Here is a 63,358-nt window from a genome sequence, read left to right as displayed (position 1 = left end):
GTATTACCTTCTCTGGTTAGACAGTCAAATAACAGTTGTTTCATCCTTGAGACTCAAGTTCAATTTCTCTTAAAAGCATAATTGTATTTTTTATATCATGTTGTTTCAAGTTTTTTTTAATTAATGTAATTAGTAAATTTATTGTGAGTTTTTTGTTTTAATTTATCTTTTAATTAATAATTTTTTATTTATATAAATAAATTAATAATTATGTAATAACTATATATTTTATATTTATCATTTATCATTATGTTAAATATATTTTATTTTTAAAAACATCAACCAATTTTATATATTTTTCTTTATATATAATATTTATATGTCAAATATTTATTTTCACCACCTACATTGTGGGTATGGTGATTTCTAATATTATAAAATCAAATAATTATTTCAAATATCATTATTTTTAGTAAATATAATTTTCATGTGAAATATTTATTTACATATAAAGTTAATAATGATATTTGAAATAATTATTTGATTTTATAATATTAGAAATCACCATACCGATAATGTAGGTGGAGAAAATAAATATTTAACATATAAATATTATGTATAAAGAAAAATATATAAAATTAGTTGATGTTTTTAAAAATAAAATATATTTAATATAATGATAAATATAAAAATATATAATTTTATTATATAATTATATAATTATTAATTTATTTATATAAATAAAGGAGTTATTAATTAAAATATTTTTGAATCATGAAAGCTTAATTTAGCTAGCCCATGTACCAATTTGTGAAACAATTAAAGTTTTGAAAGTTTTCATTGTTGAGAAATGGATGAATTTGATGTGAATTTGATAGAAATTAAGCTTAGATTATGAAAAGGACTAAATTGTAAAATTTAATTGTTAGTTTTATACATTAGAGACCAAATTGAATAAAATGCAAAATTTTATGAAATTTTGATAGGAATAGAACGTAGGAGGTCCCTAATGAGTATATGTGAAATCGATTTTAATCCAAAACTCTAGATCGAAAGTTATGTTTGTCCCAGTTTAGGGACTAAAATGAATAAATTACAAAATATGTGTGACTTTATATTTGCATTTGATTTGATATAGAATTTGATATTGTGCCATAATTTAAATATTATTTGTAGCAAAATATGTGTGAGTTGTCGAGTCGTATTCTATAATTTTAATTTAATTTAAAATTTATCAAATCGATTAGAGTGAATTGAAATTTGAATTAAATTAAAACAAAGTGTTAAGTGCTCAATTTAAAATTATCTGACTTAATATTTGAAAACACTTTCAAAGCAAAATGTGAAGAAAAATACTATAATATGATAATTTAGATTTGATAATTACTTATTTAACATATCAAATTTATCATTTTGAAAAAAAAACTTTAAACATTTTTAACTTAAACATTTTATATAATCTTTTAAAATTTTATATAATTTTCAATTTTTTAAAAATTTGAAGGTTATTTTATTTTATTTTTTAATTTATGCTCATTTACTATTTTGAAATTACAAGTCCTAAAGATATTTAGATTGATATATTTTTCAAAGTTATAACAATTTAATAAAATTCGAAAATTATACTTATTCGAGTTTATTTAAAATATATATATTTTAATTTTTAAAGTAAATTCGAATTTTAGTCAAATGGGTAGGAATTCATCAAATAGTTCCTTTGCTCTTAAAAATTTGGACGTGGCTTAGAAAAAGATGAAATTGTTTTTGGCTTGCTTTGTTTTATTTCAGTTGAGTTGGTTTTCTCAGTCTTGATGCCATTATTAATAACTTCTTTTCTTTTCTTTTTTCATCAGATTTGATCATTCTTCTATGTATTTTCTTCATGTTTATAATTATATTTGAAGCATCCTATATTATGTCATTTTTTATTTCAATAATTCCGGAAAAATAAAATACAAGTATGAGTAGGAAGATAAAAGTGCTAAATATAGGTTAGGTTTGGTCATTATTTATTAATGTGATTGTGATTTTGAAGGAACTTAAGTTAGCGGGTGACAGGCGTTGAAATCACTAAATATAGATTCCAACGATAAAATAACAGTAAATTGAAATATAGAACAGTAGGGTCGAATCCATAGGAACTGGTTATCTAATTTCGCATTTTCTCATGATCAGAATTACTGTCGTGGTAACATTCGTGCCAACGACCTGTGCATTGCAATGTTGGAAAATAAACGGGGATTTTAGTTGATAAAGATAATAGCATTAAAAGAAAAAAAAATATATGTATATAAAATAAAGCAAAAAACGTGATTGGAAAATAAATTAAGCGAAATAAAATAAATTGGTAGATTAAATATTTTTAAAGCTTAGCCTTAGCCTTAGCAACGGTATACTCCGAACTTGAACCGATCATTAAAAAATGGTTTTTTCCTTCCAACCAATAAGTTGGTTATAGCAATCGAGGATGCCATAAACCGCCAACTCTTCCTCTCGTAATTGATTCTAGTACGACCTGCAAATCGACCATTGTCAAATTTCTACCCACATGGTATGTACTCGTAATTTAAGACTTCGATAACCTTGCGATCTAAAAAGCCCAACTTGAATTAACGGCCTTCAACGTATGGGTCGTTTAAATCAGATCTTTATCTCCCTTGATTGAATCCAACTACCTTTTTCCAATAGGACATACCAATTTGTTCGAGGGATTTTGAATACAACACGACTAACTCAACTTCCTAGCTGTACGCCAAATAATTCCAACCAAATGCACGCTTTTTGAATTGAAATCGAATCAACTTTAAGGGGCGAATTTGTATTATCCCATATACTGAAGAGATAGCGAATACCGAGTCACAAAGTATTTAGTATAGGTTCATATCTCACAATTATTTTGTCGGAGCAATAACTGGACTAAGGCTAAAAAGGGGTTTAGTTAATTATGGAAAGAATCATGTTTGAAAAAAAAGTGGTTTAAATGGAATTGTGGAAAGTGAAAAGGGGAGGGGACTTGGAAGTCAAATAAGCCAAAATTGTTGAAAGTAAAAGAAAAAAAATTAAAACCGCAGAATAGAACAGAGACGCATGAAGGAAAAAAAGAAAGAAAGAATTTTATTTAATTGCTAGGAGTCATGTGTGTTTAATTGGCTATAGCCACTAGGAATTTACACATACTTCTAGTGCTAAAATTTAGCTAGATTTTTCCTAAATATTATCATTAAATAAAGTAAAATTTTAAAAATCAAATTTAAACTAATTACAGAATTTTAACAATATAAAAAATCCTCCAATCTTTATCTAGCCACTTTTTTAAAAAATCTTCAATCTTTAAATCTTTATCCAACCATCTTTAAATCTTCAATCTTTCAATCAAGCCCTCCTCTTTGCTTCTTGTTCCAATGTAGCCCCTTTTTTTTAAGAGTTTGAATTCAACACACCAATTTTATTCCTGATAAGAAAAACCAAAATTTAATAGCATTTTATTCGATAATTAGCCAAAAATAAATATATTAAAAATGCGAATTTATCTTGCTATCAGGGGGTCGAATCTTAATCATATAAGAGTTGAAACTTGCATGTGACACTACTGTTATTATTTACTTTATATTTATTATAATTAATTGCAATAATATTCATTATACATAAATATAATTATGTTTGTAGTAATTTAAATATGTTGACTCAAATGAGAATGAAATACATTTTATAACCATCCGTTTACCTCTTCGAAAATCACTTGCGAAGAGGGAATTAGTCAATGCTACTGGCGATGGATACTTTGGTTTTGACAAAAAAAAAACGTTCACTCGAAATCATGAGTTTCTAATTATTACTTTCAAGCAATTTTTTAAATTTTTTCTTGGATTTTTTATGGATAAAGTAATATTTAGTTATTTCAATTTAGTCCTTAAACTTTTTTTGATCTACATTAGTCCAGGAACTTGGCAATTTTACTCAAATTGGTCATCAAACTTGGATTCTGTTAAGGTATGATGACGTAGCACTCTAAGTTTGTGCTACGTCGTCACTTGAATTTTAGAAAAAAATTTTTATATATATTTTAGACTTTATAAAAAAATTTTAAAAAAATTAGGTGATGACTGTTAGGATATAGTGCCCTTAGTGTAGTTTCCCGTCATATGTAAGTAATTTTTTGAACATAATGGTTTCATAAAATTCCACTTATATTAATATAAGTTGTATTTTTCCTCAATGGTTTTTGCACGCAAACCAAAATGAATAAGCAAATATTGGCTCACTAGTTACCTAACGTTTAATTAATATTAATTTGTACCATGTGGTCGGATCATAATACAAGAAGACAACATATATTAGTAGGTAATTTAAATGGTCTGTAGTCTACAACTTTGAAATTAAGCAAATTGATTCAAGGATTATTATGCCATCTATCAAGTTCAATTAGGGAGATGCATTGTCTTGGGTATCAAGCTATAGAGACATAAATGTGATTGTTTGGAATGACAATACATTGAACAAGACCTATGTTGAATAAATCCTAGACACGTTTATGGATTTAATTACTTGTGACATTTATAGTATGACTTATCTTAATCCTAAGTAAGTGACAAACTATGCGTACGTGACTCGTATATTTTGATGTATTGAAAACTTGAGTTCAGTTTGTAATAGAACCAAAAGCTGGTATGTTGGGTATAGGACTTCTGCATGACGTGACTTCATTTACAAGAGTAGAATTATTAGCCTAATAAAGGATAAAAGGTATCCTCTCATTGGCATTACATGATTGATGAAAAAGTAATGTAGCCATTAGTCATTTGTCTAAGACGAATTATTTAATTACTATGTGCTAGTAATTAACTTTTTTTTTCATGAAGGACTATGTAATTGTTACCATGAGATAAAATAGAATCATATTGGGTGAATGAATTTAACTCAAAGAGATTAAGGATATCTTATGAGGTACCACACATATGAAAAGTTCAATGAATGAGCATATATTAAATTTGCTTTCATAATGGTATATAATAAGTGAGAGTTCGGTTATGATACTTTTAGTGGATTGACTTTATGACTAAATAATATTGTAATTAATAGACTTAGAGTCAGAATTTAATTACAAATTATTTGAGCCGTAATTATATATGTTAAATCGATGTGATGAATAAATGAAAACAAAAATTTATATAGCATTATTATCTGCAATGAATGCGTTTTCTAGCTAAAAGCAAGAGATAATTTAGAGATTAAATTAATTTCTTTGAATTATCATTCAATTAATTGTAATAAAAACATTTAAGTTTGAATTGGAAATTAAATTATTTAGTTATCGCAGTTTTATTGAACAATACAATTAAATCTATTTACTCGGAGGGTCTAGTACGATAAAGTCGTCATGACTTTAACATAATTAGAATTGGGTTGAGGAACTAATTTAATTGAGTGAATTAATTAAATAAATAATATTTTGGCATTAGAAAATTGATTATTGGGTTGGAGAAATTATATGAGTTAGTTACAAGACTAAATAACACGTATAATTGTACCCAATACACGAATAAGCCCACAAGGCCCATTTAATACATGATGCGTGACAAACCTATGAAATTAACAAATTCAATAACAGACTGCGGTTGGTTGATTTCCATGTTGTCAATTAACCTTTGGATTGGGGATCTAAATCACTAATACTATTAAATTGGCTCAATTTTACCTCTCGACCCCAATTTTACCAAATTAGACAAATTAGTCTAGTATATCTCTCAGCCTCACCGAACTAACATGGGATGACCAAATTTATACCTGATAAGATCTCCTCGTGGTCTCACTTATCTAAATTTTCTCTTAGGGGCGTCAATCCTAAATTTTAAATTTTATTCGATTTGGTCCAAATTTTGCAATTTAGTCCCTGAACCCAAAAATCAACTAACCAACATTTCCATCAACTAGCCACTTAGGATTTAGCTACTCATGCTCATATCTAAACTCATTAACAGAAAATAATCAAACAAAAATGACATTAACTTAAACTCAAAGCAAAGTAATAAAAAACCAAACTTTCTTGCAAAAGCTTGAAGAACACAACAATGGTAGCAGGATAGATGAATAAAAACACTAAAGAAATTATTTTTAACAGATAAAATGAAAGGAAGCTGAATGATATTAAACCAAGGATTAAGGTGTGAATACAAAGAAAGTTGAAGTATTAAAAGGCTATTAACACCAAGCTATAGTAACTTCAACCAACTAACTTAACATAAAACCAGAAAAGAAAAAGCTTGAACCCTAAAAGATGTTAAAAGTTGAATAATGTGTAAAGTCTCTTTTCACTCGGCCAAAAGAAGGCTTTTGTTCTGATTACAACCTAAAAATTGTACCCAAAATGCCCCTCAGCGTGTATTTTTTTATTGGTATTGGAGTTGGACAAGGACTACCCCTGCATTCATTTTTTGTCTCCTTTCTTCAAGGGTATCGTGATACCTATGGTTTGGTATCATGATACCTACGTTAGTCTTGAAATGGGGGAGCCTTGGAAGGTCGAGTATCGTGATACCACTTTAAATGGCATCAATTCTCTTTATTTCAGCACTGTTAGAGGTATCACGACTTCTATGCTTCAATATCGTGATACCCCCTTCTAGGTGGTGTTTCATTCACGTTCGGGCCACCATTGACTCTCTACAACAGTCAACCAGAGCCCCTATGACGCATTTGGCCTATTCGGGTCTCAAAAGTAGCATAAAATACACTAATTCACTTATTAAAACAAAGGATTAAAACTTAGTAGAAGCACGAAAAATACCTTCAAACTGCTTGAGAATAAGCTCATCAAATGTAATAGAGAGCCTAATTTGACATATCAAATTACAACAGATCAATATCTAAACTTATGATTTATTACCTCCATATATATAGACTTATTTAGATAACATCTATAATAAGGTATAAAAAAAACAACCCACAAATCACTTATCATTTTAAATACTAAATTTAATTACCTTGAATCTAAAGCCCAATTGTAGACTCAATAGAACATATAAGATATATGGAAAAGTCGATAATTTGCACTGGAGTGCAACTTTTATTTACACTATTGTGCTTCTGTCACTTGCACTAAAGTGCCACTATCACTTGCACCGTAGTGCCACTAACACTTGTATGCATAAAATGTTTCCTAATGGAATGTCATTTATATCATACTAGTTCTCATTTTGTCTACATAGATATTTAAACTATACAATTTATTTACATTTTCTCAACAAATAAAACAATTCAAACTTTAGTATTCTTACAATTTAGTCCTTATCTATATAGAATCAACAATCATCAAATTACAGTTTGACATTTATTTTATCAACACAACATTTCACTTAAATATTTTACATCAATAACCATTTCACCTATCTAACTTTTACACTCTTTGCAATTTAGTCCCTTTTCTCTAATTTCATTACACGTCATAGTTTTCAAAGCATTATAAGAATACAAATTACATTTCAAATAAATTTCATGAAACAAATCATCATTTCCATATGCACATAAATCCTATGAATATCAATAAACCAATTTATCAAGTTTTCATTTTGGGTTTAATTAGAATAAGTAAAATTTTAATATACTTACAATCAAACACTTGGAATGAGTCCTTTTTCTTCTTCTTCACTCTTTTGAAATTCCCTTGCCTTTATCTATAATTTGCTCTTCACCTCTATTCTCTTTCTCTTCATTAACACAACACATATACGCAATATTTAATATCAAAACAATAATCACATACTATTTCCATGCATTTATAATGAGATTGACATGTAATCCCTAAAAAAAACTTCATCATCTTACCTTACTTTCTCAATCCTTAGCTTCTCTCTTCTCTCTCCTCAAACATGTATTCTAGCTAACTTCACAAGAGACTTAGCTTGCCATGAAGTTGTTCTTGTGATTTCACTAAAAATCTATGAAGGAAATTTGAAGTTTAAAGCTTGAAAGGGTTGGAAATAGACGAAAAGGGACTAAATGCAAGAAAATAAAACTTGGTAGAAATGGAAGAGACAAACTAGGAAAGAAAATGAAAGATGACAAATGTTGACTTTCCATTTTTATTTCTTTTTCTACATCTTTCCATACAAAATATATTTTTTTTGTATTATTAAATTTGTTAATAATATTTAATTAAAAAAATCAACTCATCATCATTACTAACAAATGGTAGCTATTCACTCTTAATCTCATCCACATTTCCATGTACTTTCATGGTCAATTTACCCTTCTAGCCCTTCCTTTTTTTCTCATCCTTCTAATCAAGTCTTTTCTTATTTCTAATGTTTACACTATGGCCTAACACTTCTTACACTTTTACGATTTAATCCATACCTTGAATTAATTTCCCTAAATTCAAAAACTCTTTTAATTTCTTATAATCCAACTATCTTCTCCATAATTTTTTAAAAAAGCTACTATTTTATCTACTTCAAAGAATTCTAACACGTGTAAACCTGAATTGACACGGTTCTCATTTTTAGGGGGTGTTAGTGATGTTAGAAGTACTTTCTTACTTTATAATGATGGTATTACTAATGTAATAATAATAAAATGGTTAAGTACGAATAAGTATTAAGGTTTGTGTTGATAACATGAAAAAGATTTAATGAAGGTGTTATTTTTACTTAACATTGAAGTACGACTTATTATTAAGTTAAATGAGCAAGATGGTGTATTGTAATATAGAAAAGTGAAATGGCAACAAGTTGTAACTTTTTTGTGCTTCCCATTATTTAGGTGTTATATGATAGTGAGTACATGTGAAGTGGAAATGAGGCTTGTTTTAGCCTTAAGTAAATTAATTATGATATATGAGTATATGCATAGTAATTATATTCATGTGAATATTTAATGATGTGAAAATGATGTTAATAATAATTATGTCTTTGTAAACTTGGTAGAATAGTTAGGATACAATTGGCATGTCAATAGGAATTAGATTTACGTGCTTTGGAATGACGATGTGATGTCTCATAACATAGCACTTATGTGCATTACAGACCCGTTTTTATGTGTATGTGCTGGTGTGTTAGGTGGATACACTTTTAAGTTCAATACTGTAACGACCTGTTTTTAATGAAATCGAAATAATGGTTCCGGCCCACGTCCTAGGCCCGGGCTCGACTCGGGAAAAAATTCCTAAGCCCGAGCCCAGCCCAGCTCGGCCCATTTTTCTAATAAACACAAAAAATTTATTTTAAAAATAAAAAAATAAAAAAGTATTTTAAAAATATTTTAAAATTAAAAAAATAAAAAATATATATTTGGGCTGGGCCCGGGCCAAAAAAGTGGTGCCGAGTCTCGGCCCGTTTTCTAAACGGGCCTCATTTTTTTGTCCAAACCCATATTTCGGGCCTATATTTTTACCCGAACCCTCCCATATTTTCGGCGGGCAGTCGGGCCAGGTCGGGCATGAGCACCTCTAATCTGCAGCATGACAGCATTATGGCTTAAAAATTTCGTTAAGAAATTTTGCCGTTTGTATGCTCAATTTGTGAAAAAGGACTAAATCGCGTAAAGTGCAAAAATTGTATTCTATTAGCTAAAAGTGTGAAATAGCTATAGAACTTTAAAGTGGAGGTCCTTATATGGTAATTAGATCATTAAATGAGTTAGTGGATGTGCATGGCTTGGCAAATTTGTTGTTTTTAAAGTTAGGTAAGGTTAAAATGGTAATTAGGTAATAAATGAAAAATTAAATAAAACAAAAAGCCATTTTGTTGTTCATCTTTGTTCCACTGAAAATTTCAGCAAAAATAAGCCTTGGAGAGCTTGAATTTTTCAGCTAAAAAATCCCTTGCATGTAAGTGATACTTTGTCTCGTTTTTGTTGATTTTTATGTTTTCGGGATCGTTGTAGATTTACCTAGCTAACTAAAGGACTTATTTGCAAAATGGTTGAAAGTCTAGGGTTTTTCCATGAGAGAATTTTAGTTGTTTGTGAAGTTTAATGGAAGAAAATGAATCCTTGTTGTGAGTTAAACACTTTTTGTTATGTGATTTTTAATGAAATTGTTAATTAGGGGTTAAATTGTGAAATATGAAAATTGTGTGGTAAATGTGTGAAATTGAGAAATTTATGGGCTGATATGAGCATATATGATTTTTGACTAGGCTTGGGTGTGGTGAAATTGCATGAATTTCATTTTACGAGCCTAGGGACTAAATTGTAAATAAGTCAAAAGTATAGGGGAAAATAGTAATTTTGCCAAAACATGAATTTTGGATTAAATTGTGATGCGGTCGTTGAAGGCACAAAAAATATTCTATCCCAAATAAATAATGAAAAAGAATAGTAAAAGGAAAGTAGGGTCGAATCCTCAGGGACTGGATTTGCACAATATCTTGTTTCGTGAAATCTCGGCAGAATCTTGCCCAAGAAAACCTACGTTCCTAAAAAAATAAAAAAAACAGAATTAAAGGTTTGGATCTGGAAAAAAAAATAGAATTAAGAATATTGAATCGAAAATTCAAAAACTTAAAAATAGAGTTGAGAGAAAGGAAATTCTTATGGGAGATTCCAGCCTCCAGTTGTCTCGTTCTGCCTTGGGTTTAATCTTCGGCCTTTAGATGATCCTTCCCAAATCGAATAAGCCAGTTATAGTGGAAGAGGACGCCTACGACCACCAGCTCCAAGGATTTAGACTTATGATTTGGTGGAACCTGACTCTAGCCAACAATCGCTTCTGTGGGATCGTCTTATGCTAGATCAACGCTTCTCAATGGCGAATCCCACGCCATTTTGTCTCTTGGGCTCGCCAACCTCTGACGCAGTAAGCTAACGAACCGACTGTGCAACCTTCCCAAAACATACAAAGCAGTCGCCTTTGCATACGTTGAAAAGCTTACTTCTTAAGGGACATGGATGAAGCGCCACCAGTAGTCTGAGAAACGATGAATACTCGTTGAGAAGGCTAAGTACGGATTCTAAGCCTCATGAACCCTTTTTGGGGAATATCGACAACCTTCGGCTAGATGGGTTTAGTGGCTCATGGTTGTGGTGGAAAAGAAAATAAATATAATAAAAATGGAGATTTTATTGAAAGGAAATATGAGAAGAACAAAAGCCTAGACTTTTGGGGATAGGGTGTTTACAGAAAAAGATAGATCTCTTTTAAGTCACTTCACCCCCTATTTATAGTGCTAGAGGAGATAGTCTAATCCTACTTAAATTCCTGAAAGATAAATACATTTAATTGAAGATAAATAAAGATAAATAAAATAAAATCCTAAAATTAGATAATCCTTAACAATTATCTTAATATTAATTATCCTAATAAAATTAAAATAGAGTCTAATAGAATAAAATTTCTTTTTTTTGCATTTCAACCCTTGTTTCCTCCATACTTGCACTTTTGGTACCAACTTTTCCTTGTGTCGCACATTGGCCCATTTTACTCTAAATTCACGCTTTTGGCCCTTAATTTTACTTTTGCCTCAAATTTAGTCCCTATAAGATAAAAGATCATAAATAGCTCAAATTAGCAGGATCATACTCAGAATAAATACATAATTAATATATAAAAATATGTTATTCTAGAGTGTTATCAAATTGAATAGAAAGAGATTAAATGAGATAAATTTGATTATATAGATCAAGAAAAGCAACGTACAAAATTAGATTAGGGGAAAGATAAAGTATTGGATTGAACGGTCGTTTTTCGTTGTACGAGTTCGAGGTAAGTTCGTGTAATTAAATTGCGTATTTATATGCTTAAATTGAAATAAATGTATGTGAATTTTATAATTTCTATGAATAATTATCGACCGCATAACTGACGATGTACGAAGAATACTAATCCCCGTTTGAACCTTAGAAATTCGTAGGATACAAATGAAATGTCATTAGGGTTACCAATTCCAGCTTCTATGAGCTTACCGATACTCAGCTCGTATGAGCTTAAAATTATTCAGCTCAAAAGAGCTTACCATTTATTGTTCGTATGAGCATACATGTACAAGAATTGACGGATTACAGTTCAGTACACCTCGTGTGTACTACCCACGTATCTAATGATATTCTAAGTGGTTCAACGGGCATAGTGTTATTACGAGATTATACAAGTTCAATACGAACTAGTACAGGTATTTACATGGAAATGATTTATATATGATATACTGTAAGTCCCTGAAAATTACTACATTAAGAAAGTAAGATAATATTCCTGATATAGTAAAATAAGGAAATAAAGTGATAAAAAGGGTAATTTTGAGTTATGTCAACATTGGAAAGTATATTATGACATATTAATTCAAGAAAGGATTAAATCGCAAAAGTGAGAAAAGTTTTGCTGCCCAAGAGTAAATACTCAAAATTTGAGGGGTTAAAGTGTAAATACAAAAATTTGGAAGGAGCAATAGCGTAAATATTTTAATGGTGGAATAATCTAGAAACTAAGGAAAATGGATGAATTAGGACCAAATTGAAATTGTAAAGAATTTTGAGGGACTAAATTGCAATTTTACCAAATTAAGTGATGAGTCAAGGATGGAATTTTAAAAGATTATAAAGGGAAAAAATGGTCAATTAGAGAGAGCAAATTCTAGAAGGTAATGATGATGTTGGTGATATTTTTAATTAATTAATTAGATAAATGTTATTTAGTTAATATGTTATTAAGATTTTAGTATTATTTTATTATTAAATTATTAATATAAAAGGGAGAAAAGATGAAGATAAATCATCATCTTTCCCATGCATTTCACGTTAGAAGGGAAGAGAAGAAAGAAATTTTTGCTTTCTTTACAATTTGGTCCTTCCACCAAAAATTTACCATTTTCACTTAGAAATCAAAAGAATTTCCATAGCCATCAAGAGAGAAAGATAACAAGAAGACTATGGGGAGCTAGAATAACAATTTAGATTCAAGTAATAGAAACTGGAGGAGAGAGAAAATCAAGTTAAAGGTTGAAACCAATAGGACAAGGTAAGAACATCAAGATTTCAACATATTTTTAAGTGTGATATTATTGAAAAAGTATGGAAATGATGCTATAGTAGAGTTTTCTTATATAAGGTCTTATATTTTGATATATTAGTGAAGGAAAATAAGAGAGTGATGAGAAATATTATAAAGAAAGGGAATAAGGGTGTTATAAATTTAGTAATCAACATTTTGCACTAAAACAGTTTTGGACCGCAGCAGTAGGTTAAATTTGAAAAATCACCATAAATTGTGGAAATCGAATTACAGTATGAATAAAATATGTAATTAAAGCTTATTAAGTCTAGTTTCTTATAGAAGAAATGGTGTAAGTAATGGAACTGTAAATCATGAGATATAATAAATTTTGTGAGACAAGGCCAGAATGAATTTGGGTTCCCCTATTCTGAATTGGGAAAATCATTAAAAATTGTACAAAAATAATTATGGGTTATAATTTATATTTTAAAATCGTTAATGAGTCTATTTTCAATAGAAACAAACGAGGACATCATCAAAATTCTGTACAAAGAGATAATTAATTTTTAGTGAATAGGGTTGGAACTATCAAATAGTGAAATAGGGAAATTTTAAAGAATAAAATGTACTTATTGGTTAAACCAAAATTCTGAATATTTTATAGGAAGAATAGATGTGAGTCTAGTTTCAGAGAAAATTAACGGATCTCAATTCGAGTTACATAGCTCAAGATATAAATAATTTTGTGACTATGACTCAAGTGGATAGCTTTGAATGAACAAATAAATAAATAGTGAAATTATAGATAATGTTACATATAAGCATGTTATATACATTAAGGATGTGGAATGGAGAGGAGGAGGAGGAAAATATATGATTATTCAACTAGCCTGAATTTCCATTAAAAATGGCTAATTTGCATGTTTTAGGTTCAGGGACTAAATTGAATGAAAGTAATATTTTAAGGGTAAATTTGTAAAAATGTCAAAAAGTGACCAAATTGCATGAAATGAATTGTTTTATTATTTAAATTAATCAATTGAATGAAATAATAATTTAGATCAAGATTGGGTGGAAATTCGAGGAAAATAGAAAATTACCAAAATGTCCCTGAATTCTGGTATTTTTGCAATTTAGCCTGGCAAGTTCGTGTAACTTGAATTATATTCTTAAATTCTTGAAATATATTTTTCTTGATGTGAATATGATTTGGATGTTTATTGTATGATAATTGATGAAGTATTGATATTCTTGATGAAAAGCGAAAATAAATCCCGATTAAATGAAAGGAAAATTCAATGGATCTCTGAAAAGGAATTGACAGTAAAAAGGATCTAGTCCGGACGGGTGATCCTATTCTAATATAGCCCTGCCGAAGAATATATGGAAAATGAATTTATCCCGGACGGGTAATCCGAATTAGGGTCTGAATTTAGCCTGGACTGGTAATTCAGATCCAAGCTCATTAGAGTAATTGTCGTTGCAGGGGATTTAGCCTAGACTGGTAATCCCGACAATACTCTATGAGTTTATATTACAGGGGATTTAGCCTGGACTTGTAATCCCGCTGTAAGGATGAGGTTCACGGGAGTGTGCTCTCTGAAATGGAAATGTGCGCACATGAATATAAATTGACGGACCCGGATTTGTACACTAAAGTGTACCCCTGAAAATCCATCGAAATTCCAAGAAGTTCAAAGGGATAAATATGGAAAAATAACAAGGGAATGAAAATCATGGTATTGATGAGCTCATCAATCTTGGTATATATATTATTGATACATGGAAATTATTGAACTAACTTGAATGTTGAGTTTATGCATGTTAAGGGAATAATGCATTGAATGGCATGTATAAGTTAAATTGGCCAACGTTAGCTCATTAATGTTTTGATTTTGATTGATTTTAAATATGAATGCTTGATGAAATGAAATGTCTGTAAATTAATTTGTAAACTCCGATAATGCTCTATAATCCTATTCTGGCAATATATACGGGTTAGGGGTGTTACATATACAGATACACGGAATAGATGTTACATGTACATGAAATTTAATAATTGTTGAATTCATACATGATTCTTGGTTTTTATATGAATACATGGCTGTTATTGATTATGTGATAGCCTTTGGCCAAATTAAATTGTGTTATGCTTTGAGTTACTTACCTAAATTTGTGGTTAAATGGTAAGTTTTATTTTGTGTTATACGAATTTACTAAGCTTAATAGCTTACTCTGTTTATTTTTTCGTGTTTCATAGTGTTTCAGAAGCTCGTACGGATTGGAAGTTGTCGGAGATCTCATCACACTATCAAACGTTATTTTGGTACTTTTGACTTTATAATTTGGGTTAAATGGCACGCATAGGTTTTGTTGGCTAATGGTAGCCTATGTGTTTTGTCATGTATTTAGTCATTTGATTTGGCTTGAATTTGGTATATTTTGTTATGTAAATTTGTAAATAGTCTTATAGTATGTGATGTATGGTTGCTATGTGAATGCCTTGGTTGTGAATTGGTATTTTGGGTACCAAATGGTTAAGATTGATAAATGGCATTCATGTTAAGTTTTAGGCAAAATGATGTATGTAGGTGTTTGATCATTTAGGTATGTTTGAGATATATCGTTTGCATGATCATAAGTGGTCAATTGAGGTGCTTATGGACATCATGTTGTATGTGTGGATATTACATGTTATACGCTTGACATTATTGGTTTAGAATGTCTAATTAGGACATGGTTGTATGTAAATTGTTGAGCTTAGGTTGGTACCAATTTGGGTGAGAAATATGGCTTAGAAAATGCCCTATTTGTGTTTATATGGGCAGAGACACGGGCGTGTGTCTCAGCTGTGTATGACACACGGCCAGGTGACACAGCCGTGCGTCCCTTATAACTTCTTTAGAAAACAAGTCAGTAGCTTCACACGGGCGTATGGCTTGGCTGTGTGGCACAAGTTAATATACCCTCTAGTTTTCACATGACCTAGCACACGGGCGTGTGAGGCCATTTCGATGGGTACACGGCCTGGCACATGGGCATGTGGTCTAGCCGTGTGACCCAAGTCAGTATGCTCACTAGTTTGGACACGGGGTAGGAAACGGACATGTGGCCCCATTTCGAATGGCCACACGGCCTGAGACACGAGCGTGTGTCCCCTGTACCTTTGAAAGTTTTACATGTTTTCTGAAAAGTTTCTTGAGTACTCGGTTTAGTCCTAAACTATTTTTAATGTCTATTTGAGGAATCGAGGGCTCGTATTAGAGACTATATGAATGAATGTGAATGGTTTTTTATTTGAATGAGAAATGAATATGAAATGTATGATTGTTTGATCTATAAGTCCGGTAATGCTCTGTAACCCTGTTCTGGCATCAGATACAGGTTAGGAGTGTTACAAATACGTAAGGAGTTAGGTTGGTAATCCCGTGTGCCCAAATCTTATTTTACTAAGGTTGATAGGCTATGATTCTTAATATGTACACTGTTGTGTTTAATGAACAATTATGTGAAGTGAACTTAATGTGTTATAAGAAAGATTATTTCTTTAGACAATTAAACTTGTAATGAAAATCGTATTGAAAGAAACTTAAGAAGTGAAAATTACTTAAGTAAAAGAAATGTGATTCTCTTTCATGAGCTTAATGGGTACGTGTTTGTGATTGAGTACATTTTTTCTTATACTTGCCTTATTTGTTGTCTTTTGAGTAATGTTATATATGCTAGACTAATTCAATTACTTACACCTCATACTTGATAATAAGGTAAGGGAACTTATTTTCTTGAGATTTTACTAAGCAATTCACTTAATGTGTCATTATTTTTGCGCATAGATTTGGAAAGAGTTTGAGAAGCTAACCCATTTTCTTGGATCACATCAACGTCATTACTAGACTTAAAGAGTATGAAACTAGTGTATATGTAGTTGTGACTCTTAGTGTCTTGTATTCAAAGAGTCATTTATGTTGTATATATATTAGGTTTATATTACTATATGAATATTTGGCATTAGATGTTGTTGATAGTTGTTTTGTAATACCCCAAAAATTACTACAAGAAGAAAGTAATATATCATCCTTGATATAGTAAAGTAAGGAAATAAAGTGACAAAAGGGAAATTTTGAGTTATGACAACATTGGGAAGTATATTATGATATATTAATTCTAGAAAGGACTAAATCACAAAAGTAAGAAAAATTTTATGGCCCAAGAGTAAATACTCAAAATTTGAGGGTTAAAGTGTAAATATGAAAATTTTGAAGAATCAATAGTGCAAATATTTTAAGGGTGGAATGATCTAGAAACTAAGGAAAATGGATGAATTAGGATCAAATTGAATAGGTGAATAATTATAAGGTACTAAATCAAGGATGAAATTTTAAAAGATCATAAAGAGAAAATGGTCTATTAGAAAGAGATGTAAGTCTAGAATGTAATGATGATATTAGAGATATTTTGATGATATGTATAATTATTTAATTAGATAAATATTATTTTATTAACATTTTAATGAGATATTTTATTATTATTTTATTTAGTATATAAGGAAAGAAAGATGGAGAATTCTCTTCATCTTGCCATGCACCCACGTGAGAAGAGAAGAAAGAAATTTTATTTTCTTTACAATTTTGTCTGTTTACCAAAAATTCACCATTTTCAATTAGAAATCAAAAGAATTTCCATAGCTACCAAGAGAGTAAAATAATGAGACTATGGGGAGCTAGAATATCAAGTTAGATTCAAGAAATAGAAGCTGGAGGAGAAAGAAAATCAAGTTAAAGATTGAAATTAATAGAATAAAGTAAGAACATCAAGATTTTAATATATTTTTAAGTTTGATATTATTGAAAAAGCATGAAAATGATGTCAAAGTAGAGTTTTCTTATATAAGGTTCTATGTTTTTGATATGTTAGTGAAGGGAAATATTGTAGAGAAAGGAAAGGAGGGTGTTATAAACTTGGTTATCAACATTTTGCACTAAAGCAGTTTTGGACAGCAGCAGTAGTCTGACTTTGAAAATTCAGCAAAAATTGTAGAAATTTAATTAGAGGTTAATTAAAGTATTAAATTAAATCCTATTGAGTCTATTTTACATATAAGAAACGGTGTAAGCAAAAGAGTTTCATATTATGAGATATATGATTTTTTGTGAGACAAGGTCAGATTGATTTCGGGTTCCCCTGTTCTGACTTTAGAAAATCATCAAAAATTATAAAAAATAATTAGGGGTTTAAATTTATATGTTTAAATTCTTAATGAGTCTATTTTCAAGAGAAACAAATAGAAACATCATCTGAACCCCATACTAAGAGATAATTAATTTTTAGTAAAGAAATGTCGAAGTTGTCAAATAGCAGAACAGGGATAAGTTTGAAGATTTTACTGTACTTATTAGTTAAATTGTAAATTCTGAAATTTTATGGTAGAAAGATATTTGAGTCTAGTTTCAAAACCATCAATCGGATCTTAGTTTAGAATTCGTAGCTCAAGATATAAATAATTTAGTTACTATGACTCAAGTGGATAGCTTTGATATGAACATATAAGCATGTTATATACTAAAAGCTAAAGATTCTAACAAATATATATACATTAAGGATGCGGAATGGAAAGGAGGAGGAGAAATATATATATATATATATATATATATATATATATATTAATATTAATATTCAGCTAGCATGGTTTTACATTAAAATGGCTAATTTGCATGTTTTAGGCTCGTGGACTAAATTGAATAAAAGTAAAATTTTAGGGGCAATTTTGTAAAATGTCAAAATGACCAAATTGCATGAAATGAATTGTTTTATTTTCTAAATTAATATATTGAAAGAAATTATTAATATCAAGTGGGTTTAGAGCTTTAATTTTGTTGTATGATGATATTATAAAGTGATTTTGTTAAATATTAATGTTAGTATCAAATTGTAAAAATAGTTAAAATATTAGGGTTTGGTATTATATTTTGTTTTATTAAGGGCTGTATGATAGCCTAGAATATTTGGATAAATTATTAATTGAGAAAAAATTAGTTGATTTGATAGATTAACTAGTCAAGGACTAAATTGTAAAAGTTATAAAAGCTTGGGTAATTGTGTAAATTTGAAAAATTGAAGGGTATAAATTCTGAAATGAATTGGAACTAAAATATATGCTAATGAATGAGTAGTTTTATATTTAAGATCAAGATTGTGTAGATACTCGTAGAAAAGGAAAAATAGCGGAATAGTCATTGAACTCCCGCAATTATTACAATTCAATTCAGTAAGTTCGTATGGTTAAAATATAATGTTTATTTATTAAATCGATGAATGGTATTATGTATTTATTTATATCTCTTGCTTAAAAAAAGTTATTGTTAAATTATGAAATTGAATTAACTGTTCAAAATGAGTGGAACGCGAGATTGAGTACAATCATTCTGTGTCAAAGGATGAATTGACGGCAATTTACCCAAGTAAATCGAGGTTCAACATTTGTTGCGAACATTCGTGTTTATTTTTTGTTTAGCTCTCACGAGCTTCTTTAACTCATATGAGTTTCCGTTCAACCCTAATGGGGTTTCCGTTTAGCTCTTTTGAGCTTCAGTTTAACCCTTATGGGTTTCCGTTCAGCTCTTTTGAGCTTCAGTTTAACCCTTATGGGTTTCCGTTCAACCATTATGGTTTTTCGTTTATCTCTTATGAGCTTCTGTTTAGCCTTCGGGATTCTGAAAACAATGTACTCACATCCGTAAGTCGTTCCTCGAATGGTAAGTTATCGGGAGTTGTCTTGAATGATATATGAAGAAACAGTAAAAGATGATATGTATCATGAAATATATATATTAATATATTGATATGTGATACATGAAAATTATGTAAGTTGAGACGAGTATAAATTCAAATGTGACATATTGAGATAATAAGGTTATTGATGTTGAAATTATATGAAATATGTTCAAGTACGCTAACAAGTGTTGTTGTTTGATGCTTAGGCAAATGCCAAATTACTGGTTGAGTGGTAATATGTTTAATTATAAGGTTCATTGAAATGACAAGTGCTCAAATGGAAATATGTTTGTGCTCATGAAAGAGTGGTAAGGTTTAAATTATGTAATTTCTTATGAAATGAGTTATCATGTGATTAATTCGAAAAAGGTCTATGTTTAAATGCACTAGCTTGTAGCTATGGTTGAATGATATGCTTATAACTGGTGTGTTATGCGTATGGAATGAGTGTGGAAGGTAAAGAAACGCAAATGAAAATAAAGAAATTTTGGAAGAGTTAAAGTTGTTTAAAATTCCTACTATGTTAGGAATAATATATATATAGTGATACTGTAGAATTATTCACTTAGTGAGCTATTAAATATAACTTCATGAGTATTGTGGTATCAATATTGGATTATTATTGATATGTTTAAATGTCATATTTGAAAAAAAGTATTATGATTAAAGTTATACGAGCTTACTAATCATTCATTACTTATGTATGTGTTTTCCTTTACTTTTCAGATTATCGGAAACTCGATTAGGTTGGAAGCTTGTTGGAGTTGTATCACACTATCCATCGGTACTTTCAAATGTTTTGATTTTGGTTATAATGACATGTATAGATTAACATAGAATTGAGTGAGAAATATGGCATGTAAAATGACCAATTTTCGTCCACACGGGTAGAGATATGGGCATGTGTCTCAACCGTGTGTGACACACGGTCAGGTGACATGGCTGTGTGTCCCTTGTATCTTAAATTTGCACAAAATAGAATGCTCACACGGCCTAGCACACGGACATGTTACTTGGCCGTGTGACTTAAGTCAGTATACTCACACGGGCACAGACACGGGCTAAGACACTGTCGTGTGTAACCCTTGCAGTGTTCAAAATTTTAAATATTTTTCGAAAAAAATTTTGAGTCTTTGATTTAGTCCCTAATTGTTTCTAATACGTAATTTGGGCTTTGATGGCTCGTTTAAGGGACAATATGTATGATTTTAATTGGTCTCTAATATGAATGCTAGATGAAATGAAATGTCTGATAATTAATTTGTAAACTCTGGTAATGCTCCGTAACCCTGTTCCGATGATAGATTTGGGTTAGGGGTGTTACAATTTTGGGGGATTAGTTATGGCTAGCCTTAGCACCATGGTAGATGTTAATTAAATTGATATGGATTCTTATTAATCACTTAATAATTTGGATTTTTGGTTTGAAATGGTGGTTTGTGTATATTGAGTGTGTGATTTATTCATGTGTTTAAATCATTTTCATAAGTCTTAAAAGTTTTACAAATGAAGTGTTTCTACTTAGTAATGTTTCGAGCAGTAGCTACAGGTTGTCCTAACAATTGTATTTTCCAAAATGTCATCTAGATGGTAGAAATAGCTTTTTGTTAGGCATCAAGGTTGTTTTGAATAGTATAAAAGGGCATTGATTACATGTTTAATTACTGAAAGTCCATTTCACGTGATTGCCATGTTCAAACATCTAGGAGATGATTCAATATGGTTTCTAAAATATCTTTAAGCCTTTGAAAAGGTTGGAATTTGTTTTATGAGACTATTATCAAATGGTTCAAATAGTTACTTAAACGCTAAGATTAAATCATTATGACTTCACCTATCTGTATCAGAGGGTAGGGGTGTTATACTTGGTAACTCAACTAGCAGTTTCCAAGACCTAAAAATTATAAATCATGAATTTGAAAATCTAAAAATTTCAAATCTAAATCCAAATATAAGTTTCCATGTCTAGAATGATATAATAATAAGATCCCATATGAGTTTAAGTTATGTTTAGAAATTATCCATGTCAACCTCCATATCTTGAAATAATTTAATATTAAAAATACATTTAAAAAAGGGTAAACTATCAAAAAGTCACTTTTGTTTGCCTTAGGTTACATTTTAGTCACTTATGTTTGAAATGTTACGTTTTAGTCACTTACGTTATCATGTTGTAACATTTTAGTCACTGAGTCGTTAATTGTCGACAATGGTGTAACGGTAAGTTGATGTGGCACGTTAAATCATCATTTCAAACCAAAATTTTAGGTTAAATTCTACAATTGGTCCCTATATTTTTTCATTTTCAACAATTTAAAATTTTTCTTTTATGTTCTTCTAATTTTTTTTTCCATTCTCTTATGCTTCTCCCTCTATTTTCCTCCCTTCTTCATTTCTTTTAACATGGTTTTTCTATGCTTTCCATTTGTAACTAGTCCACAAGCTCGCCTCACTCGAAATATTTAACTTGTTCAAAAAAATAAAACATAGAAAAACTACGTTGAAAGAAATGGAGAAGGGAGGAAAACAAAAGGAGAAGCATAAGAGAATGGAAAAGAAAGAAAGTTAAAAAAACATAAAAGAAAAAAATTAAATTGCTCCAAACAAAAAAATATAGGGATCGATTGTATAAATTAACCTAGAATTTTTGTTTGAAATGATGATTTAACGTACACATCGCTTCATTATACGCTTAAATGAAACTAACGGCTCAGTGACTAAAATGTTACAACGTGATAACATAAGAGACTAAAACATAACATTTCAAACATAAGTGACTAAAATGTAACCTGAGCCAAACAAAAGTGACTATTTTGGTAGTTTACCCTCTAAAAAATTAATAGCAAACCAAATTTTTTAAAAGAAATACCCATATCTTTTGTTTATTTTCATACCCGAAGATATTTTCAGTTTTCTGTTTCTGCTTTTTCCTTTTCTCCGGAAAACAGCAAAGTTCCAACCATATTCCCGAAAAATATTCCATTTTACAATTTTCTCCTTCACCGTTTCCCCCCTCTCCTCCTCCTCCTTTCTCTTTAGTTATAAAATGGTGATGCATAACCATTTCCAGCCTATTTCAGTTAGTTGATTTTTGTTGCTTTTATGCTTCATTTGGCTTATTGTTTTTCATGTTGCTACACTACCTCCGGTGGCATTTTTAATTATATTTGTTAGTTGGTCCAGTCTTGTTTATAAATTCTGTATGTGCGGTGACAAGTAGTAATCACTTTTGCTATCAAATGTCTCTCCTTTGCAATCTCTTTATCTTTTCTCTGGAATTTCTTCCCTAAATCTATTTATCTTATCTGACTAATGGGTCTGCATCAAATCGGAGTTTCTTTGTTCTTTTTTAACTTCTTCATTTGGGTTTGATCGGGAAAGAAAATACTCAAATAAGCTTTTTAAATTTCGATGCAACAAACAAAAGAAAACAATCCATAATCGGAGGTCAAATAGAGAGGATCAATTAAAGGAATAGTTTTTTTCCCCTCTTTTTTAAGGAAACGAGGATATGATGATGGAAAGTGGGAGACAAGATAGCATTGCATATGGAGACTACAGTTACCGAATGAATGAAAATTATGGTAAAATTTCCAATGACTACAATGTTTTAGAGAAAGAAAAGAATCAAAGCTTGCCCTCTTCGTCGTCATCCGGTGCCGGTTTCATCACACATCTCATTTCCCGGTTCGACACTCTCTCTGTTGTCGCTATCAAGTACGGACGGCGTTGAGGTAACTATTATCCGTCTCTTTATTTCTTTAATTAATATTTGAATTGACTAATTGTTGTTGCTGTTGTTATGTTTGTGGAATAATCAGGTAGCTGACATAAAGAAGATGAATGGTCTGGTTACTGATCGTCAAATGTTTACTCTTAAGTCACTCCGGATCCCTTTAACAGGCCAGCATCCGCCATCACCATGCTCGACAAATGGTTCCGATACACTGAGGTATATATTATGTCTTCTTTAATACAATGACTAATTGTTTTCCCATTTCCAGCTTGTGAACTTTAACATAAACCTCTTCTCCATGAAATGTATTGCTAAAATAATATGCATTTTCGTATTAGCGCTTGTGTATTTTATTTTGTTTGTTTGATAAGGGAAAGGGGAAGGGGTTGTCCAAGGATCGGACATGGGACTTGGTGTCAACCAAGACTTCGTTACAACAGAAGTCTGCACCTGTGTATGTTAGAACTTCTTAACTTAGAGCGCAATTTAGAAGAATTAGTCTAATTCAAGAGGAAGTGGGTTTCTTATACAGTCGGCTAAAGTCATGCTTTATAGCGATGCATTCTTATGATTATAATGCCATGTTTGGTTGGGTGTATTGGATTAGCCAATACACCCCTAATCCGTGGGCCCCACTTAAGCCGGTGTTTGGTTCGATGTATTGCCTAATACAGGCCTATTACGTTACGCCCCTAATCGCCGAAATTCTCTGTTTTGTAATCCCTGCCTTCTCCTCAGTTTACATCTGTTTTACATCTCACGCCCTGATTTGCCCTCCCAACTCGAAATCCACCTCCAGCCTCTCCCTCCCAACATCAAACAGAAGCTGCGAGCGAAGTCACCTCCACCAACTCCACCGTCTCAGGTCTCCGGCCCCATTGTTTCGGTAGTGCTTATTCACTGTATCTTTCCATCCTCTTTTTTACTGTTAGGAATTTTAGCTTTGATTTTTACTGGAAAATCCGGCAACTTTGATTATTCCAACAAAACCAGCCCTTTGTCCCCTTATTTGTCTCTCTTTTATCTCCATTTTTCTACTCAATTCGGATTTTAGGGTTTTCTTTCTCATGATACCATTGTAAGGGTAAAGGTTTTGTTTGATGCGCATGCAAGTTTGTTGGTACAATTAGCTCTATTTCAGGTGCATAAGTGGTTATAGGGTACCTTAGCATATGCATAAGCGTTTAATTGTTCTCATTCACTTGCGTAGAAACTGTCATCAACCATTTTTTATATTCTCAAATTGGTCTGTTAGGGGGTTCATTGAAAATAATCAATGTGTTTGTATGAATTGGATGTTCTAGTTACTTTAACACATTTGGTTGGGTTTGAGAGCTACAGAGGGTTTCCCATTCATCAGAACAAATTTTTCTGTTTATTATGTCTTATAAGTTGCATTATTTATCTACATAAATTCATGTTTAATCTTAAAAATACAAGAGATTAGTGAGTTGCTTTTTTCTGAGTAATTTAGGTTCTTTGTTTGATGCATCCAGCATTCAAAAAGCTTTGAGTGCCACCTTTGCAACTATTTTCATCGTATAAAAATGGATTTTATTATTAGCGGTTGTCTTTAGATTTTTTTTTGAGTTACTTAATATAGAGTTATTTTATTTATAATGATCGGAGTTTAAAATGTTCCTAATTTGGATATGTCCTCGTATTGTATTTCCATTGTAACACAAAAGTTATGGTGAGGGGAAATGGTTTACATCGTGAGATTGTAAAAATAATAATGTAAAGAGGCCTTTGAATGGTGGTTTTGAAAGTGTTAAGTTCAAGAGAGTATATACAATGTGACTTGCTTGTGTCTTTTCTTTACCTATTGTTAGAAGCTTTATTTACGTGTTAAGAATCGATTCCATATATTATTTATAGTTGTAGTAGGAGAATGATGGATGTTGATTAAGGGCGTTGTTATAGTTGATCTAAAAGGATTAAATAAGATACTCGTAACAAATTGATAGATGATGTTAAAATTGTTCCCTATATATCTTTTGAGCTTGGTAGATGCGATAAAATATTTGTGCAAAGCTTGTTGTTATTTTGATTAGGCCATAAGAATGAGTTTTCTCATGTTCTTGTAATAATTGGTCAAGTACTTGTAACAGTATTCTTCTGTGGCAACATTTAAGAATTTTCTCAACAATTCTAGAATATAAAAATTGAGTTCCAGGCAACCTTACCTTGTTGCCAATGCCAATTAACAATTCTTAGGTGGTCTCAAACTCTTTCATCCCTTACAATTGAATTCTCTGAATAAAATGAACACCTCTATGCTTTGTCTCCCATGTATTCTTCTTTGATATGTTTTTTTTCTTTGTAGCTTTTGATTTGGACTGTGGTTGGATTATTTGGCAGCGAAAGAACTTTATAATCCTCTTTCACGGCCTCCTCAAGGTAAGCTTCCATTCTTATTGCCCAAAGTTGATTAGAGGAACTATTTGGATAAAATTGATTTCAGTCTCCATTACACTCATAAATCTCTTAAGAGTATATTTGTAAAGCCAGTTGACGTGATGGTTAAATATGATCCACAATTTTGGTTGTGGTTGTAAATATGAATGTGACTTAGGATTTAGTCGACAGTCTGTGAACATGTCTTTATGGTTAAGAAAAGAAGTCTCTGTATGTCCGGTATTCAATTTGTGCATTTCAATTTCTTTCATTGTCTTTCATTAAAAGATACAACTACTTTGAGCTTTTTAGGTAATTCCCAGATTTATTTTATTATCCAAGTCATCATGGAATGTACAATCTACTTGAATCTAAAGGTAGTTGCGTAATGATGTTATTTGCATGATTTTGGTGAATTTTTCGCATTCTTTTATCATGCTTGTTCATGAGTGGATTCAATAAATTATGCATCAACTAATTGAGGAAACTTGCTTACAAATGCATCCTATAGCAGTTGACCAAACTCATATTAACCACTGCTTCAAACATTTTAATACAACGTTATTCGATGCTTATATAATGTCCAAATTTAAGATTAAATCTACATATTTTAATTAAAATATAATTCGGTACTTATATAAACAATCAATCAAGTTCCAATTTCGATGCTTATATAATTGTTATTAAATTAAAAATATTCAAATTTCTTATTTAATTCAAATTGATTATAATATTATTTTCAAATAAATTATCAAATTATAAAATGACACTCAATTGACATAATTATTCATAAAGAGTTTATTCCTTTTCAAATGCGTATAATGTTAATTACTCATGTTTTTGTTGCATCAACGGAGAAAATGTTCTAAAATTAAAATTGATAAAATCTTCTTCAAGATTAACAATATCTCAACAAAAATTGAATGAATTAGCTATTTTATTAATTGAAAAAGATATCTTATACGATATTTATTTTAATAAATTTGCATCTCTAAAGTCTAAAATAAATTTTAAATAAACATTTATAATGTTTATTTAATAGTTAGTTAACTAAGTTGAAGGTCTATTTTTACGTTTCTCTTTTAAGTTTTTAGAAATGTTGAGACACATTAGGTAAATATATTAACAATTTAATTACCTTAGGTGCAATTTACCTTAAATTTAATGATTAGTAATAAATTTGATAAAAAATTTGATAATAATTATTAAGCCTAGTATAGTATTACTTCTTAAATTGCTTCTCAAAAGTGTTAGAGCCGTATGTAATACCAAACAAACAACTTTCTAAATCAGAATTATTTTTGAAAAGGGTAAAGGTAAAATTCAAAAGCAAAAGCTACAAAAAAGAATTGGTGCTGCATTGACAATATGGTTGGAAATCTGTAGAATTGCGATTTGGTTCTTATTTAGAATGGGTGCCAGCCTTAGCCTACATACTTATAGACCAAGGATTATGTCCTATACCTTAGATTTTTATGCAAAACGGGATTATGTGAAAAGGCTTGTATATGCTAGTGACGAGACCTGTATTGAACAAGTTAGGATGAATAGAACTGCCTTTTCTAAACTATGTGAGATGTTAGAATCGTTAGGGGGATTGAAGTCGTCCAGAAACATGCTTGTTGATGAGCAAGTGGCAATGTTTTTACATATCATCTCCCATCACCTGAAAAATTGAGTTATCAAGCATCACTTTAGAATGTCCGGGGAAACTGTTAGTAGAGCATTTCATAGTGTTTTAAATGCTGTCATACACTTACAAGATGTGTTATTTAAAAAGGCGGAGCCAATTACAGCTGATTCTTCTGACATAAGGTGGAAATGGTTTAAGGTATTGAACTGAGTTTTATATATAGTTTGTACAACATTTAGTTGATTTAGATTTAAATTAGTATTCTAACTCAAGGTTTTATATCATCTGATATAGAATTGCTTAGGTGCTCTTGATGGAACCCACATCAAGATTAGGGTTCCAACAGTTGATAAACCTAGATATCGAACGCGAAAAGGTGACATAGCAACAAATATGCTAGGTGTTTGTACACCTGATTTGCAATTTGTTTACGTTCTTCCTGGTTGGGAAGGTTCAGTTGCTGATGGACGGGTTCTTCGAGATGCCATTAGTAGGAGACATAGACTAAAGGTTCCTCATGGTAAAGTAGATAGTTAGAGGACTTTGAATTATTCATTAAGATCAATTTTTTTTATGCTGAATTGGTTCTTATTTAAAAATAAATAAATTTTATAGGTTGTTATTATCTAGTTGATGCTGGATACACAAATTGTGAGGGATTTCTTGCACCTTTTAGAGGACAACGATATCATTTGAACGAGTGGCGTCAGGGTTATCAGCCAAGTTCTCCGCAAGAGTTTTTTAATATGAAACATGCCTCGGCACATAATGTTATTGAAAGATGCTTTGGGTTATTAAAAGTTAGATGGGGAATACTTAGGAGTCCATCGTTTTATCCTGTAAGGGTGCACAATAGAATTATTATTGCATGTTGTTTGCTCCATAATTTTATTCGAACCCATATGAGTATTGATCTCATTCAAGCAGAGGTGGGAGAAGGATTACCTACTAATGTGGTGGATGACGATGAACCGAATATCACAAATATTCATCCATCGAATGCTTGGGCTACTTGGAGGATGGAACTAGCCAACCAAATGTTCGATGAATGGCAAGCATCTAGAAATTAGTTAGGTTTAGGGACAAATTGAGTTACAATTAATTTGTTGATGTTATTTTATGTATCTAGTTTATGAAACTTTGGTGGTGTTTGATTAAAATTCTGTATTGTACTAAACTTTGTTGAATTATAATTTAATTATCTTTTCATTCAGCATGTGTTATTTCATTAAATTTAGTATTGAGCTTTTGATTCATGATATTAAACTAACAATATAATATTATAAATTGTTCACCTTTTGATTCATGATATTAAAAACAGTAAATAATGTTAATTTGTTTTTTTTCTTAAGTTAATTATGTCAGGTGTTTCACAATCACATGCTTCTTCTCAAGCTTCTCGAGGAAGCAAAAGAAAATGGATTCTAGAAGAAGATGCAGCCTTGGTTTCTTGCATGGTGGATTTGCACAATGTAGGAACATTTAATGCTGATATCGGGTTCAAGGCCGGTTATTTGAACGAGCTAGAAAAAATGCTAGAAAAAGCTTTACCAAGAGCAATGTTGAAGGCGAAGCCAAATATTGAATCTCGGATTAGGTGCCTAAAAAGGGAATGGTCAGTCGTCTACGACATGCTTAATGGCCAAAACAACAACGGTTTTGGTTGGGACGAGCATAAATGACTCGTTGTTGTGAAGATGCAGTTTGGGAATCCTATGTAAAGGTAAAATGTATTTCAAGTATTTATTTGTTTTTATACAAAACTTATAACTAATATGATTTCCTCATTTTTTTTAAAGTCACAAAGAAGCCTCTCAGTTCAGACATCGTTCTTTCCCTTAATACAACCATCTTACTGCCATATACGCAAGAGATCGGGCGACTGGGAAAGACGCTCAAACAAATTCTTGATGTTCTTGAAGAAATACATCTTGAGGATGAACGTACTACGATATGAATGAAGAGAGAAACACATTCTATGATCGCGGTCGACGTCTCTTTAGACGACATGGATGTTTCGCAGATCCGCGAGGAGATAGAGACCAAGGGGTTCCTCATCTTCAAACAAGAGAAAGAAGAAATCTGATGCTCGTGATAATGTGTATTCTTCATTTGATGAGGCTGCCACTTTGTTGGGGGAAAAAATCCAGGCCGTTGGCGATCAAATCAGTAGGAGTATTGCCTCCGAGGTGGTAGTTCAGCAGAAGTCAGAAAAACATCAAAAGATGAAAGAGAAAGCTTCAAATTTATATTCAGCCTTATGGTCAATTGAAGGTTTAACCGACGATTAGCGGTATGATGCTTTGAGTAAAATTCCCGATCATCAACTCAAATGATCGTTTTCTTTAGTTTATCTTCCGTTGTCCGATTGGAATGGGTCAGAAGATTTCTTTCTCACCATTAAATATCAATGCTCAAACTTTTTGATGTTGTAAAACTATATAACATATGGATTATGATGTACAATTTCATTTTCATCTAACATTTTCTTAATATAAGTTAATATGTTTATGCAAAATATAATTCTCAAGTTATATATTGATTTTAGTAAATTCATATAAGAACATTTTATTATTAAGAATTTTATGAAATTATATATCACTATTAAATTATATTTAATATTAATTATTTTAAATTGTATAAATTCATATAAGAAAATTTATTATCAAGAATTTTATGAAATTTAATATTAATTATTAGATTATATGTAATAATTATTATTTTAAATTATACAAATTCATAAAATATAATTTATTAGTTATAATTATTTTAAATTTTATTAAATCATATATTTTAATTAAAATATATGATATATTAATTATTCAAATTTTCATTTATAGTATCATATATTATGATTTGAGTAAATTCATATAAGAATATTAATTATTAAGAATTTTATTAAATTATATATTTTAATTATAATATATTTAATAATAATTATGTTTAAATATGATTAAATTATTTATTATTGATATTAATAATCTTATTAAAATTTAAATAACAATAACAATAATAATTTACCAAATCAAATTTCGCTAATTATTAAGAATTTTATTAAATTATATATTTTAATTAAAATATATTTAATAATAATTATGTTTAAATATGATTAAAATATTTATTATTGATAATAATAATCTTATTGAAATTTAAATAACAATAACAATAATCATTTACCAAAACAAATTTATGCTAAGGGTATTCTAGTCATTTTAGTTTTTTCCATTATGCTATTACACCTCTATTCCATTCAACCAAACACAAGATTACTATTACGCCTCTATTCCATTACATTCAACCAAACAGTTGATTTGCTATTACACCTCTAATCCAATACACCTCTAATCCAATACAGCGAACCAAACGCACCCTAAGAGCATGTTTGGTTGGGTGTATTGGATTAGCCAATACACCCCTAATCTGTGGCCCCACCGATTACCGTGTTTGGTTGGCTGTATTGCCCTAATACTGAGCCTATTACGCTCTGCACGGTTCGACTTTTCTCTCGCTTCAACACCGATTTGCTATTACGTTCCAAAATCAAAGATTGCCTAATCGGTCTCCTTTTACCCTCCCAAGCGTAAATCGATTCTCCACCCCACCCCACCCTCTCCTCTCCTCCCAACATCAATGAAGCCGCCAATGAACCAAACCTCCAGCCAGTCCGACTTTCATCTTGGCATGTGGTGAAATCGAACCATTTGTAGTCATGCGAGCCTCCTTCTCGTAGAAGATCTCCTGTCCTCCGACGACAATGGTTGCCGCCAAGAAGACCGTAAAGACCATTTTACTTGTTTTCTCTTCTTTTTTTTTTGAATATTTAACCTAAATTTTCTGAAAACATGCTAATTCATTTTTATGTTGTTGATGATGGTATTTTGATGCAGAAGAAGACCCATGAGAGCATTAACAACAAATTGGCTTTCGTTATGAAAAGTGGGAAATACACTTTGGGTTACAAAACTGTTCTCAAATCTCTCAGAAGCTCCAAAGGTATTCCATTGTTTCTTTAAAAGTGAGAAATACCGCTTGACTGGAAGTTCTCTCAGGTGTTCGGAGAACAGACGGCCGGAGAGAAAATTCAGGAAGGTGTGCTATTTGGATTTATTCGATTTGGTTTCTCTTAGTGTTGATTTTGTCTCAGTGCTAAAGAATTATCGAATTTTATTGTGTTTTTAATCCTTATAGCTAATAATCTTTTTTTTCCCTTGCTATTTATTTTTCCATTGTTTAAATTGGTAATATATATTGTTGGATTAGTGTATAATGTTAAGATCTAGGTCTAGCTTCATGCACTGTATAGCTTCTCAAAGTGTGATGTGAAGCAATGAAGAATTTTGTGTTCGAATTAACTAATTATCGGTTGAGTTCAAGAATTAAGTTGAGATTAGATGTTATTTATTGAAAGTCGAAGAAGGAATTCAATGAACGTAGATTGATCTAATTACTAGGTTCCCGGTCTTGGAGGGTGGTGCACCATGTAAAAAAGTACTAAGCAAGTCCTTTGTGGTAAGAGACCGAGTTTGCGTGCGTGGTGATGCTCTTTGACTTTAGGGTGTTATTTATGGACTAACATGGAAGTAAAACTAGTTTCATGCATTAATCGATGGTCTTACTTAGAGTCCGCCATGCAAGTGACATTCGATGAGGTTTTGATCCAAGAAGAACCATAATTTCTTTGTGAACCATCTCGGGATGGGTGTTATTAGTTTTGCTCTTCATGATGCCTTCCTTGCATTGGCCTCAACTCTAAGCGTGATTAAATAGAAAATTTTGAAGAGCTTTTCCATGATGCACTTTGCTTGATAAGTCCGCTTGTGTGAATAAAACAGATTCTTGGTAGCGATATACTTGGTACTTATATGTCCTACATGTTCTGCTTCTCTTTTCACTTCATTTACATGCCATTGTTTCTTTTTCAGTTGATATCATATCTGCAATTGAATTCAATAGAAATGGCGATCACCTTGCTACCGGTGATCGTGGGGGTCGGTGGTTTTGTTTGAAAGGATGACACTCAAGACGACGTTCTCGACCATTTTTCTTTTAATATTTCGAACACGCTTGTTTCACTTCTTGTGATTCTCCTGTTCTGTTCTCACACTTTGTCATACCGCTTTTATAATATGTAGCATGTTGGACATCGAAGAGATCTAGAAGATGGATTATCCAATCAATAGGCATCCCGAGTTTCGCTATAAAACAGAGTTTGAGCCACGAACCCGAGGTATTTATGCTTGGTTTGTGGCGTACATAAACATAATGATTATTGGGAGTACATGCTAAAAACTTTCGGACTTGAATATTGAAAACGTGTACTCCCTTGGTTTAATACGCTTTGACTATCTCAAGAGCTTGGAAATTGAGGAGAAAATTAACAAAATTAGGTGGTGCCACCATCTAATGGTGCTCTTTTTCTTTTGTCGACAAATGATGAACAATAAAGTTATGGAAGGTAGGTAAAGGCATATTTTCTATTCGGATTTTACAGTTATGAAGTTATACACAAATTATTATTGTGACAACTCCACTATTTTTCCCAAGGAATATCAATATCCCAAAAGCACAACATAGCAAATCTACAAATTTAACCTTGTCATCCTGTTGGGTATTTCTAATGTCATTTCAAACTTGTAAAGGTACAAGAGAAGAAAGTCAAAAAAGTATGTAACATGAACGAGGACTCAACCAAAGCCATGGGAAATGGTCCTATTGTTGGTTCAAGTATATCAACAAGCTCCAAACAATACATTGCAAATGGAGGATGCACAAGCAATGACTTCTCATTCCCAACTGGGGTTTCCCATCTTTGCATTTGCTGTGGTAGTTGTTGTGAATCCGAATGCTTATTTGTTAAGATACTTTGGAATCGCCATTACTTTTTGTCATTTTCCATGGTTTAGGCAAGGTTTGATATGCCAATACTTTTATTATATGGTTTATTGATCTAACATGTAATGCTATTACAATTGTAGTCTTAACATTTTAGCCATTTAAAATTACTTTGAATTTTTGTTATAAGAATATTGATTATTAAGAATTTTATTAAATTATATATTTTATTTAAAATATTTTTAATAATAATTATGTTAAATTATATTTTATAGTATCATATATTATGATTTTAGTAAATTTATATAAGAATATTGATTATTAAGAATTTTATTAAATTATATATTTTAATTAAAATATTTTTAATAATAATTATGTTAAATTATATTTTATAGTATCATATATTATGATTTTAGTAAATTTATATAAGAATATTGATTATTAAGAATTTTATTAAATTATATATTTTAATTAAAATGTTTTTAATAATAATTATGTTAAATTATATTTTATAGTATCATATATTATGATTTTAGTAAATTTATATAAGAATATTGATTATTAAGAATTTTATTAAATTATATATTTTAATTAAAATGTTTTTAATAATAATTATGTTAAAATATGATTAAATTATTTATTATTGATATTAATAATCTTATTAAAATTTAAATAAAATAACAATAATAATTTACCAAAACAAATTTCGGTAATTATTAAGAATTTTATTGAATTATATATTTTAATTAAAATATATTTAATAATAATTATGTTTAAATATGATTAAAATATTTATTATTGATAATAATAATCTTATTAAAATTTAAATAACAATAACAATAATCATTTACCAAAACAAATTTATGCTAAGGGTATTCTAGTTATTTTAGTTTTTTCCACTATGCTATTACACCTCTATTCCATTCAACCAAACACAAGATTACTATTACGCCTCTATTTCATTACATTCAACCAAACAGTTGATTTGCTATTACACCTCTAATCCAATACAACGAACCAAACGCACCCTAAGTTTATTGACTTGAAATTTTCTTTTGGAAATGCCTTCTTTTATCATCTTATGGTTATGCCTTGAATCTTTATTTTCGGATTTGTTCTAACTTTACTTGAAGAATTGATGCTCTTTATGTTTGTTTCTTGTATGGTAATGTTGTAAGAACTTTATGTTAGATCATCTTAATACTAAAATTGATGAAGTGCACTCATTGTGTCTGAGAGCTTTTAGCAAACGTATTATTGCAATGTTGCTAAACTATTTAAATTGATAATATTTAAGGATTTATTAAATCGTTTCATTTCAGCAAGTGTTCTGACTTAGTAGTTCTATAATTCTTTAAGGTAATGACCTTTCACATCAGGACCAACATCCAACAACTTTTTCTTGCTCAAACAAACTGCAATATCAGTGTAATTACTGCCCAAATGTTAATTACATTATGGTAACTGCTTTCAAGAATATTAGATGATTGAAATCTAGGATTTTACTGATGGTCCTGCTTAGCCTAGCCTAGAAATACTTTTTATTTCTATGTTGTTCCCATAGCAGTAATTTTAGAACTCTATGTTCTTCAGACATGGCTTCAGATTGTGATAGTCCTTTAGATTTAATACCCTAAAGGCATCCTTAGATATATTATCTAAGAGGCCGCTTGTTAAGAAATTGATAGTCAATGTCTCAGCTGAGTTGTTATGCATGTAAGAAATTCTTTCTAATTTCTCTCATCTGTAAAATCCTATGAGATGCATCTCTTAGTTATGTGATTCCGAATTTTGATCAGTTGTTTGACAACTCTTTGCAGGCAAAGCAGTGCCAACAAAACCCCAGCGCAACATTTGCCTCCTGAATTGTTCGACTCATTCCAGTCTTTGAGACTGAAGACAAGTCCTCGAATGCTCTCCTCAACAATGAGCTCATTACAAGGTTACTATGGCCTTAAAGCAACAGAAAAAAAGAACACGTCTGAAGGTTTTGAGATGGCAGTATACAGGAAAGGAGAAGCTCATCATCTGGAGGATGGTCCGTTCCTTAAACCCTCCTCTGCTTCCAACCCTCCCTGGAGCTTCTCCGGAAGTTTAGAAGCATAACTAATGGATTTAATGATGAGATAGCAGATATAATGTCTGCTGTAGAAGCCAAAGATGGTGGACCTGATCAAGCAAATGAGAAACTGGTCCGAAGACGGCAGAAATCTGAGGCAGACTTGACTGCTCGAACCCCTGAAAGGCTGTTGAAGGAGGACAGTACCAATGGTGGAGGATATTCAACAATAATAGCAAAAGGCTTGGCACTGAGAACCAAAGCTGTTAACCGTACTAAATCAGGAGCTGATGCTGAGTTTGCCGGGTTCAATCCCACGCCAACAGGTCTTGGAGATGGTTTTGTGGTTGCTGGATTCTCCACAGTGAGGAAGTCATCGAGTACATCGAGCTTGCAAGATCAAGACCGTAGCAGCAGCAGTTTGTCATCACTGTGGCCAGCTGCATCCAAATGGAGTCTTAAGCCTGATTTGCAAGGAGTTTCAACGGTAGGCAATACAATAGCTATTTTTCATGGATTGCCAAAACCAATGACAGCTCGTAAAAGCAAAGCTGCGCTTGATTAGCTTCCCTTGCCCCTCCTTTCAATCATACATTCCCATTTACATATCAAATCCCATACTACAATTTATGATGACTCCATTCGCACTTACATCCTGTGGAGTACATAGATAGGGAAACAAAGTCCAACAACAGAAATACTTGGCTTCAGTTTATTTTAAATTGTGGATATATATATATGTCTGTAATTAGGTGAACCATTTCAGATGAACCACATTTTTAAAATTCATATTCAATTAACAACGTTGTTTCCATATAATCACTACTATTTATATGCAATTAGCTAACATCAGAATAATCTAGAGTCTTGAAATTGAGTGAATGTCTTAAGTAGTGTGTTATTGTAGTCCGGAGTAACTTTGGAATGGAGGATTTTCATGGAAAATGTAACAACTTTATTATCAACCTAAAGAGAATGGGACCCAAAAAAAAAAAGCATTAGCAAGAACCAGAATTTTATGCGGAAATCCGTCATGCCAACTTGCATTTAGCCCTATAAATAAATCGAAGAGTTGGCATCATTCAGCTTGAGATATGGCTTGGTTGAGTCTAATTTAAGAAACTCGAGTATCTCCCAAGTATTACGATCTCTTATTTGGAATTGAGTCACCGCTTGAGTATCAGATTTTAAGAAAAACGTTATTTCGATTCTTGTTGCCAATGATTGTGTGATTGAAGTAGCTCGTCGCCTCTTAGGAGTTGCCTTCTTTTAATTTACTGAAAATTTCAACTTGTTCCATTCATCAACACAATTTGCCTCTTAAGTAGAAAAGAAGTAAGACGCAGAACCTAAATTCATGCTCTTATAAGGATAACAAAGTACCCTAATATCAGGGAGGTTTTATATAACTAAAGAAATTACAGAAAACAAAATCTTAATTAGATCCCCTCTTCTGCTGCTGGGGTGTCTTGCTTCTTAAATGATGCTTTGCCCACAAGAACATCGGATGACATTTTTCTCTTCTTCCCAAAAAGCTTGTTCTTAAAAAAACAACTTTGAAGTGAAAAGTATCTTCCCAAGTTGAGTCATCATGAAAAAAAATTTAATGACAAATTTGACCACTAATGTTCGTATGTTTTGCCAAATATCTCCAATTGTATTTTTGAATCTTTGTTGACCATCAACCTTTATTCTTTTTTGTATGTTTTGTCAAAAATATAATTAGGATCATTTTAACTAAACATGCAAACGTTAATGACCAAATTTATCATTAAACCTAAAAAAACCAGCCCACTAAACCAACGATTACAGCGGTTCCTTTGTATCCTCTGGTACCACTTTCAGTTCAGTTTCTCTATTTTCAACTAGAAAAGTTTTTTGCATCGATGGCTCGACACATACAACAAATCACAATTGCATCAAAGGCCTTTTGCACATCATCTCGAACGAAGAAAAGAAAGGCATTACTAGATACAGGTGCCTAAGTTTGTGTGTCTAGAAGCGTCTTTGTCGATGTTTACGTAATTGATAAAATCACAACTGTGCCTCCACTAACACGTGGAAGAAGGCACCTAAAAGACGGTATTCTAGTTGGCAAAGAATTTTTCATATCTATGGAGTCAAACAAAGAGATCATTCAATCCATTGTATGTCAGGAAATCAAGTTTGATGTATTTTTGGCACTATTCCCCCCACCCATGTTGCCATCTGGACCGTTGTATGCCCACTGCTACTTCTACCATTGGAACCAACACCAGAGTCTGCAACCTGGTCGCTTGTGCAGTTTGAAATGCCTCGGTTAAAAGTTTTTGCCTCTTTTCCATGTGAGAACTCATGAAGCAAAGGCCTACATTAGCTCCAGCTTCGCATCAACTCGTCACTTCCTACGAAGCAAGTTCCGAATTTTCTCATCAAAGGTTTTCTTGTCCATGGTGCCAGGATCTAATGCCAAATTCTTTTGGCCGGAGTCTAGGATCGAGTCAACAGACGAGTAACTTTGTTCAAAGGAGTCATGCCTCTTGGAATTCTAAAGGAACTGCCTAGCTTTAATTTACTGGAAATTTCAACTTGTTTTATTAAGGAATAATTTTCATCTAAAGTAATTTATAAATTAGGGAATAAGATGCCAAAATCCTAACTTCAAGTTCTGACAAGGAAAACAAAATATGACATCAAGGTATCCTGATATTAGGGAAGTTCTATTTAAACCAACAAAGAAATTCTAGGCAACAAAATTAGAATCAAATCCCCTCATCTGTTGTCAGTTTCTTGCGTCTGACATAGTGCTTGCCCACAAGAGGATCGGCAACATAATGCTCTTGCCTACTAGCTGCCTCAAGATGTTTCTCTTTCACTTGAAAACCTAAGAAGCTAAGAAACGCAAGATATCTCAGACTAACTAACCTACCTTTATCCTACTGCATAATGTCCTTGAAAGATCTTCTCCTAAGTAATTGACAATTGAAAATATAAATCCAGAGATAAACAACCAGTAGAAGCTTCATCACACATGACATGGAAACTAAAATGCAGGTGAACAAGTCAAGATCCTGGCTTATTCTAGGCTCAACACATCTAAACAACAATACCTATATAAAGAGAGAAAGAGATTCATTCACTAAATCAAATGAAGAGGACAAGGAAAACTCTGTGTGCACTTAACGGTTTAATTTCCAGGGTAAGCAGATAATTTAGAGTATATTTTCAAAGCCAACAAGAGCTGCAAGAGAGAAAATGGGTGGACAAAGGTTCAATCGGGAAGGTGGAAACTAAACATATTTTAATCATGTTGAAGGTATTTAGAGACCACGAAATGTGATGCCTACATTTAGAGACATCAAACATTCATTTTTGTTTCCAATCCAACTTATTGTGCAAATAGAAGCTTATCTACATTCAGAGGCATTAAAACAGGACAACCATCAACATGGCCTCAAAGCTAAAGCATTAAGCCCATGCATCCAATACCAATAGAGATAGTATCCTCAGTCATGTCTACTTTCCAGTAAAGAGCACATCCCTAAAACATACTCAAATAAAAACGTTTTCGAGCAAAACTTGACGCATATGATCTCAAAAAAAGAAAGTACTGATCGAAATATTAGCTAGCAAGCTACCTAAACCTCAGAAATTAATTCCAGAAGCATAACATCAATCAACAGCTAAAAGAGAGTTAACCATGAGATTGAAGAACAGTAACAATTAATCAAGAAAGAGCTTACTGCTTCTAATCCTAATTGGAGCCTTTATCTTTGCTGTCTTTTCTATCTTTGGGTTCATTAGCAACAGCATCAGTGACCAAAGCCATTGGCCTTTGATCAATTACTTCATCAATCAACCCGAACTCTTTAGCCTCTTCAGGGGTCATAAAATAATCCCTATCCATATTCTTCTGAATTACATCAATTGATTGCCCTGTATGCTTGCAATACAAAGCATTCAATGAATCCCAAACGCGAACAATCTGCTTAGTGTGAATGGTCATATCTTTAGCCTGCCCACTGTATCCACCAGAAGGCTGGTGAATCATGATGGTGGCATTGGGGAGGGACCGCCTTTCACCCTTTGCTCCCGCAGCTAAAAGGAGAGAAGCCATGGATGCAGCTTGCCCCAAACAGATTGTGTTGATTGGAGACTTAATGTACTGCATCGTATCATAAATTGCAAGACCTGTACCAAGAACAACACTAAAAATATTATGGAGAATTGTGATAGAAATGGGTATTATTGGAAATTGGAAAGTGAGAAAAAAAGGAAAGACCTGCAGTGACTTGACCGCCAGGGGAGTTGAGGTACATGTTGATAGGCTTGGATGGGTTTTCGGATTCGAGGAAGAGGAGCTGGGCCACAACGACGTGGGAGGTGTCGTCGTTGATGGGTCCGTTGATGCAGACGATCCTTTCCTTGAGGAGACGAGAGAAAATGTCGTAAGCCCTCTCGCCGCGGGAAGAGTGCTCGATCACCATGGGTATCAAGCTGAAGGAACGGGAATGGGTGGCCACGGCGGTGGCGCTAGTGCAAGAAATGAGGCGTTTGGTGGTTGAAAATAGGGTCCTCATGGCTGCCTCCACAGGAGATCGGGCTAGGGATTTTGGAAAACGCCAAAGGACCGATGCCCAAATTAAGATAGGTTTCTCTTGCTATAGTAAGCACAACCAAACTCTTCACTCAGTTTTTGTTTATCAGAAGAATGCCACTGCAGCAGCCAGCAGCTCATAAATAGATTATATGCATATTTATATCTGGATAATTTACTCATTGCTTGAATATTACCCAATTCCAACTTACTATTCAAACAGCTTCACCAATTCGAATCCAGTTTATCTCAAACCCAAAAATAAACAACAACAGTTGTAGTAAGAAAAAAAAAAAAAACTAAACTAAATATCTATGATGATCCCTCAAAAAACCCATGCTAAGGATAAATCTATCTTAGTAATAAAAAAGTGCAAATTATCTGTTTGAGGCTTAAATTTTATTTATTCATATTAATCCTCCAATTTGTTAATTATTTCATATTAAATCATCAACTTGACAATTATTTTCATATTAAAATTTAAACTTTTAAATTTTAAAAATTATTATGGTACAACTTCGAAAAAGTAATTCAAGATAAAGAAAAAGTTCAAACTTTTAATGAGAGAAAATTTATCAAATTTAATTAAACCAAAAAAAAAATCAAACTTTAATGAGAAAAAATTTCTAAAAAGATCTAACTCAGCAAAAAGAAATAAAATATCCAACTGTTTTACTTAATTAATCAGATTGCTTTGCGTTGAGATCTTATTTATCTTTCAATTTCCAGAGCTAAAGAGTGCTGAATTGAATTCCTCGTTCATGAAAAGTATAGCAGAGATTACTGAAGTTACCAAAAACAATTAAATTAAAATACAGTATTTAAAACAAATGGCGACAATAGATCAAACGATGCCATTAAATATTAAGTGCTTAAAGAACACCATATCCCTCGGAAAACAATACATTAGAAAAACTAAAATTCCATACTGTCTTCAAAAGTTCCCAACAACATGACATGACATGAAATGAATAAACACCATTTAGAAAAGAGATGTTCCCTTCCCCTTCTTGTCGCCACCAATTTCAAAATGCTTGCACCTCTGCAACAACACAAGACACAAACACCAACACATTAGCTCATCAAGCAAACACATTGGTCAACAAAGGGTTTTTCTCAATGCACAAACCTTGATTGGATGCTGGGATACATGCTTGCAACCCTGGCATTGCAGCCTCAGCACAATCTTCTTGGTGGTCTTGGCCTATTCAAACCATACAATGCCATTAATATTATATAACATGCTAGGAGTCTTGAGAAATAGCAATGATCAGAATGACAAAATGAGTTAACACTCCTTACTAACTAGTACCAGAAGATGCAGCATAAGATATTAGATCCTCTCTCGGTGTATCGAGAAATAGCAATAACTAAACATCCTTTACTAGCTAGTATCAGAAGATGCAGCATAAGAATTCTAGATATTTTGGTTATATAACTAAACACCAAGCAAGATATAAAAGACAAGTGAAGAGGAATTACCTTCTTGTGGAACACTGGTTTGGTCTGACCACCATAACCTGATTGTTTGCGATCGTAACGGCGCTTCCCTTGAGCAGCCAAACTATCTTTGCCCTTCTTGTACTGTGTAACCTTGTGCAAAGTGTGCTTCCTGCACTCCTTGCTCTTGCAATAGGTCTTCTTCGTCTTAGGTACGTTCACCTGAAATACAAAGTCACACGTATTCTCAAAATAAAATCCAAATGTAATAAATTTATCAACCCCTTTCTGCAATAAATACATAGATTGTACTTCATTGACAACAAAGAAAAAAACAATTCAGCCACGAACAATATTTACCCTAACTTTGCAACCTCATCGACAAATTTCATATTAGGATTTCTAAGAGAAACCCAATGCTTAAGTCCTTACCAACTAACAGATTTGAAACATCCTAAAGTTATCATTGATTAACCAAAATAGTGTAAAATACAGATATTTAAAAGTGATGTCTTGGAAACAATACAAAACTAATAACTTAAGTACCATATCGATGGGAAAGACTACACTAAATTCCAAATAGACACAATTTCACCATTAATTTTCTCAGAAAATGAAAATGAAAAAGAAATCCCAAACTTTACATCCCAATTCTCCCAACCCAAATGTTCTTATAGAATCTTTATCCTATTTGATGAACTCCATTTTGAAACATTTTGATGGAAAGAAAAAGTAGATCCAAAATGGATGCCCAGAAGATAAAGGAAAGCAAACGGGGGGTACCATGGCTGCGGCTGAAGATGAGAGTACCCGAGCTCTGTTTCGGTGAGGATGGAAAAATTAGGAGTACTGATTTCTCATTTTAGGGTTTTTGAGGGTTTCAATTTTAGGCTTTGAGTTTTGGGCTAAAAAGAAAATGAAGCCCAATTATTCTTTGTAGATTTACAAACTTTTACACACCTAAAACCAAGTTCCACATAAAATAAAAATGGTTTAAGAGCGTAAAAAATCTTCAAATTTTTTCAGAAAAAGTAATTAAGTTCTTATACATTTTCACTCAATTGGATACTTAAAATTTTAAAATATATTAAAAAGCCTTTAAAATTTTTAAAAAAATTAATTATTAGATAATTGAATTAAATATTTTTACGAATTTGGTAATTATTCACATATTAAGGTTTAAATTATTTTTTATTCTAGTTAGTCATTGAATTTAATAATTGTTCTCGTCAGTATTAAGGTTTCACATTGGGGCTTAAGTTTTTTCTTCCAAGTTAATCCTTAATATTTTTTTAAAACCCTAAAATTCAAAGCCTGATGTGGAAATATTTGCTAAGTTCATCCCCAATTAGGGAACAATTGCTAAGTTTAGAGAATAAGTTGAAAAAAAAATTCAAACCCCAATGTAGGAAAAATTACCTAGTTCAAACCCAAGAGTAATTACCAAGTTTAAGAACTAACTTGAACCAAAACATAACTAAAACTCCAACATAAGGATTGTTGCAAAATTCGTACCCCAAATAGTGATTTAATCGTAAAGTGTTCTATAAAGTCATCTACAAGAAGCTTAAAGGTTCAATAAATGCTCCAATAACTTATAGTTACCATTACTCCCGGAAATCAGCTTGATAATGAATTTAATTTTAGGATAAATTATACTCAATGTCATTAAATTATTAATAAATTTACGTTTTGGTTACTTAATTTTAAAAAGTTACAAAATAGCCACTAAATTATTCAAAACTTTTCATTTAAGCTGCTGAACTATTTAAAAGTTTTCAAGTCAATAGACTGTTAAGTTTTTTTTTCTAAAGAAAGTTCGGCTAGCAAGCTCCAAGCGACGATTTGACAATCGGTACGATGGATTAGTACCCATCAATGAGTAGAAAGTTGTTTGGATTTTGCTTCACAAATTCATGACATTTAAAGATGTTTCATGAAAAATACTTGAACTGCAAAAGAGAAAGAGAAGGAGAACTTCTAATTGGAGCAGGCGGTGTGAACAGTGAAAACCATAAAGCAATGATTTTAACATCCGATGAATTAAATGAAAATTTGTTAATAGTTCAGTGATTATTTAGTAACTTTTTGAAGTTAAATGATCAAAACGTAAACTTACTAATAGTTAGTAACCTCGAGTATAGTTTATTCATAATTCTGTTAGAACCCTATCTTATAGATGGACTTAAATCTTTAAATTTCATGTGCGGTTGGGGATTAACTATAAATAGAATATTCCCCAATCTCTTTTGTATCATCATTCATTGAGTAATCAAATACAAAGAAAAGTATGTACTCTATTTTTTATGCTCAATTCTGAGTTTAGGCTAACCTAGGAAACTAGACAACGAATTCCCCACCTTAGACCTCATTGGTTGAGGTCCACATTGATTTTGAGATAATGTGGTAGATAAAAGGCCGAAGGTAAAACAATCGTACTCAAAGTATCTACGAAAATTTTACCGAGGGCCACATCAAGTAATTGCATTTAGTAAAAAGAACTCTCAGCACAATTATAGACATGCTTATACAGAAAAAGCCATACTGGTGAAACCATGATTGAAGGTTAGAAGTGCTGGTGGCATTCAATATAATGACTTGGATTTGGATCCAACTTAGTGTCTACAAGTGCTTGAGAGCAGAGGCAAATTGCCCAAACCTTTGAACACTTTCACTAAATCTTATAACAAAACCAAAAACCAACAAACTGATCAATGAAGTTTAAAAAATTAAACTCAACATAAAAGGTGCTGTTAAAATCAGTACCATCGGATTACCTTATCTGTAAAGAAAACAAATTCAATGCCTATTTACATATTTAATTAATTTTATAATTCCATATACTCGACAAACTTGACTATGGATGTTGATAATTAAATAAAATGCAATTTTAGATAAATTAAACAAATCAAGATTTTTTTAAATAAAGATATTAAATTTAGTCTATAAACTCAAATATTGGATGCATCATCATTGGTCCGTATATATAATATATATAGGTTAAATTTTACTATTAGTCTTGTATTTTGCAAAAGTTGGGGATTTAGTCCCTATACTTTAATTTGATCAATTTTAGTCTTTCTACTTTTTGAATTTTGAAATTTTAGTCTTGATCCTAATAGTAGAAGTTAAATCCGTTTAGTTAAGTTCAATTGCAAGTCATATACTATGCGTACAATTGTAGATTTAGTCATTATTCTTCAATCAGATCATTCTAAGTCCCTATATTTTTCAAATTTTGAAATTTATGTTTTGGCACAAATAATAGTTGTTGATTCATTAATTAATTTTTTAGTGAGTAATATGTGAGAATAACAAGCCGACATAGCAGTACGCAGGTGATAATGTGTTTTTCGCATCATATTTTGAAAATAATAAAACTTAACTTAATGAATTTAACAGTTAACGTTTGATGAGGACTGAAATTTTATAATTTAAAAAATATATGAATTAAAAATGAGCAGATTAAAGTATAGGACTAAATCCACAACTTTCATTAAAGTGGAGGAACTAATAGTAGAATTTAACTTAACATAATACAACAAAAACAATTTGCCTTTTGAATTGCAAGACAAAGAGCACGCAGAGCACGAGTTTCGTCTTCCAAAATATTTAATTACCATTTTATATGTTTTTGGTGTTTTCATTTTCAAGATATCACCATCAATCTTAATCTGAATCTCAATTGGTCAGATGACGCAAATAATGATGACATAAATAAAACAGGAGAGATAGATAAGCGAGTCAAAATAGAGTAGGGGTAGGCGGTGTATGGATGTTATGGAAATTGGGAGCTTTTATTTTGTCAAAAAGAGCATGCATTGGTGGTCATTGGTCAAAACATCGAAGCTACGGCATTGTGTAAAAGAATTAATAATAATGGCAAAGAAAACAAGCTTCATATGGTTGGAGGTCACGGAGATAAGGGTTAATCATGTTGAAAACTTCAATGGGCTTGAATAATAGTTAGAATGAGCTATTTAGAGTAATCTAAAGTTTTTGGTGGTTGCATATTTAATTTTTAATGGTTTATATTTTAATATTAGTTAACTATAAATGATAAGGGAATTTCATGATAAATTAGAATATGACCATTATCTAATTAATTAGCATTGAAAAGAAAGGAAAGGAATTTGAACTTAGGTGGATACTCCTCCTTATCCTTATCTTTACTGTATTTCAAGTTGTTGAGGAGCTTATTTATGAAAGCTTTTATGTGATAAATACTCAAGATAATGAAAAGGATAAAATCAACTTTTAAATAAGTGTTTCAAACCTATCAAAACATTGTTGGTTGATCAATTGAATAGGCCTAGAAATAGGTTGTTTGTGCTGCACACTGTTGTGAAGTTTTTTAGTATCTTTAGCATTTGTATTTTGCTATTTTATTGGGTAAATTTATTATAATCTTTTAGGTATTCTTTCAAGAGTTTTTTTGAATGTGTTGTGAGGTTTTTAGGGTGACTGATTTGTAACAATTTGGGTTCGATATTGAGGCTGCAAATATCTGTCAATGTAAGGATAGTTTGGACTCTAGCCAATAGTTGATTCGAACGAAGTGTGGAATAAAATTATTCTCTGAGCGAGGCTCTACAGAGTACTATTGATGAATCTGAACTGTGTTAACAAATATTGCATGTTATTTCTCTCCTTACTTTGCTTATTGCTTTACTTTACCTTTAATTGTTTCTGTAATACCCCGAAAATTTTTACAGGAAGATATTATCTTTAATATAGTAAGGAAATAAAGTGACAAAAGGAGAATTTTGAATTATGACAACATTGAAGTATATTATGACATATTAATTAAAGAAATGATTAAATTGTAAAAGTGAGAAAAGTTTTGTTAACCCAAGAGTAAATACTCAAAATTTGAGGGTTAAAGTGTAAATATGAAAAGTTGAAGGACCAATAGTGTAAATATTTTAAGGGTGGAATAATCTAAAACTAAGGAAAATGGATGAATTGGGACCAAATTGAATAGATGAAGAATTATGAGGGACTAAATTGTAATTTTACCAAATTAAGTGATGACTCAAGGATGGAATTTCAAAAGATCTAAAGGGTAAAATGGTCAATTAGAAGAAAGAGAAATCTAGAAAATAATGATGATGTTGGAGATATTTTAGATTAAATAAATAAATAAATATTAGTTTATTAATATTTTAATTTGATTTTTAAATGACATTTTATCATTTTATTATTATTTTATTTAGTATATATATATGAAAGAAAAGATGAATCATCATCTTCTCCCATGCATTCCAACGTATGAAGAGAAAAGAAAGAAAGAAACTTTCTTTTCTTTACAATTTGGTCCTCTCACTAAAAATTTACCATTTTCACTTAGAAATCAAAGAAATTTCCATAGCCACCAAGAGAGAAAATTGATAAGGAGACCATGGGGAGCTAGAATATCAAGTTAGATTCAAGAAATAGAGGCTGGAGGAGAGATAAAATCAAGTTAAAGATTGAAATCAATAGAGCAAGGTAAGAACATCAAGATTTCAATATATTTTTGAGTTTGATATTATTGAAAAAGTATGAAATTGATTTTAATGTAGGGTTTTATTATATAAGGTTCTATGTTCTTGATATGTTAGTGAAGGGAAACAAGAGGAATTGATAGAAAATATTGTAGAGAAAGGAAAGGAGGGTGTTATAAATTTGATTATCAACATCTTGCACTAAACAGTTTTGGACAGCAGCGGTAGGTTAAATTTGAAAAATCACCATAAATCGTGGAAATTGAATTATAGGACGAAAAAAATATGGAATTAAATATTATTGAGTCTAGTTTCTCATAGAAGAAACGATGTAGGCAATGGAATTGTAAATTATGAGTTATAATAAATTTTTTGAGATAAGGTCAGAATGATTTTGGGTTCCCCTGTTCCGACTTTGGAAAATCATCAAAAATTGGATAAAAATTATTAGGGGCTTAAATTTATATTTTTAAAATACTGAATGATTTTATTTTCAATATAAAAACGGTAACATCATCTCAATTCGTACAAAGAGATAATTAATTTTAGTGAACTGTCAAATAGTGAAACAGGGAAATTTTAAAGAATAAACTGTACTTATTGGCTAAAATAAAATTCTGAAAATTTTATGGGAAGGATATATGTAAGTATAGTTTCATATAAAATTTTGGATCTCAATTGAGTTCAGAGCTTAAGATATAATTAATTTAGTGACTATGACTCAAGTGAATAGCTTGTTATGAGTAAACAAGTAAATAGTGGTATTATGTATATATCAAGGATGTGGAATGGAGTGGAGGAGGAAAATATATGTGAATATTCAGCTAATATGAGCTTATTTTAAAATAGCTAATTTACATGTTTTAGGTTCGGGGACTAAATTGAATAAAAGTAAAATTTTAAGGGTAATTTTGTAAAATGTCAAAATGACCAAATTGCAAGAAACGAATTGTTTTATTATTTAAATTAATAAATTGAATGAAATATTAATTTAGATCAAGATTGGGTGGAAATTCGAGGAAAATGGAAAATTACCAAAATATCCTTGAATTTTGGTATTTCTGCAATTTAGCCCGGTAAGTTCGTGTAACTTGAATTATATTCTTAAATGCTTGAAATATATTTTTCTTGATGTGAATATGATTTGGATGTTTATTGTATGATAATTGATGAAGTATTGATATTCTTGATGAAAAGAGAAAATGAATCCCAGTTGAATGAAAGGAAAATTCGATGGATCTCTGAAAAAGAATTGACGGTTAAAAGCATCTAGCCCGGACGGGTGATCCTATCCTAATATAGCCCTCCCGAAGAATATGTGGAAAATAGATTTAGCCTGGACGGGTAATCCAAATTAGGGTCTGAATTTAGCTTGCAGGGGATTTAGCCTGGACTGGTAATCCTGAAAATACTCTATGAGTTTATATTACAGGGGATTTAGCTTGGACTAGTAATCCCACTGTAAGGATGAGGTTGTCGGGAGTATGCTCTCTGAAATGGAAATGTGCGCACATGAATATGAATTGACGGACCTGGATTTGTATACTAAAGCGTACCCTTGAAAATCCATCGAAATTTTGAGAAATTCAACGGGATAAATATGGAAAAATAATAAGGGAATGGAAATCATGGAGTTGATGAGCTCATCAATCATGGTATATATATTATTGATAAATGGAAACTATTGAACTAACTTGAATGTTGAGTTTGTGCATGTTAGGGGAATAATGCATTGAATGGCATGTATAAGTTAAATTGGCTAACATTACCTCATTAATGTTTTGATTTTGTTTGGTTTTAAATATGAATGCTTGATGAAATGAAATGTCTTTAAATTAATTTGTAAACTCCGGTAATGCTCTATAATCCTATTTTGGCAATAGATATGGGTTAGGGGTGTTACAGTTTCGTTCGATTTTGTTCCAATATTTGTTAGAAAGAAATTGTTTTACAACCAAACAAGTTGTATGTTTGAACAATAGTAGGAACCGAGTGCAAATCGAAGGCTTTTTCAATTGGTATCAGAGTAGGTTTCAAACGTATGTGAAGGTGATCCTGTGTTTTATTCACAACCAAGGAATCTATCAATGAGATTAAGGAGCAATTAGCTTCACTTACCATGGCATTTAAAAACTTTTCTAAAAAGATAATGAATTCAGATGCTGAAAAGAGTTGCAACCATATTAAGAAGGTCCATGTGATTGATGATAATTTTGAACCTGAGAAGAGGTTGACGTCGTGACGAGGTTTTCTCCACATCGTGACATTGCCAAATAGAACGTCACGTCATGATGTCGGACCAATTGACATTGGGACTAGAAACCTATTTTTGGAAATTTTTGACAGGTTGGTTCTTACTTTAAACCAACCAACCTAATAGGTTAAAGAATGCTTTTGACCTCAAACCTATTTAAAACATACCAATTTCATGCCAAAACATAACATATAACCATCTAATCAATCCAAGAAACCAATATGCCACATTTGGCACCAAATTACAACAATGAAACATGAATCAATACAAACCATTCCACCTATTTATAACATCCCATAACACTTATCCAATCCATACCACAAGTTGGTTCATATGCATATAACTCATTATAATTGTCCATCCATTTATGCACAACAATATGCCAAAACCATGATCACAAGCAATTCAACATTACTATAAGTTACCATAGGTGTTCAAAATTAACTATGCCACAAAAAATATTTAACATTTCAACAAATTGACACTCCTAAGTACATGCCACATATAATTGAGCTCAAAACTATCAAAAGGCTACCAAAACGAGAGATGAATAGTGTGAGCTCCAAAGTAATGCAATTGTCATGCTCTGCGGTTAGTAATCTACAAATAAGTGAAATCAACGATAAGTATATCAAATACTTAGTAAGTCCATATGGAATGTAACTTAACTTACCTAAATATTACATCATTTAATCAATAGGAATTTAAATATGCACAACATGATAATACTTTAACATTCTTAAACCTATTTGTACAATTTCGCAAAACCATCATCAAATAAACCTATTAGTACTATAATTTCAAAGTGTTCAAATCACATACATTGTAACACCCCTAACCCGAATCCCTCGCCGGAATAAGGTTACGGAGCATTACCGAAATTTACAAATTAATTTTCAGACATTTCATTTCATCTAGCATTCATATTTGAAACCAACCAAAATCAAAACATTAATGAGCCAACGTTGGCCAAATTAACTTATACATGCCATTATAACTAGAATCAAATCATCCAAAATTACCGATAGAACCAATGGATAGTGTGATATATCTCTGACAAGCTTCCAACCCAATCGAGCTTTCGATAATCTGTAGGGTAAATAAAAAAATACGTAAGCAATGGATGCTTAGTAAGCTCGTGTAGTCTTTAATCATATTAGTTCATTTAAAATATGAAATCTATACATATCAAGAATAATCCAATATTAATACCATAGTACTCATGAAGTCAACTCACAAGGTGAATAAATTCACAGTATCACTTACATATTATCCCAAACTTAGTAGGACTTTATATAACTTTAACTATTTATAATTTCTTTATTTTCATTTGCATTTCTTTACTTTCCACACTTATTCCATATGCGTGACACACAAGTCATAAACATATCATTCAATCATAGTCACAAGCTAGTGCATTTAACTAAAGCATTTTCCGAATTGATCACATGATAAGTCATTTCATAAGAAATTGCATAATTTAAACCATACCATTTTTTCATGAACAGTAGCATATCTTCCTTCAAATACTTATCAATTCAATGCTTCCATTAAATAATCATATTACTATTCAACCACCAGTTTGGCACTTGCCTAAGCATCAAGCAACAACACTAGTTAGTGTACTTGCACGCATTACATATAAACTCGTCACGCATAATTTTCTTGTATCAACATATTAAAGATAATCATACATTTACATGTCATGATACATATCATTCTCTTATCGTTTCTTCATAGGTATATATCATTCATTTTATTATTTCGATATTTCATGTACCATCATTTTCATGAATTTCGCGTACATACCTATAATAGTTCATTTCAAACTCATGTTATCTCACTTCAGAACTTTACCCGTTATATCATTTAAATATCAATCATTACATTATTCCAGATCAATACCAATAATAATCTATAAATCTTTCAATTCAACCACATAAGTCTTTTACCGTTTCTTTCTGTATCGAAGAACGACTTACGGATATGAGTACATCGTTTTCAGAATCCCGAAGGCTGAACTTAAGCTCATGAGAGCTAAACAGATAGTAAACACGAAAGTCCGCAACAAATGCTGAACCTCGATTTACTTGGGTAATTTACCGTCAATTCATCCTTTACTTTTGTAATGCCATAACCCAGTTATTGTCTTATCCATCAATTCATCCTTTGGAACAGAGCGATTGTACTCAATCCCGCGTTCAATCCAAACTGGGTTTTAAATTCGATAATATATTTCCAATAATAATTCAATTTCATGTTTTCTATTACCCTTATTATTTTCCTTATTTATCCCATTGAATTTCTCAGAAATTTGATGGATTTTCAGAGGTACACTTTTAGTGTACAAATCCAGGTCCGTCAATTCATATTCATGTGCGCACATTTCCATTTCAGAGAGCACACTCCCACGAACCTCATCCTTACAGCGGCATTACCAATCCAGGCTAAATCCCCTGTAATATAAACTTATAGAGTATTGTCGAGATTACCAATCCAGGCTAAATCCCCTGCAACGACAATTACTCTAATGAGCTTGGATTTGAATTACCAGTCCAGACTAAATTCAGACCCTAATTTGGATTACCCATCCGAGCTAAATCCATTTTCCACATATTCTTCGGGAGGGCTATATCAGAATAGGATCACCCGTCTGGGCTAGATTCTTTTTACCGTTAATTCCTTTTTAGAGATCTATCGAATTTTCCTTTCATTCAACTATGATTTATTTTTCCTTTTTATCAAATATATCAATGTTTCATCAATTTTCATACAATGAACATTCAATTCATATTCACATCAATAACAAACATTTCAAGCATTTAAGAATATAATTCAAGTTACACGAACTTACCGGGCTAAATTGCAGAAATACCAAAATTAGGGACATTTTGGTAATTTCCATTTTTCTCAAATTTCCACCCAATCTTGATCTAAATTAATATTTCATTCAATTTATAATAAAATAATTCATTTCATGCAATTTGGTCATTTTGACATATTTACAAAATTACCCTTAAAATTTCACTTTTATTCAATTTAGTCTCCGAATCTAAAACATGTAAATTAGCTATTTTAAAATAAACTCATATTAGCTGAATATTCACATATATTTTCCTTCTCCTCCACTCCATTCCACATCCTTGATATAAATATAATACCACTATTTACTTGTTTACTCATAACAAGTTGTTCACTTGAGTCATAGTCACTAAATTAATTATATCTTAAGCTACAGAACTCCGAATTGAGATCCAAAATTTTATTTGAAACTATACTCATATATATTTTACCATAAATTTTTCAGAATTTTTGGTTTAGCCAATAAGTACAGATTATTCTTTAAAGTTTCCCCTATTTTACTGTTTGACAGTTCTGACCCCTCTTCACTAAAAATTAATTATCTCTTTGTACAGAATTTGAATGATGTTCTCATTTGTTTATATTGAAAATAGACTCATTCAGGATTTTAAACATATAAATTTAAGCCTCTAATTTTTATTACTTTTTTTATGATTTTCCAAAGTCGGAACAGGGGAACCCGAAATCATTCTGACCTTGTCTCACAAAATTTATTATATCTCATGATTTACAACTCCATTGCTTACATCATTTCTTCTATGAGAAACTAGACTCAAAAATCTTTAATTTCATATTTTTTTCATTCTCTAATTCGATTTCCACAATTTATGGTGATTTTTCAAAGTTAGCCTACTGCTGCTGTCCATAATTGTTTTAGTGCAAGATGTTGATTACTAAGTTTATAACTCCCTTATTCCCTTTCTCTATAATATTTCCCATCACTTTCTCTTATTTTCCTTCACTAATATATCAAAAACATAAGTCTTTATTTGAGAAAACTCTACTATAACATTATTTCCATGCTTTTTCAACAATAACAAACTTAAAAATATATTGAAATCTTGATGTTCTTACCTTGTCCTATTAGTTTCAACCTTTAACTTGATTTTCTCTCTCCTTCAGCTTCTCTTTCTTGAATATAACTTGATATTCTAGCTCCCCATAGTCTCCTTGTTATCTTTCTCTCTTGATGGATATGAAAATTCTTTTGATTTCTAGGTGAAAATGGTGAATTTTTTGTGGAAGGGCCAAATTGTAAAGAAAGCAAAACTTTCTTCCTTTCTCTTTTCATCTCACGTTGGTGCATGGGAAAAATAGTGGGATTGTGGCTTTTCATCTTTCTTTCCACATATATATACTAAATAATAAAATAATAAAATATCATTTAAAACTCAAATTAAAATATTAATAAACTATTATTTATTTATTTAATTAATCTAAAATATCTCCAACATCATCATTATCTTCTAGATTTCTCTCTCTTCTAAATGACCATTTTTCCCTTTATGATCTTTTAAAATTCCATCCCCGAGTCATCACTTAATTTGATAAAATTACAATTTAGTCCCTCAAAATTTTTTACCTTTTCAATTTGGTCCTAATTCATCCATTTTCCTTATTTTCTAGATTATTCCACCCTTAAAATGTTTGCAGTATCAGTCCTTCAAATTTTTCATATTTACACTTTACCCCTTAATTTTTGAGTATTTACTCTTGGTCAACAAAAATTTTCTCACTTTTGCGAATTAGTCCTTTCTTGCATTAATGTGTCATGATATACTTCCCAATGTTGACATAAATCAAAATTTTCCTCTCTTTTTTGTCACTTTATTTCCTTATTTTACTATATCAAGGATACCAACTTTCTTACTATAGTAATTTTCAGGGTATTACATACATATGTCATATAGTGCTATACCATTCCAACTTATGATATTACAACCATGTCAAATAAGTTTCTTATTAGATTTTCCAGCTTGTCCATATCTTTGCCGGAGAACTATGGTAATTTAATTTTGGATATTCAGCACTGGATTGATTACACAAGTTGTAAGTTAGGATTGTTCATATAAGTGTTATTCAATGTTGCTTGCACAAGCTGTAGAGAATCCGTAACATATGTTGGATCTCAACCATCAATAACTAAGTCTCTGACCAGCACCCGGTCTGTATCATTTGGGTATGCTCTCATAAGTTGTAGGTCGAGATTGTTATGCTAACTCTATTTGATTCTGCTTGCACAAGCTGTAGAGAATCCGCAACATATGTTAGAACTCAGCTATCGATAAAGTAGTCCTTGACAAGCACCCAATTCCTTTAAAACGATAACGATTTACTATTCATATTGTAACATTTACTTAATTCTCGTGGCATTGTTTTGTATACTTACATTTTAATCACTCTAATATAATCATTTATACATATCATTTTACTATATAAACATTTTACAACCATCAATTGCCACCTACTTATTCATAAACTATATTACATACTTTATAATTTAATCCGTTAGTGTTAAAACTTAACATTTCCATAACAGATTAAACTAACAAACAAGATATTATAATAATTTAATAATTAAAATTAACATAATAAGTTCTATATGAACTTACGGAAAAAAATAATCGATAAGGTGTCAAGGACTATTCCATAATTTTTCTTTTTCTGCGAATATCATCTTACTAGTTTAATTCCTAATCTAAATCATGATTTAACTCAATTATCAATTCTAAACACCATTTAACAACATGTTATAACTATATATCAATTCAATTTCATTTATAAAAATTCTCACAAGTTTTACATTTTATTCTATTGAGTCCCTAAAATCGAATTTGCCATAACTATCAAATTTGAGCTTTGATTTTGAAACAGATCTCAATTTCATCCTTCTACATCCCTATAATAACTATAATTACAATGATTTCATGCCAGTTTCAAATTATTCACACTTTAGTCCCTATGTTCAAAATTAACAATTTTCACTTTACAAACTAGTTTCACATCTAAGCTTAAAATCTATAAATTTAGTACCAAAATATTCAAGATTCAACAATTGAAAGTTTTATAAACTTTAACAGTTTTGCAAAATAATCCCCCAGCTAGTTAAATCAAGCTTCTTGGATCTCAAAAACATAAAAATTGCAAGAAAATGATTAAATTAAGCTTACCAATCAATGACTTAAAGTTTAAAGCCCTAGGACCGGTTCTCCCCTCTTCAAAAATTTTGGTTTCGTGGTTGAGGAAGAAGATAAGAAAGTGATTCTCTTTCTTTCCATCATTTTCCATTTGTTTTTAAATATTATAACATTTTTACTTATAAAAATTATAATATAATTTTAATCAAATAAGCTTAACAAACCATCCACCACTTACTAAATGGGCTAATTTTCCATTTAAACTTTGTTTTAATTACTAAAGAACCCCTTTAGCAATTAAAAATCTATAGCGATTAACTTTTACCACTTTTATGATTTAGTTCATATACCTTAATTAATCATTAATTCGGATAAATTTCCTATCCAAAATTTAATTCAACTATATAATAAACCCTTAAGTATTTAATAAAATATTTATAAGCTCAGTTTGCAAAAACAAGATCCCGATACCTTATTTTTTAACACCACTGACTTTAGGGTCAAAATATTTGTATCTTAACTAACTATCCAATTAACAAATTCATTAGACCAACATTCAATATAATATTATAATTAAGTTGTAAATATTAATTAATAATACTTATTGACTTGATCGTCAGAGAACGAAATCCCGAAACCACCATTTTCGGCACCACTGAGAAATAGGCTTTTACATGGAAACTATCGTATATTGTATTGTATAAAAGATTGAGTTGAAATTGATCATTTAATTGTTTGAATTGATTGTGATTGATCGTAGTTGCTCTGGAAATGAATGTGACACCTTATAACTCAAACCCAACAATCGAGTCGAGTAACGGTGGTACAAGATAAAAAACCAAAAGTTTGATATGTTGATATGAACATTGTTCCACTTCTGTTCAAATGAAAATGGAACAACATATAAAAAAAAAAACTGGAACAACATTCTATGTTTTGGTTGTCCAAAAAAAAAAAAGCTTAAGTGTTGGAGTTTTTGAGGACTAGTATTGTAACACCCCCTCACCTAGTCCAGTCGCCAGATCCAAGTTATAGGATGTTACAACAGTCAATGGAACAATTGCATTCAAAACTAAATTCAAGAATATAAAATAAAATGCAATGATTACATATATCATGCATAACAAACAAAACCGAGTCTAAGTCGAGCTTACAAAAGCTCTGAAATTGACCCCAATACAAACATGGATCAATTTGTAACATTTTCAAAAAATAAAGGTAATCATGCAAAGAAAGGGTCACACGGCCGTGTGTCCAGGCCGTGTAACTCTTTGAAGTTGTGTGGATCAAATTGTAAAATCTCATCAAAAGTCACACGGTCGTGTGACTGGGCTGTGTGAAAAAACTAGATGACCAAATCTACAATACTCACTTGGGTGTGTGGCAAGCCCGTGTGACAAACAGGAACTATGTGATACAAATGCTTCCTATAATTACCAGTGAGCACATGGCCGTGTTACCTGCCCTGTGTGACAAACGGTCGTGTGTCAGCCCATGTGGTGCAAAAATGTGCCTTTTGGTGCAAGTTACCAAATCCAATCTTTCAAATAGGCCAAGTATATATATATTTATCAACTTCTAAACTTGTCCAAAGTATTCAATATCATACCAAAGCATACCACAAATCAACATCCTTAACATCTAACCATTATGCCTCATTGGCACCAATTCACAACATGGTTATATAAGCATTACAAGCCATTCAAGTCAATTGATACAATCCTATTACATTTATACCACACTAATCCAACCCTTTTTACAATTAAATTTGACCATTTGAGAGCTTCAACCATTATGAACCATAATACCATTTTGTACATTTTAAGCACTTTAATGAGGCATTCAAAAGCCAACCACATTTATAGTTCAAACACATGGAAACTTCCATTTACACACATATATAATTCAATCCCTATATACATATTATATACACATTCAAAACAAGCACTATTGTAACAACTCGGTTTGACTCTAATCGGAATAGTGGTTTCGGGACCACAAATCCGAATTAGAAAAATATTTTAATATTATTTTATGTGTTTATTATGTGTGAATTTACTAGTGTGAAAATTTCGTGCTTTAATTTCGCCATTTGAGTGTCCGATTAAATAAAAGGATTAAATCGCGTAAAATAAAAATTTAATGGTTAAATATGAAAGTGCCTAATTATTGTTGTCTTTATAATTTAGAGGTTTTATGATGCAATTAGCCCACTATGTAAGTTAGTGGGTGGCAAAGGACTAATGTAACCTTATTATATATGTTTAATATATATATGTAAAGGATAATATAGTAAATTAATAATAAGGTTAATATATGTTTAAATTAACAAATTAAAAAGCCATGTTCTTTATCTTTTGGCCGAATTTGAAAGAAAATAAAGGGGTTTAAAGCTTTGTTTCATTCGTCACTTTCAAGTTTTGATTAAGGTATGGATTTTATTCGGTTTTTGATGATTTTTATGTTTTTGAGATCGTTGCTTCGAGTATTATCCGACCCATGCTTGAATTTTTTATTTTGATGAATATTTTGATGCTATGCCATGATGAATAATTGTGTTTTGTGATGTTTGATAATGAATAATGAAAAATATGTTTTAGATTAATATGTTTTGTATTGTAATTTTTGGTGAAATTGAGTAATTAGGGTTAAATTGCAAAAATAATATTTTTAGAGACTAAAATGTGAAATAAATGAAATGTGTGGACTTGTATGAAGACAAGGAACATTTGGCCCTAGCTTAGTGTGGGCAAATTTTGTGTATTTTGTGTTTTGTGCAAAAATGACTAAATTGCAAAAAGTGTAAAATGTTAGGGGCAAAATGGTAATTTTCCCATTTATGTATTTTTGGACTTAATTGAATGTTTTTATGAATAAAAAAATTAAATTTGATTATGTTTAGATCAAGAAACGAAGAAAACGGATTTGGATCGAGGAAAAACGAAAGTAATCGAATAGTCGATCGTGTCCGCTGATATCCGAGGTAAGTCTGATAGCAAATAAACATCATTACATTAGTATATATATGTTCTATAAGCAAAAATATAATGATATGAATTGTATAAATATGTTAACCGAATGTATACATATGTTTTTAATTTATAAGTTAAAAATAAAATGTATGAATTGTATATATATATATATATATATATATATGTTAGTCAATGTATATAAGAGTTTTATAAGTTAAAATAAATTGCATAAATTTTATATATATATTTTCCGAATATATATGCTGAGTTTTGTAAGATGAATGAAATTTAATGAATTACATATATGTTAATGTAATGTATATATATATGTTTTGAATTTTATGAGTTAAAATAAAATGTATGAATTGTATATATATATGTGTGTTAGTTAATATATATTTGACTTTATAAGTTAAAATAAATTGCATAGATTATATATATATATATATATATTTAGCGAATATATATATATGCTGAATTTTGTAAGTTGGATGAAATTTAATAGATTTCATATATGTTAGCGAATGTATGTATTGAATTGATAGGTTGAAATTAATCACATGAATTATATGTATGTTAGTCAATGTATGCTTTGAGTTTTATAATTTGAAGCTTATAGTATAAAAGAAAATATATATAATAACCGAATGCGGTATTGAGTTCTATGTTTGAATTTAATGATATGAACTATAGAGATGTTATTCGAATATATGTTTGCTACGAAGATTGGAATAAAATTTGATTCTTGCTGAGATACGATTATTGAAAAGATTTATATGAGATATAAAGAATATCTAGATTTTCTTATAATGAATTTTGTGAAAGACCAATTTCATATCCGTGGTATTCAGGCTCGATGCCTAGCAGATGTAATGCCGGTGAATTAATTCGGACTTTAAGTCTAGCAGGCTAAGTGCCGGTGAGCTGAATCAGGTTATAAACCTCTCAAGCTAAGTGCCGGTGATCTGAATCAGGTTATAAACCTAGCAGGCTGAGTGCCGGTGACCTGAATCAGGTTATAAACCTAGCAGGCTAAGTGCCGGTGATCTGAATCAAGCTATAAGCCTAGCAGGCTAAGTGCCGGTGAATATGTTAAATTAAGTAATTATATGCATTTGATATATATAAATATATAAATGATTTTGGGTTATATATAATGGATAAGTATATGAATATTTATTTATATGTATTTGATGAGCTTATAAATGTTTGGATCTATGTGTTTAGTGAATAGGCATATATATTGGTTGATATGAAAATTGTTGAATATACATGTATGCAATCGGCACATGTGGATTAGAAGTATAAATGTGCATTTGATTCATGTAGTTGATAAGTAAAAATATAAGCTTTTGACATATGTATTTGAAAGATCATAGATATGCATTCGATGAAATGCAAATGATAAGTATATTTGGAATTAGTATATGCAATTAATGATTATGTATGTAACTTGATCATAAGCATATAATGATTATACATATGTTCGTTTATATGTATTTTAGATATGCTATAAACTTACTAAGCTATAAAAGCTTACTTTGATTGTTTTTGTCCATTTGTTTTATTGATTTTGGAGACGCGTTACGAGCTCGGGGATCATCAGCATAGTCTATCACACTATCGACTTCTTTTGGTATTTTGTTAAAAATTTGAACTCGATCTTATGGCATGTATAGGCTTGAGTATGTTTTTGGTTAGTTTTGGATCGTAAAATATAAATAGCCATGCGAAAATGGTTTAATTTCCATGTTTGTGATCAGTTTGGTTTAAAAATGGTTAGAAGAGAGATGTTTAAAATTTTGCATTTTGTTTTATATTAGACCAAGCGTATTATTTTTAAATATATATATATATAATATATGTATTGATTTTGAGATGGTTGTGTTTGTTTGGTAATGCCTCGTAACCCTAATTCGGCGACGGATACGGGTTAGGGGTGTTACAACTATATAGGGACCATTTCATAATCTTTCAAAATCAAGACTTAACCATATTGAAACCTATTTACATGCCACATAACCGGGTAAAAAATAATTCAAAAGTCTACCGAAACTAAAGCGAGATAATGTGAGCTATGGAGTGGTCCGATCTATCGAGTTTCGTAAAATGTTCACTATAAAAATAGAAAATAAAATGGAGTAAGCATTATAGATGCTTAGTAAGTTCATAGGTGTTAAAACAATAAACTTACCTCATTTCATAATTAAACATTTCAAAATAACAAATTTAACTACATTTCCTATCACAACATATCACAACCATAAGGTAAGTATTTCATATGCAATCATATAATCCATCAATTTGTTTGTACAATTCAATTTAGTATCATTTCATTAGAAATATCAAACAATACATCATTTTCTCAATCAAAACATATGAACACATATAATCGTGTAAACACATTCATTTCCAACTATTATACCGAATTAGACAATACATTTCTTCTTGAAATCATTAGCCTGATGAACTGTAATAAAAAATACAGATACAGAGGTAACTACACTATACCAATAGGCACCAAAGTGCTAAGCAGTATGCATCAAAGTGCGAATCACTAGGCACCGTAGTGCAAATCAATAGGCACAATAGTGCAAATTAGTAGGCATTGTAGTTAAAATATCGTAAAAGCGTGCAACTAATCCTATTGGCGTGCCAATTGTATCCTATCATATGTTCAATCGAGCTAAATACACATATCAGAACGATGTTTTACAATTCAATCATTTCTCACCTTTGTGTACCATTTTGAATACATTTCAAAATACCATTTATATAACAAAAACTCATTATTTAAACAAATTCAATACATTTATAAACATAACTACACCATATGAACTTACCAGGAACAAACAACAATAATAGAAGTGTCAGGACTAATCTACAAATTTTCTATTTCCTCGATTATCTATCGATTGATTCAATTATTGATCTATAAGATAATTCATTTCAAAATATCAGTTCCAATTACCTTATAACCTCCTATTCAAGGCATATGACAACTTAATTTCATTTTACACAATTTTCATAATTTTTACATTTTATTCAATTTAGTCCTTAAAACCAAAATTATCATATCTTATCACATTTAAGCTTCATTTTTCAATCCACTTTCAATTTTATCCTTCTACAACCCTACATTATCTAAAATTATAGAAAGCTCATGCTAATTTCAAATTATTATCATTTTAGTCTCTAAACTCAAAACTAACCAATTTCACATTACAATTTAGTCCATAATCAACTCTAAGCTTACAACCAAGCTATTTAACATCCAAAAAGCTTCAAACACAACAATGTCAACTTTTAAAATCTTTAATATTTTTATGGTTTAGTACCTAGGATAGCTAACTCGAGACCTCAAAAACATAAAATCTACGAAAAACAAGCTTGGTTCACTTACCATGCAAGAGGGCCAAAGGTTACAAGCTCCAAAAATGGCTTCCTTATTCTTTTTCTTTTTGTTTGTTCGATGAAAGCAGAAATGTGATGAAGATGATCACTTTATTTTTGTTTTATTAAACATTAACTTATATTTTAACATAATTTTAATAAAAATCCAAGCATTAATCGGTCACTAAAATAAATTATGGCCTAATTTCCATTTTAATCCTTAAACAATTATTATTTACCCCATTTAACTAATAAAAATCAATAGAAATCAACTTTTATAATTTTTATGATTTAGTCCTTGTACCTTAATTACTAATCGATCAATAAAATTACTGGACCAAAAAATCACTATAAAACTATAAATGGCTTGTAAATATTAATAAATAATATTTAATGGCTCGATCATCGTAAAATGAGGTTCCAAAATTGTCGTTTTTAGTGTCACTGAAAAATGGGTTGTTACAGGTATGAATTCAGTTAATGCTCCTATTCAAAGGTTGATGGCTAAAAGTTCATTTTTGCTGAAAAGATCGCTTGGTGAGGGAGAGAAATTTTGGAATCTTTGCTAAAAAGGGGGGAGAAATGGTAGCAACAAATGAAATGTTTCTGGTTATGGTTATTGCATTTTGCTTTATCAAAGGGAGAGATGATGTTGAATTTTTAAAGACTTTGTTTATTCGATGATGGTTTGTTACTTGTAATTTTTATGGATGGATATGAATTCATCTTATATCACATGCTCTATATCCCTTGATTTTATCTTTGGTTTTCTGAAGTATACTTGGTTGATTTTGTGATGAACAAGCTTGGTTGTTGATATGACGAGTGGTTGTTTGAGCATGGTCCTATCTTTTAGGGGGAGACATATTCTAATTCCCTTGGTTTGTGACTTGTTTGGATTGTGTGCTAATCAGTTGGTACAAGATTTTGTCAAAAATGTGAAATGGGGAGATTGTTGGAAACTTTGACTGCCTTGTTCAAACAACAGTTAGAACAAGGTATTTGGAGCAATCAAAGTTTTTAGTGTTGGCATATTTGACTTTTAATGGCTTATATTTTAATATTAGTTAACATCAAATGATAAGGGAATTTCGTGATAAATTAGAATATGATAATCACTCATTCCATTAGCCTTGAAGAAGAAGGAAATGAGTTTGAACTTAGGTGGACACTCATCATTATCCTTATCTTTCAGAGTATTACAAGTTGTTGAGGAGCTTATTTATAAAGGCTTTTCTATGATAAATACTAAAGATAATTAATGGGATAAAATCAACTTTTAAATTAGTGTTTCAAGCCTATCAAAACATTGTTGGTTGATCACTTGAAGAGGCCTGTAAATAGGTTGTCTATGCCACACACTACTATGAAGTTTTTAAGTGTCTTTAGCATTTGTATTTTGCTATTTTATTGGGTAAATTTGTGACACTCTTTTATGTATTCTTTAGAGAGTTTTATTGAGTATATTGTGAGGTATTTGGGAGGATGATTTGTAACAACTTGGGTTCGATATTGAAGTTGGAAATATTCATTTGTGTAAGGGTAGTTTAGGCTTTAGCCAATAGTTTATCCGAACGAATTCTGGAATAAAATCATTCTTTGATCGAGACTCCGTAGAGTAGGATTGTTAAATCCAAACTGCATTATCAAATATTGCCCGTTATTTCTCTTCTTACATTCCTCCTTATTTTACTTTGCCTTTAATATGTTTCGTTCGATTCTGTTCCAATCTCCGCTAGAACGAAATTGTTTTACAAACAACCAAGTTATCTGTTTGAACAATAGTTGGAACATAGTGCAAATTGAAGCTTAACTTAAGATTGATGATTTGATCAGTTAAATTGGTTAATCGACTTTTTCTGCACATTATACAAAATATATTTAAAATGTATATTTATTATGTATTATAAATACATTAAGTCATTTAAATCGATTGATTTGGTTATGA

General features: G+C 31.0%; 4 protein-coding genes across 6 annotated transcripts; 2 read left to right on the top strand and 2 right to left on the bottom strand.

Annotated features, from left to right (window-relative positions):
* The first annotated feature begins 22,553 nt into the window (after window positions 1-22,553).
* On the top strand, window positions 22,554-35,337 carry LOC105764149 (uncharacterized). Its single transcript, XM_052625270.1, has 3 exons — window positions 22,554-23,367; window positions 23,455-23,585; window positions 35,052-35,337. The coding sequence occupies exons 2-3, from the start codon at window positions 23,473-23,475 to the stop codon at window positions 35,335-35,337; spliced, it is 399 nt and encodes a 132-aa protein (XP_052481230.1). The 5' UTR covers window positions 22,554-23,367; window positions 23,455-23,472.
* A 32-nt stretch (window positions 35,338-35,369) lies between these two features.
* On the top strand, window positions 35,370-35,855 carry LOC128035506 (uncharacterized). Its single transcript, XM_052625269.1, has one exon. It carries the CDS (start codon window positions 35,370-35,372, stop codon window positions 35,853-35,855), a length of 486 nt encoding a protein of 161 aa, XP_052481229.1.
* Window positions 35,856-37,109: 1,254 nt separating this feature from the next.
* On the bottom strand, window positions 37,110-40,050 carry LOC105764147 (ATP-dependent Clp protease proteolytic subunit 2, mitochondrial). Of its 3 annotated transcripts, none has more exons than XM_052625753.1 (3): window positions 39,552-40,050; window positions 39,013-39,460; window positions 37,110-37,674 (listed from the first exon to the last, which is right to left on the bottom strand). In XM_052625753.1, exons 1-2 carry the CDS (start codon window positions 39,847-39,849, stop codon window positions 39,024-39,026), a joined length of 735 nt encoding a protein of 244 aa, XP_052481713.1. In that variant the 5' UTR covers window positions 39,850-40,050; the 3' UTR covers window positions 37,110-37,674; window positions 39,013-39,023. The 3 variants fall into 3 exon arrangements, with proteins under 3 accessions (XP_052481713.1, XP_052481714.1, XP_012438095.1); XM_052625754.1 differs by lacking the exon at window positions 37,110-37,674 and adding an exon at window positions 38,146-38,161; XM_012582641.2 differs by lacking the exon at window positions 37,110-37,674 and having other exon boundaries at window positions 38,819-39,460; window positions 39,552-40,049.
* Window positions 40,051-40,655: 605 nt separating this feature from the next.
* LOC105764148 (60S ribosomal protein L44) lies at window positions 40,656-42,228 on the bottom strand. The gene is made up of 4 exons (XM_012582642.2): window positions 42,090-42,228; window positions 41,349-41,528; window positions 40,996-41,070; window positions 40,656-40,908 (listed from the first exon to the last, which is right to left on the bottom strand). The coding sequence occupies exons 1-4, from the start codon at window positions 42,090-42,092 to the stop codon at window positions 40,849-40,851; spliced, it is 318 nt and encodes a 105-aa protein (XP_012438096.1). The 5' UTR covers window positions 42,093-42,228; the 3' UTR covers window positions 40,656-40,848.
* Window positions 42,229-63,358: the final 21,130 nt, after the last annotated feature.

The sequence above is a fragment of the Gossypium raimondii genome, chromosome 12 (assembly GCF_025698545.1).
Source record: "Gossypium raimondii isolate GPD5lz chromosome 12, ASM2569854v1, whole genome shotgun sequence".
Lineage (NCBI taxonomy): Eukaryota > Viridiplantae > Streptophyta > Magnoliopsida > Malvales > Malvaceae > Gossypium > Gossypium raimondii.
The sequence above is the reverse complement of the archived record's forward strand: the minus strand, read 5'-3'. Positions and strand labels throughout refer to the sequence as shown.

Coding starts and splice junctions, on each gene's coding strand:
- LOC105764149 (XM_052625270.1), top strand. CDS start 23,473: ATGAATGGTCTGGTTACTGATCGTCAAATGTTTACTCTTAAGTCACTC. Junction 23,586..35,051: donor AATGGTTCCGATACACTGAG/GTATATATTATG, acceptor AACTCTTTGCAG/GCAAAGCAGTGCCAACAAAA.
- LOC128035506 (XM_052625269.1), top strand. CDS start 35,370: ATGTCTGCTGTAGAAGCCAAAGATGGTGGACCTGATCAAGCAAATGAG.
- LOC105764147 (XM_052625753.1), bottom strand. CDS start 39,849: ATGAGGACCCTATTTTCAACCACCAAACGCCTCATTTCTTGCACTAGC. Junction 39,461..39,551: donor TGGCGGTCAAGTCACTGCAG/GTCTTTCCTTTT, acceptor TTCTTGGTACAG/GTCTTGCAATTTATGATACG.
- LOC105764148 (XM_012582642.2), bottom strand. Junction 41,071..41,348: donor AACCAGTGTTCCACAAGAAG/GTAATTCCTCTT, acceptor TGGTTTGAATAG/GCCAAGACCACCAAGAAGAT. Junction 40,909..40,995: donor TATCCCAGCATCCAATCAAG/GTTTGTGCATTG, acceptor GTGTTGTTGCAG/AGGTGCAAGCATTTTGAAAT.